This window comes from Aedes albopictus, chromosome 3 (genome assembly GCF_035046485.1).
Source record: "Aedes albopictus strain Foshan chromosome 3, AalbF5, whole genome shotgun sequence".
In the NCBI taxonomy this organism is placed as follows: Eukaryota; Metazoa; Arthropoda; class Insecta; order Diptera; family Culicidae; genus Aedes; species Aedes albopictus.
The window spans coordinates 336,663,250-336,724,197 of record NC_085138.1 but is presented as its reverse complement, the minus strand read 5'-3'; the positions used below and the strand labels follow the sequence as shown (position 1 = coordinate 336,724,197).

The 60,948-nt window shown below is 42.6% G+C and overlaps 10 protein-coding genes and 2 long non-coding RNA genes across 13 annotated transcripts; 9 read left to right on the top strand and 3 right to left on the bottom strand.

Moving 5' to 3' along the window:
* The first annotated feature begins 374 nt into the window (after positions 1-374).
* On the top strand, positions 375-7,029 carry LOC134291610 (uncharacterized). The gene is made up of 2 exons (XR_009999187.1): positions 375-532; positions 6,726-7,029. It is a non-coding gene; the product is annotated as an uncharacterized LOC134291610 (long non-coding RNA).
* A 668-nt stretch (positions 7,030-7,697) lies between these two features.
* LOC134291609 (uncharacterized) lies at positions 7,698-8,433 on the bottom strand. Its single transcript, XR_009999186.1, has 2 exons — positions 8,366-8,433; positions 7,698-8,311 (listed from the first exon to the last, which is right to left on the bottom strand). It is a non-coding gene; the product is annotated as an uncharacterized LOC134291609 (long non-coding RNA).
* A 6,005-nt stretch (positions 8,434-14,438) lies between these two features.
* LOC109622768 (uncharacterized) lies at positions 14,439-15,758 on the top strand. The gene has a single exon (XM_020077200.3). The coding sequence runs from the start codon at positions 14,439-14,441 to the stop codon at positions 15,756-15,758; it is 1,320 nt and encodes a 439-aa protein (XP_019932759.3).
* A 243-nt stretch (positions 15,759-16,001) lies between these two features.
* Positions 16,002-18,868, top strand: LOC134290858 (uncharacterized). The gene is made up of 2 exons (XM_062858072.1): positions 16,002-17,816; positions 18,608-18,868. The coding sequence occupies exons 1-2, from the start codon at positions 16,002-16,004 to the stop codon at positions 18,866-18,868; spliced, it is 2,076 nt and encodes a 691-aa protein (XP_062714056.1).
* A 1,695-nt stretch (positions 18,869-20,563) lies between these two features.
* LOC134290857 (uncharacterized) lies at positions 20,564-21,877 on the top strand. Its single transcript, XM_062858071.1, has one exon. The coding sequence runs from the start codon at positions 20,564-20,566 to the stop codon at positions 21,875-21,877; it is 1,314 nt and encodes a 437-aa protein (XP_062714055.1).
* A 1,941-nt stretch (positions 21,878-23,818) lies between these two features.
* Positions 23,819-24,325, top strand: LOC134284276 (histone H4). The gene has a single exon (XM_062843021.1). It carries the CDS (start codon positions 23,910-23,912, stop codon positions 24,219-24,221), a length of 312 nt encoding a protein of 103 aa, XP_062699005.1. The 5' UTR covers positions 23,819-23,909; the 3' UTR covers positions 24,222-24,325.
* A 107-nt stretch (positions 24,326-24,432) lies between these two features.
* On the top strand, positions 24,433-25,343 carry LOC134284275 (mitochondrial ribosome and complex I assembly factor AltMIEF1). 2 transcript variants are annotated; one of them, XM_062843019.1, is made up of 3 exons: positions 24,433-24,511; positions 24,572-24,757; positions 24,817-25,343. In XM_062843019.1, the coding sequence occupies exons 2-3, from the start codon at positions 24,581-24,583 to the stop codon at positions 24,853-24,855; spliced, it is 216 nt and encodes a 71-aa protein (XP_062699003.1). In that variant the 5' UTR covers positions 24,433-24,511; positions 24,572-24,580; the 3' UTR covers positions 24,856-25,343. The 2 variants fall into 2 exon arrangements, with proteins under 2 accessions (XP_062699003.1, XP_062699004.1); XM_062843020.1 differs by having other exon boundaries at positions 24,440-24,501.
* On the top strand, positions 24,867-25,343 carry LOC134284273 (mitochondrial translation release factor in rescue). Its single transcript, XM_062843017.1, has one exon. The coding sequence runs from the start codon at positions 24,867-24,869 to the stop codon at positions 25,293-25,295; it is 429 nt and encodes a 142-aa protein (XP_062699001.1). The 3' UTR covers positions 25,296-25,343.
* On the bottom strand, positions 25,304-27,194 carry LOC134284272 (RING-type E3 ubiquitin-protein ligase PPIL2). The gene is made up of 3 exons (XM_062843016.1): positions 27,038-27,194; positions 25,871-26,971; positions 25,304-25,786 (listed from the first exon to the last, which is right to left on the bottom strand). Exons 1-3 carry the CDS (start codon positions 27,067-27,069, stop codon positions 25,351-25,353), a joined length of 1,569 nt encoding a protein of 522 aa, XP_062699000.1. The 5' UTR covers positions 27,070-27,194; the 3' UTR covers positions 25,304-25,350.
* Positions 27,195-27,485: 291 nt separating this feature from the next.
* LOC134284274 (late histone H2A.2.2-like) lies at positions 27,486-28,201 on the bottom strand. Its single transcript, XM_062843018.1, has one exon. It carries the CDS (start codon positions 28,067-28,069, stop codon positions 27,674-27,676), a length of 396 nt encoding a protein of 131 aa, XP_062699002.1. The 5' UTR covers positions 28,070-28,201; the 3' UTR covers positions 27,486-27,673.
* A 15,779-nt stretch (positions 28,202-43,980) lies between these two features.
* Positions 43,981-44,622, top strand: LOC134291608 (late histone H2B.L4-like). The gene has a single exon (XM_062859572.1). The coding sequence runs from the start codon at positions 44,051-44,053 to the stop codon at positions 44,474-44,476; it is 426 nt and encodes a 141-aa protein (XP_062715556.1). The 5' UTR covers positions 43,981-44,050; the 3' UTR covers positions 44,477-44,622.
* Positions 44,623-54,025: 9,403 nt separating this feature from the next.
* On the top strand, positions 54,026-57,461 carry LOC134284271 (uncharacterized). Its single transcript, XM_062843014.1, has 6 exons — positions 54,026-54,658; positions 54,714-55,010; positions 55,074-56,153; positions 56,211-56,350; positions 56,412-56,671; positions 56,735-57,461. The coding sequence occupies exons 1-6, from the start codon at positions 54,438-54,440 to the stop codon at positions 57,371-57,373; spliced, it is 2,637 nt and encodes an 878-aa protein (XP_062698998.1). The 5' UTR covers positions 54,026-54,437; the 3' UTR covers positions 57,374-57,461.
* Positions 57,462-60,948: the final 3,487 nt, after the last annotated feature.

Below are 60,948 nucleotides of genomic sequence, written 5' to 3'. Positions count from 1 at the left end.
ATCATCATCATGATGCGGGAATCATCATCACCAGCAACAATCATCAGATTTCGTGTCTTTAGCATATAGTGTCTTTAGGGTCAGCCATTTCAAAATCTTCTTTCGTATTTTTTTCATGATCATGACAATGTCCCGGGGAGAGAAAAAAACTCTATAATACCATATTTTGATATTGAGATCAAAACGTGATATTGGTTTGATTGATATAAGAGATAAAAGATATAAAAATAATATCCAAATTTTACTTCTGGAACATCATCATGAGATCATATTTAGATCTTGTAAGATCTAACCAATAGCAGCGAGCTATTCGTTTGATCTTGAAATATCAAATTTTGATATTGTTCAGATTTTCCAGGAATATTTTTCAGCTATTATTTTCAGATCTCTTATATCTTATATCAAGCAACCCAATATCACGTTTTGATCGTTAGTACTTCACCTCTACCCGGGGTGTGTGATGTACTTCGTTGGCCCTAGTAGTTTCTATGATAGGGCCGATCAGAATCGGGCAACAATGGTCGTGGGACATGTCGAAATTCCAGGACCTGCAAACAGCTACGCAGCGCGCAATCAAAGTGTGCCATGGCCCCAGTTTGGAAAACTCTCAAAACCTCATTGGTGGCACATGGCTCCTTCGATGCGGCCGCGGCTGACTGCTGCAATTATCCAGCACCCGGATGGGTTGCTTCTTCTTGCTGCTGCTGCTCACCGGTTTGGTGCTCCGCTCTGCTGCTCGTGGCGATGATGCTTCGTCAATGACGATCGTTTTCAGAATGCCCGATGCGGGGATGCTCGCTTCTTTTATATATTTTGCACACATCTAGTGACCAATCGGAAGCACTTTGTTGAGGGGAAATAAATTCCCCTTCGCTCGTTTGTTCGCTCTGCGACTGTTGCGTGGTCAACCGCGGTTGCGTGTTGATGATGTATGTGCACTACAACAAGCAAACAGTTTTCAGCTGATATGAAAATACATAACGCGGCAACATGAAATCTGTCCTATATTAAACTTATTTATTTTTTTTAAATCAAAATATTTATCTGTGTTACTCATATTCTACAATACTCGCTTCCTCTACTCTTGATTTCTACTTTTTCGATGAATTTATTATGATCAAATTTATTCATTGAATGTATTTTTTTTCCAATTCACTTTTTTTTAAATATTTTTCAAAGTAAAGAAAAGTACGTTGGGTTTACTATTTTCGTACCAGCTGTGTACCGTCAAACATTGATCTATCTTCTATCTATCTTCGACTGTAAAACGCTTGCAAAATTTAAAAAAAAATGCGTTTCCCAGTTATACTTTTCTAACGTTCTCACACTGATATACCTGCCTAGATGAACGAAAACATAAGAATGATGCAAATGTGTCAGTTCGTTCGTCAGACAAGTATATAAATGTTAACGCATTCCACAATAAATTCTAAGATATCACTGAAACTGGCAACTGCAGTGTTCCATAATACCAAATCACAACAAATAGCTTAAAGTAAAAATGGCAATACTCTCACAATTCTTTCACAACGCCAAATATACTCTTTTAATAAAGTTTACATGTTTTTTTCTTATGGTTACAAATCTTATATTTGTTTGTATTGAACCATGCTAAGTTGTTTTTGAATCGCTAAACAACGAATAATCAGTTTGTCAAAAAATGTTTAAGTTTTATTTTACTATACAGTTCAATTCAGTTTATTTATTTATTTTTATATCCATCCATCGATAGTTAGAAACCACGTCTCATGAATATGTAAGCATTTTTAATTTAAATCATTTTCCATTACATTATAACTTATTGTTTTATTTGGAAGGTTCGTATTCCAATTCAGTGTAAACGATCAAATTTGCTTATTGTCTTTACATAAAAAATATAATTTCGATGATCCCTCTGTTAAGTTCATAGAATACCGTTTACAACACTTTCATCTTCTACTCTTTCATCCTGTTTTCCCAACATTTTCCTTCGATAAGCGTTTTGTATATTTGTTTTTGACTTTGCAATTTACAATAGAATACAATTAATCATTCACTCTTCCATGTTTCCCTAATCCGTAAAAAGTAAGTTTTGTAAAAATAGTTATGAATTTGTATTACAAAAATAATTAATCCCACTTCACCTTTCATTAACTAAGTGATAAAACTAAAAATGTCTGAAATCCAAATTCAGCTCAATTGCTATGCTATAGTTTATGTTAGATTCAAAAAAACAACTTTAACGCTCATTTCTCACTTCAATCTATCTTGCCAGACCAATTTCAGTCCAATCGGTATGATGTGGCAAGTTCTCTTTCTTGTCTCGAGTAAATCATAAACCATGAAGCCTTACAAAAGTAACTACCGTCAAGTTGCAAATTCTAGCACAGATATTACACATTTATGTAAATATAAAGATTATCATGCTACCTCAGTACTAGCATCGGATGTACCTCATTGTAATGACAGAACACAGAAAGCTCATCTTTCACAACAAAATGGAGTACTATCAATTACAAAATTTGTTATAATAATTGTAGCACCATTATTTTTCGAAATAATTTCAAAAACATGTGCTTGCTCTTTTGTCTATTGAGCTGAGATGCCTCAATTTTTGTAATCAATCATTAACCTCTAGTTATATTTATAGTTTCCAAAAACAAAACATTTCTTGAAATTTTTCTTTGTTTCAACCAAATCTTACATCCTTGAATGTAAACTTCATCTCTACGTTAAAGTCTATCCTTTTATTAGAAAGATCTTTTCAAGAAAATATTAATGTATTTTCATTTCTCGAGGTGCTATCAAACTAAAGTACAGTAAATATATTGCTTACTCCCTCAAACATTTTTCTCTTCACTTGAAAACTTCCCAACACATTTAGTTTTTGTGAACACTCATTTTTTTTTAGCCATAACATCATTTAAGTGACAAAACTACTTTTTTCGATAAAATGAAGATTTATTTGCTTTTACTTCTGTTGTGTAGCGAACGATTCAAAAAACCAATTGATAACGAATAAAATCTGTGTTTCTTATACTTGTGAACAAAATCGCAACGTACTAGTTTAATTGCTTTTACAAGCTTTATGCAAATAGACATGTTCTGAAACTGACATAGTTAGTTAGTTAGTTTTTATTTTTAACCAAAATTTAGAGAGAGGGAAAAGCCCCTTTGAGTGATTTCTTTTACTGAAACTGACATATCTTTCAAAAGAATCATCCAATCGTATCTCAATCCACATTATTATTTGGGTCCATTTCAAACATTCAGTGGGATTCATGAACACATAAAAAAATAACTTGATTTTCTTTCTGCATGAAAGTTCTGATATTTTTCCATACAAAATATTTTTTTTGTCCACCACACCACATGTGCTTTATTATTGGAATATTATATATTTATTCCAATAAAGTACGAGCTTATTGCGTTCCTGGTTTTCTTGGCATTATGTTTTTTTTTCTTTTATTACTAATTAAAGTTTAGTATGTTTTAAAATATTGTTTTTTTTTTCTATTTTAAGTGTTATTTATTTTCTCCTTATTAAATCTATGTTTCTGGTGGAACTTGGTTAGAATTTTCAACGTGACTTTTCCAATGAGCATTTACAACGCATCCTTTGTCGCCTAACATTATCTAAATTTGTGTAGTAATCATCAACTGCATATTTTTAAGCAGTAGAGAAAACTACTTATCCTTGAAGATCCTTTAGCGTCCATTAGGTAATCTAACCCACCGTTTTTAGATTGGCGTTCCACAATATTATTGATGTCATATTATGACGTCACTCAGGACGAAGCATATTACCGTTATTTGCATTCAGCAACATAATCGATTTTTCTGGGCTTTATTATAAAGTGCCTCTTGTTATTGCATATCAGATGCAAACAATGTTCTTTCATTTGAACTAGTTTAAGGTCAATGCTATAAATATCATAGGATTGGATCTCATTGCAAATCTTATTCAGTGAACTTTATTTTATAAATCGGTTTCGGTTAAATAACTCATTCACATTTATTATCATGCATACCAAGTTAAAATCACAGTGAATCAACTAATAATGATATCAATTTATATTAACCGTAAAAATGTCGAAAAATTTCATTCGTCCGTTCTTTTCTTCTAATAATGTAACAAAAAGAGCATAATTTCCATGTTGTTTCATATTGAGCATAATTTAATAACTTAAAAATTTGAAGTAATCAACAATTTCAATATATTTTACCAACAGTTTCTCTAAATTACTTCTTCCTAGCAAACTATGTATATTATTTTGTTTAAAACTCAATGATCGGCAATCGTCAGGTTCTCCTTTTTTTAAAGTATATGCAGCTTAAGTATCTTTACCGTCATATTTTTCAGCGATATTATTTACCACGACCCACGATAAAGCCTTATCTGATGCGTGTCATAAGCTAGGTAACCAAAACCACAGAGAACAGACATCCAAGTCCAGTTCCAAAGCTGTGTAAGGAATTTAACGGCCATTTGAAATCGGCAACACAAGTGGCAATAGCGTGGCGCTGCAATCGGGTAATTTCCCATACTAATTGAATTCACCACTTGAAATGTTTCAATTCACCACTGACTGTGGCAATATGGTGTTTGGTGGCGTTCATGTTGTCATCGTGTATTGGTTTGCAACCTTACTCAAGTAAAGATTCAAATCTTTACACAACCTTCCGAATGAAATTTGTTCTAGCCTGGATGTCTGTTCTCTGTGCCAAAACGCTCAAGAAATTACAACTCATAGCATGTTTATTTTTTTATTTGCAACTTCTTTGCCGAAACTTCGCACCGAAAACTCCATTTAACTCGACATTTCTTTCAAGCCCCCATACTGAAATCAAGAATAAAGAGATGCTTGCTCATTTCTTAAGCCACAACTTGCCTAAATTTTACATACCCCGAGAACGGCCAAGAAATCTTGGCCCTAGCGCAAATACCATTATTCAAAATAAAAGGCTTCTGAAGACAAACATGTTCACTTGACGCATGGTTGATCATTCTTAGTTTAGCCCGCGAGCCTCCTTCAATAATAATGCCATCTCTTCTTGTCATATGTCAATTCGAACATTATGCATCGTGGGAAACCTTCAAAGTCAGAGTCTCAAGTTTTTATGATTTGGTATGTACAGTCGACAAGGAAGCAACCCTCTGCTTTAAGGAGCAAAAACTTCAGAACTTCAGAAACTTCAGAGAACACAAACATGGCTGCCACAATGGCCAACTTGGTTCCCTACTCGCGTTTTCAAGAGCACCAATCTTGAAAATTCGTAAACAAATGCGCTCGATTTAGAAAAGCTGCCTCTTTTTGCAAGTGAGCAAAGCCAGGATAAACAAGTGCGGCTTGGCTTGATGCTTCTTTCGTCAGATTTGTTTTAGAGGCAAAATTGAAATGGGATTTTTTGATGTTTCACCTTAAATGCTTCGCGAAAAATCTTTTTGCAAGAAACTACCGCATTTGAGAAAAAAGTCTCAATTAAAAACTGATCCTTTCAAATGAATCGCGTTAATCGTGGAAGATGTGGGTAAACTACCACGTGTACTTTTGGTTACATACGATAATATCACAATGCAAGCCCACGCGTCACTTGGATTGTGCCGCAGCAACGCAATGCACTTGTTCTAATTTTGCCACACGAGCACTAACTTGGAAGCTTCCCAATGACCAGCACTCTCCATGCTCACGTCGAGAAAATAATCGAACAAAGTAGAAATTTGCTCTTTCATGCGCATACTCGCGCATACTAGAAATCATTCATTGCTGTTCCAACAAAACACACCACGCAGCATGTTTCCATCACTATCACTAAATGCCCGCAACGATCGTCGTCGCTGCGTCCTAAAAGTTTCGAACGCTTCCTATTGAAAATCATTGTACCTGAACATGTTCTAACATGATCAGCGTCTGTCGCGCTTCATCAACACATTCCCATCGCATTCAAGCCTTAGCCTACTAAGCATTCATTGGAAACCGCCTCGACTACAGTTCCATTTATCTCATTACTTTAGATTCTCTGCCTCGACTATCAGAGACCTTTTCATTTTTCATTTTTCTTTTCAGATGCTCTGTCTCGACTACAGAGATCTTGCAATTTCTAGGATACTGTCTCGACTACAGTTCCTTTGCATTTCAGATTACCAATATACTTACCGAATTGGTGAGCCGTAGTTCCACTACCAGCTGCGCCATTGTCGAAATTCCAGGACCTGCAAACAGCTACGCAGCGCGCAATCTCAAAGTGTGCCATGGCCCCAGTGAGGAAAACTCTCAAAACCTCATTGGTGGCACATGGCTCCTTCGATGCGGCCGCGGCTGACTGCTGCAATTATCCAGCACCCGGATGGGTTGCTTCTTCTTGCTGCTGCTGCTCACCGGTTTGGTGCTCCGCTCTGCTGCTCGTGGCGATGATGCTTCGTCAATGACGATCGTTTTCAGAATGCCCGATGCGGGGATGCTCGCTTCTTTTATATATTTTGCACACATCTTGTGACCAATCGGAAGCACTTTGTTGAGGGGAAATAAATTCCCCTTCGCTCGTTTGTTCGCTCTGCGACTGTTGCGTGGTCAACCGCGGTTGCGTGTTGATGATGTATGTGCACTACAACAAGCAAACAGTTTTCAGCTGATATAAAAATACATAACGCGGCAACATGAAATCTGTCCTATATTAAACTTATTTATTTTTTTTAAATCAAAATATTTTTTTTACATCTGTGTTACTCATATTGTACAGGACAGTAGTTTTCCACAGTAGGGAAAATTGGGTCACTTATCGATGTTAGACAATAAAGGAGATAGCGGCATTCCTTGGATTTTTTTTATACAAGGTACCATTATTCTAGGACGTCTTTATCGAAGTTATGCATTGTAATATATGTATTGATATTTTAAAGTAATTCTACTTATAGGGAAATAGGGGTGAATCGAGCCACTTATCAATGTTTGGCAATAAAGGGGATACCGGCATTCAATTCTTTGAACATTTTTGCATAAGGTAGCATCATTTTTTAATGTCTTTATCAAAATTGTGCTTTGTTTCAAATCGATATTTTGAAAAAGATGAACTTATAGGTGAATAGGGGTAAATTGGAACACTTATCGATTGTGGACAATAAAGGGGATACCGGCATTTTATTCCTTGTTTTTTTTTTTATTTATAAGGTACAAACATTTTTGAATGTCTTTATCGAAGTTGTGCATTGTAATAGATAATAATTTTCCAGTTGATACGATAGACCCCCCGTTGACGTTGCGCTGCCCGTACGTAACGCTTTGTCGCGACCAGCATAATGATCTGAGATATGTCAGTTGATCTGTCATCGATGAAGCGGATATATCAAAACAGAGTAGAACAATAGATAGATGATAAACAGAAATTGAAGTCTTAATCGCTATCATAGTTTATTTTCGCTCGATATCCCAAGCAACACACATGTTATATATTAGTTACGACAGCGCAAGTTTTGGTTCTATAGAAGTTTATTTGACGTTATTCCAACACAATGTGTAACGGGCAGGACTGTTTTTTGGGTTTAAGGAATTCACGACCCTCACTTATGCGCCAGGTAACTAAAAGTTACCGTGAAGGTGCGGTTTATCAGTTTATATTTTTCCCGTTCCGGCTTGAGACCTCAGGGCGGGTTTGCAAATCATTAGTACTGAACCCAACAGACGGAGACCAAAATTCAAGAAAAAATCATAATCGCAATCGAAAGAAATAAACGGTTTATATAGCGTGTTTCTGATCCAACCTCCCACTACACAATTCGACGTTTCATTCAAGCATGCAGTTTAATTGAGGAACGTTTTGGAATTCTACATGTTTATTCCTAGCGAGGGGTTAGTATCGGTTTTCGCTTACTGTGTACGTCACTGTCTTCGACATGCAGCTGCAGTCAGGGCTTTCCTCGTTGCGCGCGTTTGTTGCATGATCCTGGTGGGTGATTCCTCTCCTCGAACCGTTGGCCGGTAAGCGTTCGTGGCCTATCGGCTGCTAGATGGCGTGCGGCCTCAGACAGCGGTGCGTTTGTGTCTGACGGCGGCGACAAGAATGCGCTCCGTCGCTGGACGGGCGGCGACGGTGGTTTGTTACGTGGCTAGGTGGACGGCGGCGGCGGTTTGCTCCGTCACTAAACGGACGGTGGCGGCGGTTTATCCGAGACCAGCCGGGCGGCGAGCTTTTGAGTTGGGCTCGGACCGCGAGGGTCGAAACGGACTCGATAATGGGACGTCTTTGGTCGACACGTGTAGGCCCGATCAGCTGATCGAGGGGTTTCCAGCCGGTGTTCACGCCCTAGAGTGGAACCTTCGTTTGAAGGTTTTATCTTCAAACGAATAGAACAGTTAATTTGTGCCCAAAACGATTCACTGTTTAATACCTTTCGAGTTTTTCACTGTCGGCACACTGTAGGTTAGGTTGTCAACGTTGTCGGGTAATATCTTTCCTGCAATTATCCCGACCGTTTAATTTTACAATTTCTAGACAAATTGGTCATTCTACTAACCTCGACTGTCTAATTCCACTCTCTTCTATTTCTGCCTGTCTTCACTTTTCACCTACTTTTCTTCTATAACTTTTCTATCCACCTTTTTAACTACTCTGCTCTCTTGGCACGTTTTCACTGCTTCGCGGTTGGATTGGTTTTGGGTCCCACGCTATGCAAAACGTAAAGGCTCTATTCTTTTGGAGCTCGTATTACACCCGAACGCGAGGCCATTCATCGGTAAGGCTCAACTTCGGAAGTTTTCTTCCGGGGGCAAACATTGCCTACATGTTCAATTTTGACACTCCCGTTGGGTCCCTAGTCGAAACGGAGCTTATATGACTGATATATTTTTTTAAGGGTCATGATCATCTTGGATGGGTGGGATGTTATTTTGTAACCTCGTTACAAATGTTGGAATTACGTAAAATTAACTTCTATACAACCAAAACTTGCGCTGTCGTAACTCTAATATAACATGTGTGTTGCTTGGGTATTATATCAAAGTTTTTCCATCAATCTTTCGTAGTAATCCAAGAAACCGCTTGTTTGAACCGTTTCTAGAGACAGAATTGTAAGTAGCTTAAATTAGATGAAATTCTGAACTTAACAATTATGTAATCCATGTTTTGCCTAAAATCTACGAGGTGAATCCGACGACTCACCAACTTTCCATTCATTCCGTCGATTCACCAAATTTGTGAGTATTGTTATGACCGAATTTGAAAAAGGACTGAAATAAAATGAATTTAAGCATGAAGCTAACAGCATCAATCCAGCGTTTGCTTTCGAGAGTTGGCGAAATCCAGAGTTTCCGTACCGTACACAAGAAATTCTACTTATATGGGAATAGGGGTGAATTGGGCCACTTTTCGATGTTTGCCAATAAAGGGGATAACGGTATTCAATGCCTAGGACTTTTTTACGTAAAGTAGCATATTTTTTGCATGTCTTTATCTTGTGCATGCTTCTATATGGCCTAGTATATCGAAATACGTCTAATTTATAGGAGAAAAAGGGCAAAATGGGGCACTTCCTGTCATTTTTCCGAAAAGGGGTTGGCACCATTGGATTCCCCGCAATTTTTTACATAAGATATACTATTTTCCATAAACTGAAAACGCGTTTCTGAAATGCATCCGTTATTTTGTTTGAAATAAGCCACTGTGCGATGGATTGTGGCTGTATCTTTGTTCTTGCAGATGACGATCATATACCCTGGTCGGAACAAATAGTTGCCAAACTTAGGTTTAATTCGCTCCTTTCTTTGTGTAACAACATTTTTCAGTATTTCATTTTGTGTCATCGTTCATTGTTGTGTACTGAGTTCAATAATAGGAAAGCCTTCAGGAAAAATGCCAACTCTAATATAGTTCGTTACCTCTGAGTATTACAGTTTATGAGGCACACAATTAAGCTTGTTCTAGTCGACCTTGAGCCACAGACAAACAGACGTAACTCTTAGAGGAAATTCATTAACAGTTTTTGCCCGGTGTCTTTTACATTAGCACACTGCTACCTGTTGGTATAATCGCGCGAGACACTGTCGGCCATGTTGAATTTTAATTTGATGTTTATCTAACACGCACACTACTACACAAATCGCCTGTAATTTCGTTTGCATCATTCAGCAACGTGTACACTGGCAAGCGTCAAAGCGATCGAACACCAGCGCCTCTAGTGGAAGGATCGGGCAAATCGAATAAAATTTGAATAGATCGTTGAATGCATGTGCCAAGTCGTTTCGCAGAGTGTTACTTCTGTTTGTCTGTGCTTGAACAGAAGACCTTATTTGAGAAGTGTACCCTCTATCAATCTGACTTTTAGGAGGGTTTGTGTTTCAAGAAGTAGATTCACACAGGTCGACATTCCTGCGTCGTTTAAGGACAAACGTCTTGAAATCCCGCTTCAACAATGCATTGGAACTTCAGACGCACAAATCTCAAGAAGAAAGCTTCAAACAACAGTGAATTTTATTATTCTGTTCTTGTTCACTTGTAATAAGCCTAAAATCAGAAGATGAGGTGCGTTGGTTTTGTTAACGAAGAGATTTGAGCGCTCAAAATCGTGAGTAGGTGCAGAAGCCGGCCATTGTGGCGGCCATTTTGGGATTCTAACAAGTCTGCTCTTAATTGGATCGGGATGAAGAACTCGGAAAGGTTTCTCTGCTAAGACTCGGGTCTCATCTCGGCTATGCCTGTGATCAACAAGGTACCTAAACCTCTTTTTTGCAGCTCCATTAAGACGTTTAAGCGTCATGAACAACCTAGTGGATGGCACATTAAGACCGCTTTCATTACTTATGCCCTTTTTGAAGCCAGAGGCTGTGGCAGAAGATGGCTTTTTTCCACTGTATTTTTATGAACAGGTTCTTCAGCAGAATCCTTTACTATTGATGATGACAATAAAGCTACGTTTATTGTATCATCGTAATCATCGCCAAACATATACAATAAACATATCTTTTTCAAACAACAACTACAAACATATCTTCTCGATTAGGGTAATTCATAATCGATTAGGAGTAAGAGTTCAAATCATCTAAAACTTTACTTTGCAGTTGTTCTTAAACGATATCGATTTCTCTATTGATATCCATTCTACGACGTAGTTGAGTTCTGTAACAAAAAAGAAAAGTAACCACTTGCAGGTACTGTAGAACCGAAGTTTACTCATGACAAATTGTGAAAAAATCAGCTTTTTGAACTAACAGTTACAATAATAGTGTAGAATTAGCATAAGTAAAAATACACAATAATAAAAACTAAAAACCAGATTAATCCACCTAGTGGTGATAGTGCCTTTCTCGTCGAACATGTACTCATGATCTTTCCTTTCCTTCCGGGATACGACTGGGATAGTTTTGCCTCAGAATGTTGTCTTTGCAGTCTTTTGGAGAAATCGAAAACACTAGTTTATGATTTTCAAGGTCAGGGTTTCCTTGCCAAGATGGCTTTGCTAAACTCAAAAATGTCATACGGAAGTTTTGGTATATATTGAGTCTGTTCGGTTTGAAACCGTCGTGATGCGGACAATCTATTGTGCCTTGCAAGATAAATCCGCGAAACGCGTTTGTCTTCTTCTTTTCCATCAAGTTGCCAAAATATGCCCGTCCCACTATGAGCGACCTGATGGTGAGAAATTCTGCATGCGGCGCTCATATCAAATCCACATGAGGCTGCGGCGATATGGCCGCGAGGAGATGCACGCGATACAGACGCATCATGCTCAAATATCATGCTCAAATTATTGATTTATTGATTTTTTTCAAACAACCACAGATAGAAAGCACATATTTTTCCTACTGTGTCTCACATAAACAATATGAGTATCTCAATGGAACTAAGAGAAATATTAATCGAATGTAATTAATGAAAAACAGACCAATAAACATTTAAAGAAATAAATGTTTTGTCATTTACATAATATTGTCGAAAAACAAATAATCATATTGAAATATTGTTATTGCTTCCTTTTACTCCCAAGTCCCAACTAACTACTCAGCACATGTTGCTTTTGAGGTTATGATATGGAACAAAAAATGCCTAGTGATAGAGCAGCGTCCATGAATTATGTCATGTTTTTGAGGGGTACTTAGGTAGAGTGAATCGTGAAAAATAATAAAAGATGTTGTTATCTTCACTACGGGAAACGACATTGCTCATATATATTACGTGACTTCATTTATGGGCTTGCTCTAGCACTAGCTTGTCTAGATAAGCAACACTTCGAGCCATAAAGAAATTTTTTTCACCATTGTTCGTACGACATCAGCTCGATCGCTGCGATTATTAAAGTGCTTCTAAAATTAAATTCAATGACGAACATCATGTCTTCTGACGAAGAGGACTGGATGTAGTCAAATACCACCCAGTGGCACCGAAGTTGGCAGTTGCAGAATTGTTGTTGCAACTTCAAGCATAAATTCATGGCGACAGAGTTCTCGACAAAGAAATCCTGTTACAGCGGAAAATATGCCCCAGAGCACCATGAATCTGCGGGCAAACTTGGCACCGAAGCTGGAGCTCATCGTCAGCAGAAAATGTGCCCCAGCTACTTGACTCGACACTCGAGTTGGCACATCAACACTAAGTGATGGGTTAGCGAAACTGTACGCCTTGGGTAAGTTTCCAGCCGGGCGACAACCAGGCGGCCATCACTTTTACCCAGCACTTCACCGGAAAGGGAACGTCCATAAATTACGTCACGCGAAAATTGCCCATTTTCAACCCCCCCTCCCCCCTATGTCACACTTTTAGTATGGGACCTCTGAAATTTTTGTATGGGTCGTCACACTTTGCTGGACCCCCCCCCTCCCCCCTTAAAGCGTGACGTAATTTATGGACGTTCCCAAAGCTATCGAAACCCGAGATGTGGCCGTTCAGCAGCGATACAGCGGACGTGATTGTGGAGAACGACATCTCCACGCATAACGTCGCGGGATATACGATCGACGTTCTGTTCGTCATGGCGATCATCGTCGCCATCATCATCTGGAGGTGGCGCAGGAACGCGCGCCGCCTGAAACACTTGGAAGGCGCAGCGCAGAGGCTCCTGCGTCAGCAACAAAACCTGCAGGTTTAATACGATGCGGTAGGGATCGCGTTGGTGTCCCGTTGCATCATCGTCATCGACCGGCGGCGGCAAGAGAATGCGCGCCGCGGAGAGAGAAGCGGGGAAGGTAAGAGCACAAACCAACTCTGTAACTAAAAGGGAAAATAAAAGTTAGTCTGTTTGAGAAAGTCGCGCGCGTTGGTTGATTTAATATCACACTCCGTGACATCGTTCATGCCCTTGCGGGAGCGGGGCATTCATAGTTAGTTTTATAAGAACATTTTTGGTGACCCCGACGTGATCAGCACCGGCTGATCGCTCATGTAACTCATCTCGTAATCATTCAAGTGTGATCGCGTGTGCTAATCAATCCTCGGTTCCGGGTCATTTGGCCGAACGCCATTTGGCCGAATGCCGTTTGGCCGAATGCCGTTTGGCCGAAAGGGTCATTTTGCCGAACGCCATTTGGCCGAATGCCATTTGGCCGAAAAAGGATGATGAACTTAAGTGATCTTGCCACTGTTGCCTATATCAATATAGCTCGAAAGAACAGCCATTCATTCAAAGAAGGAAAAATCTCTGACAAAAATAGTACCAGTTTCAACGCCAACTAATCCCTTGATGGTAAAACTTGAAAGAATAGCCTATGATTAAAAGAAGGAAATATTTCTGATGATCATATTGGCAGCTAGAATGTTATCCAGAGTTTGTCCACGCCTCCAAATACTTTTGATAATAATTCGGCCAAACGGCATTCGGCCAAACGACCCTTTCGGCCAAATGGCATTCGGCCAAATGGCGTTCGGCCAAACGACATTCGGCCAAACGGCATTCGGCCAAATGGCCGGACACCTCAATCCTCTAGTGAACCCAAGCGACACAAAGCGATAGTCGCCCCGTGTGGAGAGGGACAGTCAATCTTGATCGTGCTCGAACAAAATCGTTAATTTATTAATTGCCCGTCGTCTGCCGTTTTGCCGTCGGAGCTATTACGTTGGTCCGGCCGCTAGTGAATCTAAGTGAAAACATCAATTGTGAATGCCATTGGCGCCCAGCGTCTGCAAAAGTAAAGTACGTGAATATCGCCAGAGAGTGAGCCCTAATTAATTGTCCATGGGGAATCAAAGTGGCAAATCGAAGATTTGGTAGTGCCTGAACAAAATACGCATGTCAGAAACCCAAGAAAAGGTAGCAAAAACAGAAGGAGAGACAATACGCCAACCAAGAAAAAATAAAAGAGTGAAATTCCGGAGAATCCCTACAGAAGAGGTGCTGTCCGTCGTGGGAACCGTGCAATCTTCCCCCAGCTTCGGACCTGGGAGCCACAACCTCAAGCCGAGGAAACTGGAAGGAGCGGACGCCGTTTACACCCTAAAGTAAGTCCGTTCCCATTTACTAAGTGAATTAAGTGAAAATGCCGCGTGCTGAGGACGAGCGAGCCGAGCTGGTGGACACCAGCAAGAACCAGCTGGTCGCATTAGAAAACAGTATGAAAAGGTTGGCGAGCGATGCTAAGCAGCTAAAGGACCAGACCCACACCTGGGTGCAGCTAAAAACAACGATAGGAATGCTGGACGGCCTGTATGAGCAGGCGTCCAACGTCTTGCTACGATTGGAGGGCCTTGATGGCCCTCAACAGCGTAGAGAGCCTTTGATGGCTGTCTACCTAAATGCTAAGGTGCTGCTGGAGGAAATGGCTCAAAAGGTGATGCCAGCTCCTTCAAGCAGCTCTTCAAACGCTCTGCTGGATCAGACCATCCAGCAGTCCTCAGGTCGATCCGACCATTTACCGCGGATCGAGCTTCCAAGATTCAACGGTTCACCCACGGAGTGGCTCTCATTCAAGAGCCGCTTCGAGAAGAGAATATCCGCTCTGAATGAAGATGCGGATAAATTCGCATTTCTGGGAAAATGCCTGGAAAAATTCGAACCTGCCAAAAATTCAGTCGAGGCACTCGAAAACTCGGGAACGAGCTTTGCCGAGGCCTGGCAAAAGCTCGAAACACGCTTTTACAAGCGTAGAATAGCCTTCGAAGGCTACTTTACTAAATTGCTCATGGTGAAGAAAATCATGAGCCCCAACGCCAAGGGAATTATGGCGTTGATCGACGCAGTAGACACCGCAGTCCACGCCGCTCACCAAATCCAAGGTGAGCGAAATCAAACGCTAGATAGTGTGGCCAACGGCCTAATTATTGCCATAGTAAAGGGCAAATTAGACGACGTAACCCTATCCAAGCTCGAAGAGAGCTTGGACCTACAAAAAATCTACACTTGGGCCGAATTCAAGGCCGAATTAGGAAAACGGGCCAATCAGTTGGCTTGTCAGTACCTGGAAGAGGTGCCGCCTAGAGGGCGTCAACACAAAACCGCAGCAGTAGCTGCTGCTACACCAACCAAAGAACCAATAAAAAAGGCTCAATCACAAAACAATCAGAAAAATTGCTTCATTTGCGGAAGTAAAGAGCACAGCATTTTTTATTGTGCTGCTTTCAACAAGCTCCCCCTCAAGGAGAGGTGGGAGGCTGTGTCCAAATCCAGGCGGTGCTACAACTGCATGTCTTGGGGGCACTCCGTGCAAAAGTGCTCCTCCAACGTGAGCTGTAAGGAATGCGGGGCGCGCCATCATACGCTCCTGCATTTCGAAGCTGCGGAAAACCCCCCGCAACCAACCCAAAAGGGCAATGAAGGGTCAACGACTACGGCTTCGGCCTCAACCAGTATCACCCAGTGACTACCAGGCAGCTACGTGTTCCTGGCTACCGCCCTCGTCCAAGTGAGGGGAGCTACGACTTGGTACCAAGTAAGGTGCCTGCTCGACTCGGGTAGTCAGGTCGAAACTATAAGTGAACAGGCAGCCCACCTTCTTGGGTTGCCTTTTTCGAAAACCCAGCTGACCATAAAAGGGATTAGCGGAGGTATTAATGCGCGACGAAAAGTTACAACTCAAATCGCCTCTAAGAGTGGCGATTTCACAATGACAGTGGACATGATGGTTGGCCCGCGCCTGATTGAGGACCAACCCAGTATCACACTACACGCAGGAGAAATAAGGGTACCAGCGGGCATTGAACTAGCTGACCCACTCTTTTATCAAAAGCAACCAGTCGAAATACTACTTGGATCGCGAATATTCTTCCAAATCATGGGACCCAGATCCATCAATCTGGGCAGCGGACCAATCTTCCAAGAGTCCGCATTCGGGTGGCTTGCTGGCGGACTAACATCGTTGCAAGTACCGCGACGAGCTACCACGGCGGTTATAGCATCTGAGCCTGAAGTATCAAGCAAGTGGGATTGCGCATCGGCCCCAGACCATAGCTACAAGGATCAAGGACTAGATAATCTGTTCAGAAGTTTTTGGGCGCTTGAGGAGGTAACTTCTGCGGAAGCGAAGCCCTGCCACAGCGCGAATGCAAGCGAGGAGCATTTTCAGAAATACACGACGATAGGAGCGGATGGAAAATATGTAGTCCGCATTCCCTTCAAAAATGAGCCACAGTTACTAGGCCATTCTTTTGAGCAGGCAAAACGGCGATTTCTATCCTTGGAAAAACGCCTTGCCCATCATCCGGAAGTTTACAAGCAGTATAGAGAATTCCTAGCTGAATATCTCGCGATGAATCACATGGAAATAGTCCACTCCAAGGACAAATCCAAGGTCAGGTACTACATACCGCATTCTTGCGTAATCAAACCAGATTCCACTTCAACAAAATTACGAGTAGTATTCGACGCCAGCGCAAAAACGTCAAGTAACATATCACTCAACGACATTCAGCACAGTGGTCCTGTCATACAGCGTGAATTATTTGACCTGTTGTTGGATTTCCGATGCCACGACAAAGTGGCCACAGCCGACGTTGTGAAAATGTATAGGCAAGTAAATCTTCACGAAGAGGATTCGTGGTTCCAATGCATCCTCTGGCGGAACGATCCCTCCGAGGAAATACAAGTATACCGATTGAAAACGGTAACGTACGGCGAGGCGGCATCGTCCTTCTTGGCATGCCGAGCGCTTCATGAGGTCGGAGAGGAAATTCGACCCGAACAACCTGAAATTGCTGAGGTTATTCAACAATGCTTCTACGTGGACAACTTCATGATGGGGGGAGATTCAGCCGAAAAACTGTTGGAAAGGCGGCAGGCAGTGGAATCAGCCCTGATGAAGAGAGGTTTTCCTCTACGCAAGTGGGCGTCCAACGACGTCAGCATCCTCGCTGGAGTATCTGACGAGGACTTGGAGAAAGAAATCCGAATTGGGGACCATGACATCATAAAGACATTAGGTGTAGCGTGGTCGCCTAAGGCTGACACGTTCCGGTGCATCGCTAATGACCCGGTAAATTCCCATGAGAAAATGACCAAACGGCAGCTCGCCTCAGAGATATTGAGGCTGTACGACCCACTAGGAATCATGCAGCCAATAATCATCACAGCCAAAATCCTTCTTCAAGGACTTTGGAAAATTAAGCTAAAGTGGGATGACGAAATCCCAGCTGATTCGCAACATGAATGGCAGCAGCTGAAGAAAACATTACCAAAACTTGCTAGCTTGACAATTCCGCGCCAGGCGATTCCTAGCAATCCCGTGCACCTGGAACTGCATGGATTCTCAGATGCTTCTAACCTGGCTTATGGTTGCGCGGTCTATGCATATTGCATAGACGAGAAAAATCGAATATCTATGAACCTATTGTGCGCCAAATCTCGAGTGGCGCCAATGAAGGATGTCACCCTTCCACGAAAGGAACTTCTGGGAGCAAAGCTACTAGCAGAGTTAATGAAAAGGGTAATTTCCATTATACCAACACACGTTCAAAGAACATACTACTGGTGCGATTCACAAGTAGTCTTGGCTTGGATTCATTCAAGCGTACCCCACAGTGAAGTGTACGTTCGCAATAGAATCAACGTAATTCAGTCCCTTACGCATCGAGCGGATTGGCGATACGTTCCAACGGATCAGAACCCAGCTGACATAGTCTCGAGAGGTATCTCCGTGAGAAAACTTCTAACCACGAAAAAGGATATATGGCTGCATGCCACAAACTATGCGCTAGAGAACAGACGGCGCGCTGAGGCATATGGCGCTCCGCAAGTGATAGCAATCTGTTCGTCAACCGACAGAGACAGCGCCAGCAGTGAGGTGGAGGACTTAATATCAAGTTACCCGCACCATAACTCATTCCAGAAGACGCGGAGGCATTTTGCTGTCGTCAATCCAGCTTTCCACGCTCGCCATAATGGCGGATGCTATAAAACAATATGACAATATCTGTGCCCCAGCTAACGCAACGACTTATTTCATCCATAGCAACCTTTGATAAACAATTATTTTCCTTGTCAACGGAAAAAAAAAACAAACTCTGAATTTTATTATTATCATCAGACAAAATTGAAACTTTGAAATAATCATCCCGCTTATCGTTAAAATACCACTTCGTAAGGTAATGGATTTATTGATCCTCATTTATGTTCTCTGCATGTATCTCTATAAAATCAGTTTTATCTTCTAGTCTGAAAAATTGCCACATCATTATATGTTGTTCCCGTCTAACAGTTTTGGTGGGAGGCCAGTAGCCGACCGGCTATGTCGAGGGTGATGACTTTGAGGCGTCGGAAGCCGCGACCGCGGTGGATGATCGGGAGCCAGCGACTCGAGATCATCCGGATGCTGTAATGGCGGCTCGTTATGTGGTGTTTAGTGTTACGGACAGTCTTGTCGGTACGCGACGATACAACCAGCTTTCGTCAGGGCGTCTTGCGGGGGAGTTTTTCGTGGAACACGTGCGACGTGGCCAAAGTGAGGGATTGACCAACAATTTGACGTTCCAACAGTAACATGACTCGTGGATTCGGAGATGTTGTAGGCTATGAGCTCTTGCCTGTCGCAACAGTGGGCCAGTATCCCAGCAGCGGTGCCCACGAGCGGCCATCAGGCGGTCTGAAATGGCGATTCACAGTGGACAGGATCAATGCCGAGGTTGCGAGCACAGCAGAAACAAGCGAGAAACTCTCAGGCGATTATGCAGGGCAATTCCTGATCGTCGTGAACAGGAATTCGACAAACAGTTCCGGATTTGCCGGAGCTAGAATAATTGCCCTCAGACAAATACTAGTGGCAATGTATCAAAGTCTATATTCAAACTTTACCACATAAATATGATCATAACTTGTGACAATGTACCCCGAAGAAATTCCTAACAGTTTACTCCGCACCTAATAATAAATAGTCAATTTGGTTAGATTGTTAATTGCATTTCAATGAACGACTTCGCAGTACTAACCCAGCCAAAAGGGTTATATTTTATCACAGACCAACATACGTACCACTAATCATTCCCATCTTACACCGATTTAATGACCAATTCCAATATTTGATAGTTGGCCAACTGTCCCCCCGTGGTGCTCGCATGAGTTTTGCTCAAGTTTGACGTTTGTTCACTACCGCAACCTAGTTCATGGTTGGCCAAACTGTTTTTTTTAGCATTGGGCGAATGTTTCCGTGACTACATCGAAAAATGTTCAGAGTGTTACGTCTGTTTGTCGGTGGTTTTACATTCTAGGTGAAATCAACACATTAATTTTGTTTTCGACGGGTAACATTTGTCGTAACGTATTAATTTGTGGAGTGTGGGAATTTAGGGCAATAAGTGTGAAGTTGGCGCTAGCTCGCAACGTTCAATTTGTTTTCTGCGCCTGAAGGTGGTTACGCGCATACGCCTGAGTGCGATGGGTGGCGGTCTTCATTGAACCGCAACTGGGCGTAAAGCGGAAAAGACTGACCCAACAGAGTGAGCGCCCCTTCGAAGGAGTGAAGGTTTGACGAGAAAAATCATCGAAACAATTGAAAGATAGTCGTAAAGGGAAGAGATGATACAGATTGAATACCACTGTGCTAATTCGCCAAGTTTTGAACGGATAGGAGTTTGTTTGACCTTCCAAAGCCAGTTAGTTATCCAGCCGTTGATTTAGTTATTCGGCTGGATATCCGTGGCAACCCTTGAAGCATGATCGAGAACGGATTCAGGATTTTACCAGGCACCGTATTTCGGCGCAATCCCAAACCTCGTGACCCGTAATCACGGCTGGCTGCTCCTGTTGTCAGTGAACACCAACGGCGGTTCGGGAAAAGGCCCAAGAAATCGACGCACCTCGGGCGTCCAGCTTCCACAGGTCATCGTCCGGACGGTCCTCGCGAAGTGCGCGACAGAAAGTATGATTCAGTAAGATAGTTAACGTTTGTCGAAGTGCATAAGCGAAAATCCCATTCCGGCGGTTTCCGGCCATGACGAACATATTTCAAGTTTTCAGGCTAAAAGAAAAATAAATGTTATAAAACTGATTAATTTTGTTTAGATACGATAACGAAACGCAGAAATTTTTCCTCTTTCGTTTTCCTCTAGCAGGGAAGAAATGTGTTTATCAAAGGTTGCTATGGATAAAATAAGTCGTTGCCTTACCTGGGGCACAGATACTGTCAAACTGCTTTATAGCATCCGCCATTATGGCGAGCGTGGAAAGCTGGATAGGGCCATGAACAACTTCATGTCTAAATCAGCGGCCATCAAAAGTCGCGGGATTAACCGAGAGCCATGCTTCGGGCCCCTAACCGTCAGCGAACTGGAGGCTGGTGAGCAACTGATCGTCAAGCATCTACAGCGCATCAGTTATCCAAAGGAGCTCGCTCACTTAGAGGAACAAGGAACCCCTACAAAGCAGGGCCCCCTTCAACATCTCAGTCCAATAATCGAAGATGGATTCATCCGCATCGTGGGCAGGCTTAGCCTGTCCGACTTACCTCAGCATCAACGGCGTCCAGCAATAATACCCCAAGAGCATTTCTTCGGAAAAATTATACTAGAGCACATTCATCGACGAAATCTCCACGCTGGCTTGGAGACAATCATTTCGGACTTCCAGCAACGCTATTGGATGCGGAACCTCCGAAAACTGGCCAAAACTGTCGTCAATCGATGTATCTTGTGCGCACGAGCTAGGCCGCGCAAGCTTCAACAGCAAATGGGCCAGCTGCCAAGACCTAGGGTGAATCCATCCCCAGCATTCACCCACACCGGAGTAGATCTATGCGGTCCGTTTCAGATTTTGCCAAGCCCACGGGCCAAAACGAGGATGACAGTGTACGTGTGCATCTTCGTCTGTTTTTCAACAAAGGCAGTTCATCTTGAAGTGGTGGAAGATCAGTCCACAGGTGCATTCATTGCTGCTCTGATGAGGTTTACTTCACTGCGTGGGAAGCCAGAAGTAATCTATTCAGACAATGGACGGAACTTTGTTGGAGCAAGTAGGGAACTTGCAGAACTACGGAAAATCTATAACAATGAGATCTTTCAAGACGAATTGGTCGGAATAGCAGCCAACAAGGGGATAAATTTCTCCTTCATACCGCCCCGAAGCCCAAACTTTGGAGGGCTTTGGGAAGCTAACATCAAAGTTGCAAAACGGTTGTTCACGGCAGCAGCCCGCGGGGCATGCTTCAACATTTTGGAACTGCAGACTGTACTCTACCAGGTGGCGGCAATTATGAACTCTCGCCCCCTCACAGTGGTCTGGACGGATGCTAGCATCCCAGAACCACTGACTCCAGGCCACTTCCTCATCGGAAGATCAATGACTGCTCTGCCAATCCCAGGCAAATTTATCGAAAACGGGAGCATATCGGTACGCTGGAAGCGTATTCAACATCAAACTCTGCAATTTTGGCGGAGGTGGCAGGATGAATACCTGCAACATCTGCGCTGCATGGCCAAATGGACCAAGAAGCAGCCCAACCTAGCAGTTGGGCAAGTTGTCCTCATTGGAGATGACCACAATCCTGTGGCAAAATGACCCATGGGCATTGTCACCAGCATACAACCAGGAGCCGACGGAGTCGTGCGCGTTGCCACGGTTCGCGTTGGGCATAATGTCTACAAACGCAACGTTCGACTGTTAGCCCCATTACCAATCGAGCTACCGGCGGCCAACAACGATACAGAACAAACTCCACTCAACGTAATAGTAGAACACGAGGAAGACCCTCCACCTCAAGCCATTTGGGACGCCCGCCTACGCCCTCGTCCCAAAGGGGGGAGAAAATGGATGTAGTCAAATACCACCCAGTGGCACCGAAGTTGGCAGTTGCAGAATTGTTGTTGCAACTTCAAGCATAAATTCATGGCGACAGAGTTCTCGACAAAGAAATCCTGTCACAGCGGAAAATATGCCCCAGAGCACCATGAATCTGCGGGCAAACTTGGCACCGAAGCTGGAGCTCATCGTCAGCAGAAAATGTGCCCCAGCTACTTGACTCGACACTCGAGTTGGCACATCAACACTAAGTGATGGGTTAGCGAAACTGTACGCCTTGGGTAAGTTTCCAGCCGGGCGACAACCAGGCGGCCATCACTTTTACCCAGCACTTCACCGGAAAGCTATCGAAACCCGAGATGTGGCCGTTCAGCAGCGATACAGCGGACGTGATTGTGGAGAACGACATCTCCACGCATAACGTCGCGGGATATACGATCGACGTTCTGTTCGTCATGGCGATCATCGTCGCCATCATCATCTGGAGGTGGCGCAGGAACGCGCGCCGCCTGAAGGACTTGGAAGGCGCAGCGCAGAGGCTGCGTCAGCAACAAAACCTGCAGGTTTAATACGATGCGGTAGGGATCGCGTTGGTGTCCCGTTGCATCATCGTCATCGACCGGCGGCGGCAAGAGAATGCGCGCCGCGGAGAGAGAAGCGGGGAAGGTAAGAGCACAAACCAACTCTGTAACTAAAAGGGAAAATAAAAGTTAGTCTGTTTGAGAAAGTCGCGCGCGTTGGTTGATTTAATATCACACTCCGTGACATCGTTCATGCCCTTGCGGGAGCGGGGCATTCATAGTTAGTTTTATAAGAACAAGGACTTTGCTGGATTTGACGATGGAGCTTTGGAACATCCAACCCCGGAAGTACTGAAATCGTCAAAGGGGAACGATGCTTTGGTCTACAGTGGGTATATATTTTACCAAAACCGAAAACTGGTAAGTAAACATCACGTTGTCGATGACATAACCTTAAAGTGGCAATTCATTTTTCAATTTGTTATTGTAGATTGATGAAAACTTGAGTTGGATCAAAGCTGACGGTAGCAGCGAGGTTTTGCAAAATTCTCTCGCTGTTATTTACTTCCCACCCCGCAGGGCCGAGGCACAGAGAACAAACGTGCAAGCTCATGTAGTGCTGTTGTGTAAAGCATTGCAACGGTTGTTTTGAAATAACTGGGAATGTGGCCTTTACGCGGCGCTGTCACATTTCGAATCGGGGTACAAGTTTGCCGTTGTTTTACCTTTTGGCGCTAGTGTCGCCAAGTGTGCACCCTAGTATAGTTCCACCAAGAGAGTTTCTTATTGAAGATAATGGAACTAATTATCAATAGGTTGCTCAAATGTTGTTGCTGGATTAGTGAAATAATCATAAACATCTTGTTATCTAAGCCTTGGCCTGGGTAAACAACCCAATTTGGGGTTAAATCCTAGGTTAAATCAATAGAGTTAAGAAACTATAGAGGACGAATGTCGCTGCTGTTCCCTTTGTTCTCGTTCGGAAACATGTCGGGTATCTATCTGTCAAACTGCATACTTTTTCGCTTTGACATTTATAACCCGGCCTATCTCCGTCAGCAAGAGATGTTTCGGCAGCGACGCCAGCGACATTCGTCCTCTATAGTTTATTAACTCAATTGTGAAATCTGTCTACGATTCATATAATTTGTAGAGGATGTTTTGGTCCGGTGTAGGTTTGATATAAAACAGTGGTGGACGGAAAATATTCGCATCAGTTCTCAGTTCAACTTCGTATCGGACGGACGTTCTTTTGATCTATAAACACTGCAATGACTGGTCGCGGCAAGGGAGGCAAAGGTCTCGGAAAAGGAGGCGCCAAGCGGCATCGCAAGGTGCTGCGGGACAACATCCAGGGCATCACCAAACCGGCCATCCGTCGTTTGGCGCGTCGCGGCGGAGTGAAGCGTATTTCCGGTCTGATCTACGAGGAAACCCGCGGAGTGCTGAAAGTTTTCCTGGAGAACGTCATCCGGGATGCGGTCACGTACACGGAACACGCCAAGCGAAAGACGGTGACCGCCATGGATGTGGTGTACGCGCTGAAGCGACAGGGTCGCACGCTGTACGGTTTCGGAGGTTAGGAGGTGCGTGGATTGTGAGGACGGAAGTCAAGGGCCACGGAAGCATTCCAGTGGGGAGTTGATCAGAAATATATTTTTTGTAAGCGAGTAAATAAAAAGCCATATTTTGTATTGTTTTCATCGAGAAAGTCCATCCACTCCGCTAGAGACATCTTGGTCGTGGAAGGAAAACAAAGTTTGTAGACTTTCCACACTCTTCACGGCATGATTTAATTTGACAGCGAACATTGTTGTTTTCGTTTCGTGCGTGAGCTACACACGATTCGTTCAGCGGTCGCAGGTATTCTGATGTAAGTTTCACATAACTCATTTAAAATCGTGAAATTTGTCAATAATAAAATCTTTTATAGGAAAGCACGATGACCATCCCATCACTAACGTCCCAGCGATTGATTCTACGACTATATCGAGACCTACGTCGGTACGCTTCTCAATTGCAGTTCACCGACCAGGAGTACTTTCTGCAGCGGGTTCGACGTGAATTCGAGCTGAACCGAAACGTGCGCGACCAGAAGGAGATTGAATTCTGTTATAAGGTAATTTAGTTTGTTATACATAACAAAGGGGAAGTTTACGCTTTAATGTTTGATTCCAGCGAGGCAGAGCGTTACTCGACCAGGCACGAGTGATCTAGATCGCTAAACTATGTTCAATTTGATGAGGACATCTGCTCAACTCCGAGCCATCCAAAGACCTTTCCTGCGATTCAAAACCACGATCGACACCTCCAAGGTACCTACCTTGCGCGACGAAGACCTAGAAGAGACATTTGTCCGTGGCAGCGGTCCCGGTGGACAATCGGTTGCCAAAACCAACAACAAAGTGGTCCTCACGCACAAACCGACCGGCTTAGTGATCCAGTGTCACAGTTCAAGGTCGTTGTTCAAAAACCGGGAGGAAGCTCGCCGGCTGCTGATTGCCAAATTGGACGAACTGGAGAACGGCGATCAATCGATGGAGGCTCAGCAGAGGAGGATCGAACAGAAGAAACATTCGGAAGCTACTCGGCGTCAAGTCAAGCGTCAAGAGATGAAGAAAGCGTGGAAGGAAAGGGAGTTCGGACAGCAAGATTGAACATCATCTGTTGTAGATAGATATTAAATAGATTTTGATTAGTTAAAACTCAGACTTACCAAGCATTGAAGTTTCCCAGTTTACTGATCGTTTCTTCTTTTTTGCGCTTCTTTGTCAGCGTAGGGTCCACCCCGCTGGTGGACGCTTCCGGTTCGACTAGCCGCTTCGTTACCTCTTTGTCCAGATACTTGCCCACGCCGGATCGGAACACCTTCAGGGGTTGTGCCCGGGCGGTTTTCTTCTGTTTCTCTTGCGCTTCCCGTTGCACGCGCTCCAGCTCATCCGAGCGTTGTTTGGCCAGCTCTTCGTCCGCCTCCAGGAACGGATCGACGAACACTTGCACACGCTGGATGAAGATGTTTTCGATCGGCCGGTCTCGGTTGTCCACTTCAACCCGTTCCATCTCGGTGAGAACTTCCAGGCCACCGACCAGCTTGCCGAAAATGGTGTGCTTTCCGTCCAGGTGTCGACACGAGCGATATGTTATAAAGCTGAAGAAACAGAAAATCCAGATTATTGATGGTCTTTTGTTTGATGAGAAATTTGCGGTCAAATTTACACAGAATTCAACTTACAACTGCGACCCATTGGTGTTCGGACCCGAGTTGGCCATCGACAGGATTCCGCGCCCGGAGTGCGACAGATTCGGCCGGATTTCGTCGGCAAATTTCTTGCCCCAGATTGACGTTCCACCGTTACCCACCCCTGTCGGATCACCGCCTTGCAGCATGAAATTCCGGATCGATCGATGGAACAAGCATCCATTGTAATACCCAGTCTGGCAATGCTTCAGGAAGTTCTCGCACGTCTTCGGGACCTGATCGCAATACAGCTCCAAATTCAGCGCGCCAAAGTTCGTCAACAGTCTGACGTAGCCCTTTTTCTTAACCCTTTCGTATCGGATCACATCCTCCTCGATAATGGCTGCCTCGTGATTCAACACCGGAACCATCGAAGTGGACGTGAAAGCCGCGGCCACCGCCCCCGTGGAGTAATGGGCCGCGTTGAACTTGTCCGCCACCTTATGCTCCGTGGCCTTCTCTTCCGGAGCTTTGTAATCCTTTTCCAGCTGCGTCAGAATCTCCCTGGTTTCCATCGAAATCGTTTTCAGCCGGCCTTGGGGATCTTTCTTCTCCGCCAGTTCCTCCTCGGTTTGCACCCGCAGATTCTTCTTAATGTGATGGAAGCTACTGATGTTGAACTTCTCCAAATTGGCCGGATCCTGAATCGTGATCAGATCCTTCCTCGTAAATGGCGTATCATCCAGCAGATCCTTCCAATTCTTGGCCTTGACGTTCAGCTGCTCGATAGCTTCGTAGGAAAATACGTTTCCCGTCTTGCCATTGGCCACGATGTGTGAATTTTTAGTAAACGGCTTAAACAGCGTCGGGCAGTGGTACTGCCCATCGTGGTGCTTGCTAAAGTTCAACTTAATCAGCGATTTCCCATCTTGGGGAGCTCCCGTTACCGGGTTCACCTTGAAGTTTTTGATGAAGTCAACGATGGCCTGTAACTCGAACACATTCCCATCCTTGTCGCAGTACGGATGTTCGAAGGGAACCATCGACAGACAGCAGTGATCGAAGGGCAGTCGCTTGAACTTGATCTGCTCGTTTTCGACCGAAGCCGCTTTGTGGCCACCGTAGAACTCGGACCACTCCGTGTACGTCAGGTACCTGTGTGGTGTTGGAAAATTGTCGGTTTAATCGAAAAACTTCCAGTATGCTTGTTTTGGTACTTACATCTTATCTTTCTGGTGCTGTTTTTTACCCATTTTGAAGCAAACTCTTTGAGAATATTAGAAGATTATTTCAATAAAAAGTATTCAAGAATGTTGTTTTCAATTTTCTGCGTTGTTGTTGATACAAACTTCAAACGTCGTCTGACACTGGCAGTCCGAACAAAAACACTGCATGCACGCACACCACGAAAAGTCTACACAAAATGCCAAAAGGGTTCTATATTTCCGGATCAATTCGCCATTTGGGCTTATCCGGCATATCAACATCTCATTGCTTGATTAGTTCTTGAATCTTGCAGAAATTACCGATGGAGAGGCTTCACCCCACCATTTCTTGCCTTTACAAACCTCCGCCTAATTAGATGTCATGCAGAATTTTCCGCTTCATTTGTATGGAAACATCTTTTTTCAGATGGGGAGCTCCTAAACATTCTTTAAAATCATTCCCGACCCCAAAAGTAGTTCCCTAGTCTATAAGGGTCAGACAGACAAATTCATTCTAATGTTAATACATATATAGTGGCTGAAATTGTACTCTTTACAATTTATTATTGTAACAAACCCATAGAAAACATTTCAATTCACTTTAGTCCAATCTGGGACGATTTGTAAAACTCGCCTCGCCTCCCGTACCTTCCTATTCTCGGCGCGTCGTCGTCTTCTTCGGCAGCAGCACGGCGTGGATGTTCGGTGTCACTCCGCCTTGGGCAATAGTGACCCCCTGGAGGATATTCTTCAACTCTTCATCGTTCTGAACGGCAAGCTGCAGATGGCGCGGAATAATGCGGCTCCGTTGGTTGTCCCGAGCGGCGTTTCCGGCCAGTTCCAGTACCTCCGCCACCAGGTACTCCAGCACGGCCGCCAGATAGACGGGCGCACCGCCACCGATTCGGTTCGCGTAGTTACCTCTGTGGAGCGCCCGATGGATGCGTCCCACCGGCATCATCAATCCGGCCCGCTGACTGCGGGTCTTTCGGTTGCTGAGTTTCGTGGTTTTGCTGCTGGAACTACCGGAACTACCGCGACCGGACATGACGAAAACTTACGGGTAAATCGGCTTTAATTATTTGAAAAACAGGAAAAGCTTTTGCGACGTGTATCACAGAGCACAGACAAACACTGATTAGCGATTTGGCGCCAAAGTTTTCGAACGTCCCGGCGTCCCGCCCGACAGCAAGCTTAGTCGGGGTGTCTCAAAAATAATTAATCGATCAAACGTTCCACACGAAAAACCTACACGGAGAAAAATGGATATACTTGTTAGCATAAATAATCTAGGGGCAAGACACTGTGCAAACGAGAGTAACTCTGAGAAAATCTGAGTAACTCTTTTTACCAATGATCGACGAAATTTGTTGAAAAACACCCCTAAAACTGCAAGAAAAGCGAGATATCGGGCAATATTGTTTTGATTTTGCGATAAATCAGGCAACACTAAAGGCCCGAACGCAATGCCGACCGAAACGGAACGGGAACGGAATGCGGTTGTCAAATTTATTTTTGACTTCATGAAAACAGTTCGGATTGCACGCAATGATAAAAACGCGGTAGAAACAGCGGTGTACTAAAAGTACTAAACCGCGTTTTATTTTGAAAATTTTCAAAATCTGCGGTTGCGGAATGCGGTAGCCGATGAGTTTTGTTTTTGTTTACATTTTGCTTGGATGGAATTTTGATTCTGAGGTATGCGAATTTCGGGTTCCGAGAAGCTCATCGTTCCGAGAAAGTTATCGGAATCGAAAGCAGAAAATACCGAAAAAAAAAGTTGATAAATTTTGAAGCATGCTAGTGAGTGGCTAGAGCAAAATTACTATTCCATGAGGGCACATCTGGTAGACAATTCCAGAAAAAGGAAAATACTAAAGAAAGCTGAAAAAGATCAAGAGAAATCCTAGAGGCGAGCTCGAGAATCCGGTGGTAGTCAAATCAGAAGTGCTGTTACTTTGAGACATATGACAAAATCACGAAGAAAGTTTGCTAAAGAGTTTGTTATCTTGAAAAGATCCAGATTCTGAGAGGTACTAGAAAGCTGATTCACACAAAGCTGATTAATATAGCAACAAACTGATTTAGTAGCTAATGTTTGGATGGTAATTATGAGGGGAACGCTGGGAATTATAGGAAACTGGAGATTCCGAGGGCAGCCACAACTAGGGGCAAGACACTGTGCAAACGAGAGTAACTCTGAGAAATTCTGAGTAACTCTTTTCACCAATGATCGACGAAATTCGTTGAAAAACACCCCTAAAACTGCAAGAAAAGCGAGATATCGGGCAATATTGTTTTGATTTTGCGATAAATCAGGCAACACTAAAGCAAAAACGGGAGCAATCCAGAGAATTTCTGAGCAACTCTGTGAAGGAAAATGCACTCTCCAGCACAGTGTCTTGCCCCAAGAGCCACAATCGCGGAAGCTAGTTCGAGACAAACTCTCATAGCTCCCACCACTGAAGCTCCTCCAGCTCGGGAATTCTCCCGGAGTTTCTCAAAAAGTTCCACGTGAATTCCTCCAGGAGTTCCTTAGTCCCTTGAAAATTTCTACAGCAGTTCCTCGGGAATTTCTCTAGGAGTTCCTCAGAAATTCCTCCAGGAGTTCCTCGAGAATTCCTCCTCCAGGAGTTCCTCGGGAACTCATCTAGCAGTACATCGGGAATTTCTCCAAAAGTTCCTGGCGAATTCTTCCAGGAGTTCTTCGGAAATTCCCTCAGAAGTTCGTCGAGAATTTCTCCTCCAGCAGTACCTCAGAAATTTCTCCTCCAGCAGTACCTCGGGAATTTCTCCAAAAGTTCCTTGGAAATTTCTACAGTTGTTTCTTGGGAATTTCTCCAGGAATTCGGGATTTCCTCTAAAACTGCCTCGTGAATTCTTCAGGAGTTCCTCAAAGAGTTCCACGTGATTTCCTTCATGAGATCCTTGAGAATTCCTCGGGAATTCCTCCAGCAGTTCCTTTGGAATTCCTCCAGGAGTTCCTCGGGAATTCATCCAGCAGTACTTCGGGAATTTCTTCAAAAGTTCCTCGAGAATTCCTCCTCCAGAAGTTCCTGAGAAATTCCTCAAGAAGTTTCTCGAAAATTCCTCAAGAAGTTTCTCGGAAATTCCTCCAGGAGTTCCTCGGAAATTCCTCCAGGAGTTCCTCGGAAGTTCAAGGAGCTTCTCGAGAATTCCTCCAGGAAACTCATCCAACAGTACTGCGGGAATTTCTCCAAAAGCTCCAGTAGCTCCACGGGAGTTCTACCAGGAGTTCCTCAGGAATTTCTTATCCCTGTCATTTTTCCAGGAGTTATCTGTTAATGCATCCAGCAGTTCCCAGGATATTTCTCCAGGAGTTTATTGGAAATTCCTTCAAAAGGTTCATGGGAATTCCTTCAGAAATCCCAAAGATCCTCAAGGAGACCCTCGGAAATTTCTCCAAGAGGTCCTCGGAAATTTGTCCAGAAGTTCCATGGAAATTCCTCCAGGAGTTTCTCAGCAATTCCTCAAAGAGTTCCTCGGGAATTTCTCTAAGAATTTCCTAAAGAATTCTTCCTGAATTTCCTTGGGAAATTTTCCGGGAGTTGATCAAGACTTCCTCCAAAAGTTCTTGGAATTGTTCAAGGAAGTCCTCAGAAATTCCTCCGGGAGTTTCTTGAGAATTCTAGGAGTATTATATGAGAATTCTTTGAATAGATCCTCGGAAATTCCTCCAGGAGTTCCTTGGGAATTCTTCCTGGAGATCCTAGGAAATTGCTCCAGGAGCTCAACTAAAATTTCTGGAGGAATTCCCGGAGGAATTTCAGACGAACACCTGGAGCAATTCCCGAGAAAATTACTCCTCGATATCCAGGAATCCGGGAGTTTCTCCGGGGAATCCTTCAGGAATTCCTCCGAAGATTCGGATTCTTCCAGAAAATCCTCCGTGTATTCCTCAGATATTCCTCCGAGAATTGCTCCAGGAATTTCTCCGTGAATCCTTCCGGGGATTCCTCCAGAAATTCCTCCGGGGATTCCTCCGAGGATTGCTCCAAGAATTCTTCCGGGGATTCCTCCAAAAATTCCTCCGGGGATTCCTCCAGCAATTTCTCCGAGGATTCCTCCAGGAACTTCTCCTGATATTCCTCCAGGAATTCCTATGGAAATTCCTCCGGGGATTCCTCCAGGAATTCCTCCTGGGATTCCTCCGAGAATTGCTCCAAGAATTCTTCCGGGGATTCCTCCAAAAATTCCTCCGGGGATTCCTCCAGCAATTCCTTCGGGGATTCCTTCGGGGATTCCTCCAGGAATTCCTATGGAAATTCCTCCGGGGATTCCTCCAGAAATTCCTCCGAGGATTCCTCCAGCAATTCCTCGGAGGATTCCTCCAGGAACTTCTCCTGAAATTCCTCCAGGAATTCCTATGGAAATTCCTCCGGGGATGCCTCCAACAATTCCTCCAGCAATCCCTCCGGGGATTCCTCCTGGAATTCCTATGGGAATTCCTCCGGGGATTCCTCCAGGAATTTCTCCGGGGATTCCTCAAGGAATTCCTCCTGGGATTCCTCCAGGAATTCCTACGGGGATTGCTCCAAGAATTCTTCCAGGGATTCCTACAGAAAATCCTCCGGGGATTCCTCCAGCAATTCCTCCGGGGTTTCCTCCAGGAATTCCTCCGAGGATTCCTCCATGAAAATCTCCGGTGATTCCTCAAGGAATTCCACCGGGGATTCCTCCAGAAATTCCTCCGGGGATTTCTCCAGGAATACCTCCGGGGATTCTTTCGGGAATTCCTCCGGGAATTCCTCCAGGAATTCCTCCGGGTGTTCCTCCAGGAATTCCTCCGGAGATTCCTCCAGGAATTCCTATGGGAATTCCTCCGGGGATTCCTCCGAGGATTCCTCCAGAAATTCATCCGGGGATTCCTCCTGGAATTCCTATGGGAATTCCTCCGGCGGTTCCTCCTTGAATTCCTATGGAAATTCCTCCGGGGATTCCTCCAGGAATTCCTCCTGGGATTCCTCCAGGAATTCCTACGTGGATTGCTCCAAAAATTCTTCCGGGGATTCCTCCAGATATTCCTCCGGAGATTTCTCCAGGACATCCTCCGGATATTCCTCCAGGAATTCCTCCAGGAATTCCTCCGGAGATTCCTCCGGAATCCCTGGAAAATTTTCTGGAGGAATCCCTGAAAGAATTCATGGAGAAATTCCTGGAAGAATTCCTGGAGGAATTACTGGAAGATTTCCTAGAGGAATTCCTGGAAGATTTCCTGGAGGAATTCCTGGAAGAATTCCTGGAGGAATCCCTGCAAGAATTCCTGGAAGAATCCCTGCAAGAATTCCTGGAGAAATCCCTGCAAAAAATCCTGGAGGAATCCCTGAAAGAATTCCTGGAGGAATTTCTTAAAGAATTCCTGGAGAAATTCTTGAAAGAATTCCTGAAGGAATTCCTGAAAGAATTCCTGAAGGAATTCCTGAAAGAATTCCTAGAGGAATTCCTGAAAGAATTCCTAGAGAAAGCCCTGAAAAAAATCCTGAAAGAATTCCTGGAGGAATCCCTGAATGAATTCCTGGAGAAATCCTTGAAAAAAATCCTGCCGGAATCCCCGAAGGACTTCCTGGAGGAATCCCCGAAGGACTTCCTGGAGGAATCCCCGAAGGACTTCCTGGAGGAATCCCCGAAGGACTTCCTGGAGGAATCCCCGAAGGACTTCCTGGAGGAATCCCCGAAGGACTTCCTGGAGGAATCCCCGAAGGACTTCCTGGAGGAATCCCCGAAGGACTTCCTGGAGGAATCCCCGAAGGACTTCCTGGAGGAATCCCCGAAGGACTTCCTGGAGGAATCCCCGAAGGACTTCCTGGAGGAATCCCCGAAGGACTTCCTGGAGGAATCCCCGAAGGACTTCCTGGAGGAATCCCCGAAGGACTTCCTGGAGGAATCCCCGAAGGACTTCCTGGAGGAATCCCCGAAGGACTTCCTGGAGGAATCCCCGAAGGACTTCCTGGAGGAATCCCCGAAGGACTTCCTGGAGGTATCCCCGAAGGACTTCCTGGAGGAATCCCCCGAAGATCTTCCTGGAGGTGTTTTCGTAGAATACTTGGAGGAATTTCCGAGAAACTCCTGCGGATGTTCTTGAGGAACTCCTGGGGGAATTCCCGTGCAATTTCTTTAAGTATTCTTTAATCTACAATCTTTAAGTATTGTTTAATCTACAGCATTAACGATTCAGTTTGCCATTCCGGTACCAAATTATCGTTTCTATTGATGCTGTTCAAGACACTTCTTACTGTCAGTACTGTCACTTCCCGGACAGAAGCTAGATCTGGAGCTAGGGGCAAGACACTGTGCAAACGAGAGTAACTCTGAGAAAATCTGAGTAACTCTTTTTACCAATGATCGACGAAATTTGTTGAAAAACACCCCTAAAACTGCAAGAAAAGCGAGATATCGGGCAATATTGTTTTGATTTTGCGATAAATCAGGCAACACTAAAGCAAAAACGGGAGCAATCCAGAGAAATTCTGAGCAACTCTGTGAAGGAAAATGCACTCTCCAGCACAGTGTCTTGCCCCAAGTAAATAATAATATATTTTTTTCATTTTGTCATTTTAAATTTTGCAATGCATAAAAAGTATGCATAACTTTATATAAAATATGCACTCTGTTGCATTTATGATATTTATATATTTCCGTGAATATCCGAACAAAAATGTTAGTCTTGGGACTTGGAAAAATATTGAAATCGTCAACCGCCATTGTTAAATAGTGGAAAAATAATTTGCGCTGATACATTTTTTGTTTCGCCTCGCGAGTTGCTTGAAATAAGCAAATAACTGCGTTGTGTCCCGATCCACTGGAATCCCACGAGCATCATAGGTCACGATCCTTCCATTTGCAGTAAGTAGAAGTGACATATTTTTGATCATGATTTGAATAGGCTCCTAAAGTCCTATCGGGATTCTTGTTTTAAACCACAATATATGGTTCAAGAGTACATATTTACTCATTTTTTGACGTTTTTATTAACCGTAGTTGAAAATATATAATTTTTATTTTTTTTAGCCTTTTGTCTCGTCCCTGGCTTATAACACATACTTTGAGTGATTTTTTTTCACCGTGTATGTCAGATAGGAACATTTTTGAAATCCCAGTGCGAAAAATGTCGAGCTCAGTCACACAAGGTTGACCTCAAATGTCAAAGTAGAACTATTTACCATTTTTCTTATTTCGAATTTTCTCATTATTCCTTTGTTTTTCAAGTTCGAGTAAAGTACAATTCCGATTAGAATACCATGCTTGATCGTATTAGTCAATATAAGCGAGATTTCGTCTTTGATTTTAGGACCCTATTACCAAATCTGGAGCTCGATTTGAATAGGTCGTATGTACATTTGTCGATATAAAATACGATCAGTTTATTTTGGTAATTGTAGCAATAGGGAAGATATTTTTGAGACTTTTAATGATGGAACGTAAAGCCTGTTTTGTGATGATTCTGCTGTATGTATCAACTTTGTTCAATTTCAACGGTTTTTGCTATAATAAGCGAATCCAACTGATCGAATTTTTAATCGACAAAAGTACATACGACCTTTTCAAATCGAGCTCCAGAAATAGTTGTACATTCGCTACAGAATTCATCATCTTCGGAAGGATATTTTCAAAGACGTATTCACCCAGCGGATCCGGAGACCATCGCGGGAAATGTAAATGGCATAATATAGCGCATTTAGTTCACCACTGGACTATCGCACTAGTTTTCACGAGTGCGAAAACGCTAATAAAAGTGCGCGATTGCATCAAATCAACTCGGTGTCTTCAGAGCACTTGTTCTCCATAGATTGAAGAAATAGTGCGCCGAAGACATCAACCTGATTTGATGCAATCGCGCACTTTTATTTACGTTTTCGCACTTATAAAGTCGCAGTTCGCAGTCCAGTAGTGAACTAAATGCGGTATATTCATCAGTGGAGGAATCACGACGTCGACGGACATCACCGTCGTGATGGAACTATGACGGCGACGGAACTACGACGAAAGTGGAGAAGACAGCGATCATATCTCCTGCGAGTGTTTTAGATATAAGAATGTCGGCTCCAGCTGATTATCAGTGAAGTATTTATATTGTATTATGTTGATTAACTTAAGTGAGAAATAAAATCCAGCTTTCCATTTTTACCATAATGGCGGATGCTATAAAAAAAATGACAAGAACTGTGCCCTGCGCACTGAACTGAAATTTTAAAACAAATTCTCAGTAAACCTTGAGTTTGCCAAAATGTGTTTGTTGATTTTGATGTCACCTAACCAACCGCTGATTTATAAAAGATTCAAAACGGCGATACCGAAGGATTTTCAATTTAATTGCTATTTTAGCTCTGTTAGTTAATTGGATTTTTATTTTAGGTTTAATGTAACTGAAGATGAATCAGGATCATTGCCCGATGGAATAATTTTTGATGAGATGGAGTCAGAAACGTGCATTTTCATCGGTCTCCGGTCTGTGCAGCGATTTTTATTTTGAAGCCCAGAATTTCTCCTTAAAAATACTCATAAATTACTAATCAACAAAAATCTCCTCAAATCTATTTTGAATCATAAAAAATAACACAAGTTCTTACCAGACCTCCTAAAAACACATATGTATCGAAAAATAACAAGATTCTTCTCTTAGATGCCTACTGATTGTCATCTAAACTACCAGGAAGTCTTACTCGGTACATTTTTCCGTGGTTGGAAAGCTGGTTTGGTTGTTTTCGGCACCAGAACTAACAAATATTTCGGCAGGCACCGATTGTCGATTCAAACCCCCAGGGTGTACAGGTACATATTTGCAGAATTTACGGGTTTGAGCCTCTGAAGATCACGGAAGACATTTCCATACTGGGGTATGAACAGAGAGGAAATGTACTTCGATGGGTGTGTAAATAGTGAACGGGTACTGACCTCAACTGAGAGGCCTAGATGGCAGGCAGGACGGGGTGGCGGGGGGATGGTTATTTCTGTCTTTAATTAACTGAAAAGGGCAGCCTGAAGTGCTATTCTCATTACCCCGGACCGCGACCGGGTCAAGCCCCAGCCGAGCCATGGCTAGACCCGTGGCATAGATTTCTTTCCAACGAAAGCAATCACTCTGCGTGCTCGACCCGGTCCCGATTCTACGTAATAAGAATAGACCATTAATGATTCAAATACCCAAACTAATTTTTCCCGTCGTATATCCGAAGCCTACATCTATAAACGTTCTTTGGTTTGCCAGCCATAACATTCTCGGTAAGCAGCGTTGGGTCACCAGATCCTTTGTAGTTATTCAAGCCAAATGAATGCCAGGATGAACCGTGATGGCCTGCAAACTGAAAACTGCATACGGATGGGTTTTGTAAGTGGTAGAGGATAGTAAAGTTAAACATTAACGCTAACACGACATGCTTGGAAAATGAAATCAATTTATTTAGGATTGTTGAAGGTAAGTGGGTTGAGTTCATCAGTTTTAGGAATGCGAATATTGAAACCGAAGCAACATTTCCTGAAATAAAAAAAAATATCGGAAATAATCTTGGGAATATTAGAATTTAAAAATTCTGCGAAAAATCACCTCTGACAGCAAACAACAAAACGGTTATTTTTAGAAAGCGCAGCTTGCTGAGAATATTTTCTCTAATTTCAGTTCAGTGTGGGGCACAGTTCTTGTCAAACATTTTTATAGCATCCGCCATTATGGCGAGCGTGGAAAGCTGGATAAAGTTTTGTTTTTCTTTTTTATGATGCTAAAAGTTTTGTTTTGTTCTTTTCTGTTTTGCTTATTTAAAAACAACAAAAATCAAATATGCATCGACAAATATGTTTGACATATGCATTCCAAGGCAAAACACCAATGTATGCATTGAGTGAATAACCACAAAAATATGCATTCCAAAGGGTGGGCAGATCGAATATGGTTTTAGTAAAGATTTTATACATTTTAGCATTTTCCAATCTCTCCGTGTAGGGGCAAGACAGATCTAAAGCGGGCCCCAGACGACAGAAGTATTGTCAATATTTTTCTTGTCAATAATGTTCACCTAGATGTTCACCAAGTCCGAGCCGGGTTACCCACACTGAATCGCTCCACACAAAAATCGAAATTTGTTTATGATGCCGATCGAAACAAATGACGGCGGCTCGCACAAAACATGCTTCGGTTCCCCTGATAAAAAATATCATAAAAATACGATAAATTTTATTGTTACAACCTAGGGGCAAGACACTGTGCAAACGCGAGTAACTCTGAGAAATTCTGAGTACAGTAGACGTTCGGTCGGTGCAAACGGTTAACTGCAATGCTTTTTAACTGCAAGTCCGGTAAGTGCAACAAATTTGCAGTTATCGCACCGCCAAACGTCAAAATGGTGCGCCATGTTAGCCCAAATGAACAGTCGGATCACATTCACGGTTATTTTTTGTCGTTTGACAACTTGTTGACATCTGTCAGTCGTTGCAGTTACCGAATTTCGTTCGCTAAGTGAAACGTAAACATGTTGCAGTTATCGAACGTCTACTGTAACTCTTTTCACCAATGATCGACGAAATTCCTTGAAAAACACCCCTAAAACTGCAAGAAAAGCGAGATATCGGGCAACATTGTTTTGATTTGCCCCAAGGGCAGGACACTGTGCTGGAGAGTACATTTCCCTTCACAGAGTTGCTCAGAATCTTGGAGCAAGACACTGTGCTGGAGAGTACATTTTCCTTCACAGAGTTGCTCAGAATTTCTCCAGATTGCTCCCGTTTTGCTTGAGTATTGCCTGATACTATCGCAAAAACAAAACAATGTTGCCCGATATCCCGCTTTTCTAGCAGTTTTAGGGGTGTTTTTCGACAAATTTCGTCGATCATTGGTAAAAAGAGTTACTCAGAATAGGGTCCTAAAATTAAAGACGAAATCTCGCTTATATTGGCTAATACGATCAAGCATGGTATTCTAATCGGAATAGGCTCCTAAAGTCCTATCGGGATTCTTGTTTTAAACCACAATATATGGTTCAAGAGTACATATTTACTCAATTTTTAACGTTTTTATTAACCGTAGTTGAAAATATATAATTTTTATTTTTTTAGCCTTTTGTCTCGTCCCTAGCTTATAACACAAACTTTGAGTGATTTTTTTCACCGTGTATGTCAGATAGGAACATTTTTGTAATCCCAGTGCGAAAAATGTTGAGCTCAGTCACACAAGGTTGACCTCAAATGTCAAAGTAGAACTATTTACCATTTTACTTATTTCAAATTTTCTCATTATTCCTTTGTTTTTCAAGTTCGAGTAAAGTACAATAGGGTCCTAAAATTAAAGACGAAATCTCGCTTATATTGGCTAATACGATCAAGCATGGTATTCTAATCGGAATTGTACTTTACTCGAACTTGAAAAACAAAGGAATAATGAGAAAATTTGAAATAAGTAAAATGGTAAATAGTTCTACTTTGACATTTGAGGTCAACCTTGTGTGACTGAGCTCAACATTTTTCGCACTGGGATTACAAAAATGTTCCTATCTGACATACACGGTGAAAAAAATCACTCAAAGTTTGTGTTATAAGCTAGGGACGAGACAAAAGGCTAAAAAAATAAAAATTATATATTTTCAACTACGGTTAATAAAAACGTTAAAAATTGAGTAAATATGTACTCTTGAACCATATACAGTCGGAACCCGCTGGTTGAGCCACAACCTCCACCCAACCAACGAATTCGATTCGCTAGTTGGGTGAAGTGACAGCAGCACAAGGGGCGTGCGCATTGTTTTTTTTTTAAATCATGTTTAGGTTGGCAGTGAAAAGTAGAATGTTTCAATTTGTTTTACATTTAGAGCAAAACTAATACGTTTTGCAAGATACATATATAGCTAATGCGAGAAATAATTATTTTCACCAAGGGGTAGTCACTCTACACAGTGTGCCTTGGGCACACCAGGCACACCAGTGGCACCGGGTGGCACAGATGCCATAATGACGGATGCTATAAATAAATTTGACAATATATGTGCCAATCCCAGCAAACCTTGATTCCGAAGTAAATAAATTATCTGTCATCATCAGAATTTTCAGGTTGATTGATTTGTATGTATCAATTTTAATTATATTATTTCTTATTCAAGGCTAATGGCGTTTGGACGCAGAAATGAACCTAAGGCAGCTTTCGTGGTTAGCTTACATTACTGATAACTTTGAAAGCAATGAAAGTTAGTCCCTCTGGTTTCCTCTATCATCCCCATTTGTAGATTTTTAAATGCATTGTTTAATCTACAGCATTAACGATTCAGTTTGCCATTCCGGTACCAAATTATCGTTTCTATTGATGCTGTTCAAGACACTTCTTACTGTCAGTACTGTCACTTCCCGGACAGAAGCTAGATCTGGAGCTAGGGGCAAGACACTGTGCAAACGAGAGTAACTCTGAGAAAATCTGAGTAACTCTTTTTACCAATGATCGACGAAATTTGTTGAAAAACACCCCTAAAACTGCAAGAAAAGCGAGATATCGGGCAATATTGTTTTGATTTTGCGATAAATCAGGCAACACTAAAGCAAAAACGGGAGCAATCCAGAGAAATTCTGAGCAACTCTGTGAAGGAAAATGCACTCTCCAGCACAGTGTCTTGCCCCAAGATCTGGAGGCCCTCATTGCGCTTATCGGTTTCGTTCTTAAGCGGTCCAGCATTCGATTTACGTACAAGCCTTAAACCAGCCATCTCAATCCATTCCAAAAGCAGGCAAGCTAGACGTCCATCTACACTAGACCTTCCCTGCTCTGCAGGTCCAACCAATCCAGGCAATACAAAGACAACGTTCCGATTACGGTGTGAAATATTTTGAACGTTCATAATCGAAAAGTAGTTAGATCATGTAAACCCGGGACAACTAATAAATTGTTCAAAAGTTTTGTTTTTATAAGTAAAAATACAACATAAGATGAATTCTTTAAATTTTCCAAAAGAAACATTCCAAAAACTCAGACCGGAAGGCTGGAGCTTGTGCAGCTCTTCTCGCTGGGATTGAACTTTTGGGATGTTACAGCGATGCCGTTTTATTTGTGGTCTTTCATTCTCACTTGGTGAATCCTGCTGGATAGTGCTAGGCCAGGAAAACATTGGAAATCTTTGTAAAATCTTGGGTATTTCTTCGCTACAGAATCCAGTTTTGGAAGACAAGCTTATCGCGGAAGTTGCGAGGACGAGTTGAACAATAGTAAAATCGGGTGTTAGGTTCAATCCTGTGCTTGCGTCAATATATGTAAGTCCAAATGCCATTAACCTAAAATTAGAAAGAATACAATTAGCAAGTTCTCTTCGAATTTGAAAAAAATATCCTGCACGTATTTTCGTTGACAGTTTAGGAAAAAGCAAAAACAATTAAGTACTATAAATTCCACGGTTGCTAAGAACAAAATGCCAGTGCGGCGCCGCTTTTTTATAGCAGTCACCATAATACATTTTGGAGCCTCGGCACCTCAGCACCTCGGCACACTAAGGCACACCAGTGCACACTGCTAGGCACCGTTGGCACAAATAAAATGTGTAGAGTGACTACCCCTTGATTTTCACCCATTTTTAGTCGGTGAAGTGAAAATATAGACCAAAATGCAACACAAAACGCTTTCAATGATCGACAAAATAAAGATTGCCGATGTTTTGCATTTGTTTCGAAGTAATTGTACATATTGTTTTTTTTAAAGAAATATGAAATAGAAATTCTTCTCGATTATCAGTAAAGTCTAGATTGAGTTTAAATAAGGGCGCCCTTATTTAAACTCAATCTAGAAGTTTAAGAAACCAAAAACTCATTAGCTCGCCCCTCGGAATTACAGATTGGTTGTCATTTTCAGTTTGACATTGAATTGGCTTCTTTAACGGTGTTGAGATAATTCGATATTCTGAATCTGCATGTCAAACTGAGCCGAAATCCAAATTTTCATGAATTTTGGAGCCCGGGAACCTATTTAAAAATCAATTTGAAGTTTGTATGGGAGCGATTTGTCGAATCACCCCTCGTCGCAGTTTGTACTGGGCGGAGCTGTCAAACAGTTGCCCACCTGTCAAAAGATGATTTCAAAAAATCTCTTTGAAATTGATTTTAGGTATCAAAACAAAGTACTAAAAATCTGAAAAAAATCATAGTGACTCAGAAAAATGTGCTCTTTCATATAAAATCAAAAAATCGATACATTTTTCAAAATTCAAAAACCCAATTATGACATCCAGGTGCTTTTTAGTTGGGTGACCGCTCAACTAACGGAGCCCCAACTAAAAAGCCACCCAACTATTAAGCCCCCAACCAGCGAGTCATGACTGTATTGTGGTTTAAAACAAGAATCCCGATAGGACTTTAGGAGCCTATTACAAAACAGATATAACCATTTTTTCATGGGTAGACACAATTAATAGTTCATATAAGCACAGACAAACAGACGTCACACTCTGATAATTCCTTGGGGCAAGACACTGTGCTGGAGAGTAAATTTTCCGTCACAAAGTTGCTCAGAATTCCTCCGGATTGCTCGCGTTTTTACATGGGTGTTGCCTGATTTATCGCAAAATCAAAACAATATTGCCCGATATCTCGCTATTCTTGCAGTTTTAGGGGTGTTTTCAACAAATTTCGTCGATCATTGGTGAAAACATTTACTCAGAATTTCTCAGAGTTACTCTCGTTTGCACCTGTTTGCACAGTGTCTTGCCCCATAATTCCCATCGTACACCGATTTACCGGTCTTTTTCAAAATTGGATAGTTGGCCAACTGCCCAACCGTGGCGCTCGCATCGTTTTTGTTCGAGTTTGACGTTTGCTCACTACCGCCACCTAGTTGGTGGTCAGCCAAACATAGTCAGTTTAGCATTGGGCGAATATGTTTCCGTGACTATGATTTGAATCGAAAAATGTTCGAAGTGTTACGTCTGTTTGTCTGTGATATAAGGTCCTTAGATTTTATGCTAGGAGCGAGACATTGTGCAAACGAGAGCAACTCTTAGAGATTCTGAGTTACCTTTTTTGTCGATGATCGACGAAATTTGGTTGAAAGACATCCCTAAAACTGCAATTTTCATTCAGCACACGCAACACTGCAGGTATCCACTTACACGCTTAGGTCAGTTTACCCAAATATGAGTAAAGTTTACCCATAATCGCCGAAAAGTGCACAACCTCATTTTATGGGTAAAGCCCCATTACCCATATTTGAGTAATGGGGATATATGAAACATATAGGTAATATTTACCCATATATAAATATTTGATTTTGGTTAAATTTTACGCATATTTGAGTAAATGTTTTCTATCTGAAATTTATGCTTATTTAATTTTTATTATTCAAATAAATTTAAAAAATGCGCGGAGAAAATAAATTAAAAAGAAACAAGAAGCTTTATTCTAATTTTCAGCACGAATACATATAAATACAGCAATAGAAAAAAAAATATTGATTCGATAAAATTGCGCGCCCGCTCGCATCAGTGCTGTGGTCAATCCTCCTCGTACCTAGCCTAGTACATCGGATGAGGTGGGTCTCGGGATGGTGGCGAAGATCTCACGATATACGACGCTGCGGCGGAATGCCATCGCGTGGAATCGGAGCCAACGGGAAGATGTCTTAGACACAACGGCCGGTTGGTGTGCGTGCACTTCGTTGTTCCATGAGGACAGCGTCGAAGTTGCGAATATTCCGACTGAACGTTGGCAACGGTGGTACTGGGTACGAAAAACATCTCATTGTGTATCTTTCGCTTTAGGGGTCCTGACGCCGGATGTCCCTTTCCTTGCTGCGATCGACGGTCAACGTAAATATTATCTGAAAAAAAAACATAGGTGGTTAAGTCCACAAAATTTCCCTCTCGGTAAGAAATTAGTCTATGGTAAGACCCTAAGCTGTAACACTCACCTCTCGGATGATCCTAACCGGAACGTTCTTTCAAAATCCATTGCCGGGCAGCGGCGGCCGCTGTTCCGTGTAATTCTTCCGTCGATGATCATGGCGGACTTGCGAATTCCTCCTTCCAGCCACTGCTTTTAACAAACTACTTATCGCGACTGACAGGAAAATTTTCATCCAAATATGGGTAAACCACGTTTACCCATATTTGAGTTAACTCACTTTACCAACAATATGAGTATTGTTTACCGCTTTTTCTCAGTATGTTTTACCCATAATATGGGTAATGAATATGAAACCCAAATATGGGTAAATCAACTACTCATTTATGGGTAAACTGATCTTAGCGTGTATCCGCGAACGGTAATGGCGGCGGCGGGCATAACCTCGGGCATAACCAACCGATTCGAATATTGACGTTTCTTGGGGATCGCAATCGGTTGGCGCCACCGATCGGTGGGTGAAGGGGTGAGGAGGAGATTGAAACTGTTTTGACTTTCCCCCAAGAAACGTCATCATCCGAACCGGTTAGTTATGCCCGCCGCCGCCATTACCGCTCGCGGATAAGTGGATATATCTACAGACATTGTTTCCAGATCAAACTTTGGTAAAAATGAGAGAAAATCTGAGGAACTGTGAGGAATTTTGAACAACACTTCGAACACACATTTTCTCTCGTTAGATCTGTCTTTCCCCTGATTCGACCTTTTCAAATCGAACGCCCAACCCCAGCTAACCCCAATTGGCCTGTGAGGTTAAGTTTTGCGAAATTCCATTTCGTATTTTAGTGATTGAGTCGTTTCAGATAAAATTTAATGTGGGATCGGGGTAGAAAAATTCATTTTATCGATAAATTTACCAAAAAAATAATGATTAAACTGATGGGGAACTGGTATTTCCCTTCCAAACTTCCAAATTTTCACGACATAACCTCTACTTTTAATCGCCAATCGCCCAATCTGAAATTAATCGACTATTCAAGATTTTTGGACACCCCTTATTATTTTGATTAAATAACGCCAGCGAAAGGCCGATGCGCGTCGTGTTTTGAAGGCGGGATTATTCCAGTCTACCACGCGCCACGCGGTTGCACGTGACGCCGACGCAGCAAACGCACAGCAGGCACGCCCGAGCGAGCAGTGCATCAGTCAAGTTTCAACGATGGCGGCGAAAGGAAGTGCAAAATCCCCAAAATCTAGTGCATCAGCAGCAGCGGGTGAAAAACTGACGGACAAACCGCGCAAGTCCGTCTCCAGCAAGGACGATCGGAAGAAGGCCAAACGATCCGGCGGGGGCCGCCGCAGGAAGCAATCCTACAACACGCACATTTACCGAGTGCTTCGGTCGATTCATCCGGAGTCCGGAATTTCCTCGAGGGCCATGAGCATTATGAACAGCTTCATGGGGGACATTTTCGAGCGAATTGCCACCGAAGCGTCCCGTTTGACCAAAATCAACCGGAAGATGACGATGCAATCGCGCGAAATCCAAACCGCCGTGCGCTTGCTGCTGCCGGGTGAGCTTGCGAAACATGCCGTCTCGGAAGGCACCAAAGCGGTTACGATGTACACGAGCACACTGAAGTAGGAGGGGCGAGATCCGGAGAGCGTACGCTGGAGCCCAGGAAGGATCCTTTTCAGGGCCCTGAGATGATTTTTTTAGAGTTGTAAAGAACGATCATTGTACGGATTTGTTTTGAATAAATACGAGTGTCAGTGATTGAATTCCTACAACCCCATTGTTTTCTTCAAAAAATCGAAAATAAAACTTAGACCACAATTTGGCAACCTCTGATTTTCTCAGGGAGACCCTTGCGCCTGAGGGCTTCCCACATGTTTCCGTGATTGAAACGATCGAAAGCTTTTGCGTAATCAATGAACACCAGATAGACTCTTGGCACAGATTGTGGTAACATGATGCCCCGCCAATAGCGCCAGTCACACGATGCATATATTGATCAATAGTTGACCGTTTTATGGAAACATTGAATGTATATTATTGTTCGAAAATAGATTGATATCAATCATTCAACTTTTCCCCTATCTTCCGTTTGATCAACCACGCAGCAATATTTCCCCTCCATAGCGCATTTTACTTCAATTTTCTCTACAATATTTCCCCACCTTCAAAATTGTTACATCAATCCTCTCGAAGATTGCTCAAACCATGGGTCAAATTATTCCGACAACCTCAAACAACCAGACACAGCATAAACACCTTTCAGTAGTAATTTTGTAATTTTCCCATGGGCTGTCTAAAAACTTTTCGTCGAAGAAAACATATGTACAATACATTCCTGATCAAAAGTTTAGGGTCACCCCCTCAAAAACATGTCATTTTTAGGCCCATATCTCCGCCAATTTGCGCCCGATTTCAAAACCATAGGTCTCATTCAAAAGATAATAAGTCAAAGAAACTTTGAACATGATTCAGGTGAAACTTTCACAAAAATGTTTGTATGTAAACTTAACCCAAAGTTGCCAAATGTTCTAATAAATAAACATGAACTTACGGCAGTGTCGCTAGAAAATGGGTCCACAAATTTTATGATGAGAGCGGTACATAATATAACCTATTTTCTATTAGCTTTCAACTGATTTTTGCCAAACTTGGCTAAAAATCCAGAAAAAAAGTTATTAAATAAATTACTTCTTGATGCTATTGACCAAAAGTTTGGGGCCACCACTCCTCAAGATGATGTATCAGCAGGATCAGCCAAAAGTTTGGAGTCGTAAAACAAGTGATTTGGTGATATCTTCGTTATCTTTAGTTCAATTTCAATTTGTTTTGGATCATTTCAAAGAAAATAACTAAATTGACGTATTCAACGATTTTTATATATAAAAATGTTATGTGAAGTTAACACATTTCACCACATTGCAAAAAATAAGGCAATTTTACATTATGTTTTAGAATCTAAATTTAAAAAAATATGTGTGGTTCAATGTCTTTGTAGTAAGTACCATTTGTTATGTTTCAAATAAGCCAAGCAGAATTAAAAATGAACGAAAGATGGCAAAGATATCAACAAATCACTTTTTTATGTTTTACGAAAGTGATCGCAAACTTTTGGCCGATACATCATTTTGAGGGGTGACCACAAACTTTTGGTCAATGACATCAAAATTTAATTTACTTAAAACTTTTTTTCAAGTTTTTTTAGTTAAGTTCGGTAAAAAGCGATTGAAAGCTGATAGAAAATAGGTTATATTACCGCTCTCATCATAAAATTATGTCGACCCAATTTCCAGCGACGCTGCCATAAGTTTTTATTCATTTATTGGCATTATTGGCATTGGGATCGGTAGGACTGAAAACCAACCCCGCACCCACCGACGACGACGCATTGATTCAATAAAAGGCTTTGCTTTGCGAGCTGTGTACGAATGCTAAGCATGCACGGACACTTGCTTTTTTCTCTCTTTATGCATTAACTTCTCTCATACTGCCGCACGGAAAGATCGATGTACACAGAGCAAGGAGTAACTTTCACGCAGCGATCGAAAAGACAAAAGATTTCATGCAAACTTGTGTGAAAATTCACGCAAATTTGTGTAAACCCGGATCAGCACATTTTTTGTGCTGATCCAGTCGCACGCAAATATGAGTGAAAAATCCTTTGTCTTTTCGCAAGTTACTCATTCGCTGTGTACTTTCGTTTTAGGGTGCGGGAGATTTTCTCTCTGCTCGAACCTCGGCTACACGGAAAGATCGATGTACACAGAGCAAGGAGTAACTTTCACGCAGCGATCGAAAAGACAAAAGATTTCATGCAAACTTGTGTGAAAATTCACGCAAATTTGTGTAAACCCGGATCAGCACATTTTTTGTGCTGATCCAGTCGCACGCAAATATGAGTGAAAAATCCTTTGTCTTTTCGCAAGTTACTCATTCGCTGTGTACTTTCGTTTTAGGGTGTAGATCCATCTCTCTGCAAAGGGGTAATGTCGAAGATATTGGATTGATACTTGGTTTGATCCTCGTGATTCCATCAATAATCCTCGAGAAAGAAATAATTGATGGAATGGTGGAATAAAGGAAACAAGAAAGCGTTGCCAAATAAACATTTTCAAGTACAAGTAAGTTGCGTATCGTAAATTTTCATTAGATTATTTAGAAATGATGTTTAATATTTAACATTGGTTTATGATGTTTTATATCACATCTTTAATTTATGCGCATATGCGATTTTCTAGTGCCTTCAGCATAAAATGCTAGAACGATATAGGGAAACTCTGTATATTTTCGACAGCTTTTTCTCTTCGTCATGCGGTGTTATCTAAAGCCTGATAAACTTAAAGTTGGCGTCACATCTTTGCCAATCAAACTGTACACAAATAGGTTTCAAGGAATTTGGAAGACTAAAAACACCTATGGCAAAGAGAGAAAAACTGCCAAAAATACCCTCAGTCACTCTCAAATCATATAATTTAATTATCGTTCAGTAATCAATCTAGCTATAGAGAAACCTGTTTTAATAATAACGGATGTCTTAGAGACGAATGCCCCTTCAGGGTAAAGTCTCTATAAAAAAAAAAAAAAAAAAATAACGGATAAAGCAAACATTTTCAATAATGAGCGAAACAAACAAATCAATATGGATAACCTCTTATCAGTCTTTGTTTTCCAAACCTATACTCCTTTACATATTCACTATGACATTAGCAAAAATTAAATCTTGTTCGAACGTAACTGTTATACTTATTGTTTAAGCTACATTTTGTATGAAATATTTTGGTTCAACGGTAGAAGTTCATAACTTGTGTTAGAAATTAAGACACATAAACCTTCTCAAGACATTAGGAAAAATAGCATGATGAATTAGTAAATAGATCCACTATTTACCAATTCATCATATTTATCCGAAATATTTTGTTCAATAAATAAGAGTTTATGAATGCTTACAAAAACAATCGAATATGGCTTGGTAAATGACCAAAATTATCAAAATATTATTTTTTCATAATAATTAATGGAACTGAATAAGCATCGAAATTGGCACTTTCTCAATGATCAAGTCTTTATAATATTTACAATGCAAAAACGTGACACTTTATTTCTAGAAACTTGTTTTCAAAGCATTCCATAAAATTCAATTGAACTGGCCACCATGAACGCCGTGAACCACGCGCTGAACGTTGGTGAATTGCTATCTCTTCCTCACTGATGGAATGCTCTTCGTTCAATCTGCTGACTCTTTTACCCTGCTGGATTGATCGAATGAAACAACTTGAGGGGAAAGTTTGACGGACTTGGATGATCTTGATGGACTGGATGATAGTGGTGGTTGGATCAATCTTTCGGAGGGGTAATATTGAGGATATGAACATCAACCTCAATCCTCGCTTTTGCAGGTTGATCAGTATTATATCAAGATTCAACATTATCATCCATCTTCTCCGCAATAAAAATGCAAGCAATACATTTAGCAATATTTCCATCAAATTGTGTTTCTTGATGAAGTTGAAGGAAAGATTGAACCTCTTGGTTGAATCAACTTATTGATAGGTGTAAATGGCACTAATGAGCCATTTTACGAAGTGACAACAATGTTGATGATGATATTGGCTCTGACGGCAGCAAAAATGCACTCACTCCAATGGGAAATCCCATTTGTATATGTCATCGTGTGCGTGAAGAAGTATAAACAAACGTGTTTTGTCTCGTTTTTTCTCACGTTTGCCATACGACTCCCGCCAGGCGGCAGCACTGCGGCGCTGTCAAGGCCGGCCTATTGATTTTCACGGGTTATTGGACACTTACCTCCTGTCCAAATTCATTCATAAAATCTAAAATAAACTATTATCGCATACAACCATGTCACCGTTTTTGGGAACGTTAAAAAATTACGTCCAACATTTGGGGGAGGGGGGACCGCCATGTTTCGTGAAGCCCGGAGGACGTCAACTGGTGTGCCGCTTGAACAAGGCGCTCTATGGTCTCAAGTAATCCAGTAGTGTCTGGAACACCAAGCTAGATGCCTAGCTAGATGCTGCGCTGAAGAAGCTAGGACTCCACCAATCCGAATTTGATCCATGCCTTTACTACTGGATCGAGGACGGAAAAGTCTTGTTCGTGGCAGTGTACGTTGACGATGTGCTGATTTTCTCCAACGATGCAGCCCTGAAGAACAACCTGAAGGCCAAGCTCAGCAGTACATTCCGAATGAAGGATTTGAGACCTGCGGTGAGCTGTTTGGGCATTCGCATCACCCGTGCGAAAGGGTCAGTATCATTGGATCAGGAGGCGTACATCGATTCCATGCTTCGACGGTTCAACATGCAAGATGCGAAGACTGTATCAACTCCGATGAACACCGCTGAAAAACTGTCGAAGGAGATGTCTTGCGAAATTTCCATCGGCCACGCTTTTAACGATCATTTTAAATTTTCATAGTTGTGGCTTCCACAACCAGAGGAGCGCGCATCGTTTTCCTATGCGTTTGACGTTTCACACTAGCGCCTTCTGTTGACAATATTGCACAACACAGTGATTCGTGCAACTTTTCCACCAGGTGATGGTAGTGTGAACTGGGCGACGGATTTCTATGAAAATCGTTCCAGGTGTTACGTCTGTTTGTCTGTGCTAGAGCTCTATGACTTGAAGTCTGTGTCAGGGAAAGGTTTACGTATCTAGTTCTTAATCGCGGCCCGAAATGGCCTGAATGTTGGCAATCGAAATAGGATTGCACTTCATTGGCCTCTATCCTGCCAGAACCCTATAAATGTTAATTAATACTAGGGTAATATTTTCAAGTTAAAATTCAACATGTAGCACAAGGAACGAACGAATATTGAACTTTAAACACATTAAACAACTATTCTATCTTATTATTGTAACAAATATTTATACCCGTAACACAATCCAACGTTTGAGCAGGAATTTTTCGTGAATCGTTCACCGATTCACGAAAAATTCAGCTCCCATCTGCTTCGTATCCTTCATAACAATAGTGTTAAGGCCATAACTTAACACTACGATAAAGATAAATAACTTAAGATAAACTCAAAACAAAACCAAAACGAGTTATGCTACCCGAAAGCCACAATGCTTTCCAGAAACGTAGCGGTGAACAGGACTAACAAGTCCCCAGAAAACACCTCAACTCAAAACAAAAGATTGTTACCCGAAAGCCATACTGCTCTCCAAATCACGTAACGAATAAATCTAACCTAAACTAAACTTTACTTTTATGGACGAGTTCTGGTCCACAAAAATAAAATGGCCTTAAGGCTGAAGTTATAAACCTTCCAACTAACTTTCATTTGCATACACGGGGTTTTTTAGTTGGGCGCCATGTTACAAAAATAAAAGAAATTAATTATTACAAACCATTAACACTTCACGGCATACATAGAACCTTACAAATGCACAATATACAGACATCACAAATTGACGTAGCACAACACATAACATAAATGTGCCCTGTTATCCAGATGGATAACTCCTTCCGATCACAGGATGATGAGGTTTCATTTATTAGTTTGGGTCCATCAGTCATCCTGAAATTGTATTTTAGTTGGAATTTTGCCTTTTAGTTCACATCATTTGTTGCTGTGTTCATAGCTTGGTTTTGTCTAGGAAAACTAATCCTAATCGGGCATCCCGTTTCAGGGTTCGATACTTGAGCTTAACAACTTGAAGTCCCTGGCAGGGAAGGCTTACATCTCTAGTACTTGACCGCTGCCCGAAATAGCCTGAAAGTCGGCAATCAAAGTGGGATTGCATTTCATGGGCCTCTATTTTTCCAGAACCCTATAAATGTGCATTAAAGGTATGGGAATATATATAAGTTGAAATGAAACATACAACACAAAGAACGAACGAATAATAATCTTATAACACATTAAAAAATTATTCTGTCTTATAATTGTAACAAATATTTATACCCGTAACACAATCCAACGTTTGAGCAAGAATTTTTCGTGAATCGTTCACCGATTCACGAAAAATTCAGCTCCCATATGCTTCATATCCTTCATAACAATAGTGTTAAGGCCATATACTTAACACTACGATAAAGATAAATAACTTAACCTAAACTCAAAACAAAACCAAAACGAGTTGTGCTACCCGAAAGCCACAATGCTTTCCAGAAACGTAGCGGTGAACAGAACTAACAAGTCCCCAGAACACATCTCAACTCAAAACATAAAATGTTACCCGAAAGCCAAACTGCTTTCCAAATCACGTAACGAATCTTACTTCAACTAAACTTTACTTTTGTGGAGATGCACTGTCCACAAAAATAAAATGGCCTTAAAACTGTAGTTATAATCCTTCCAACTAACTTTCATTTGCATACACGGGGTTTTTTAGTTGGGCGTCATGTTACAAAAATAAAAGAAAATAAATTATTTACAAAGGATTAACTTGTCCCGATACACAGAGAACCTTATAAATGCACAAACAAGACACATCACAAGTGGACACAGCACAACATATAACACAAATGTGCCCTGTTATCCAGATGGATAACATCTTCGATCACAGGATGACGAGGTTTCATTTATTGGTTTGGGTCCATCAGTCATCCTGCACACTTAATCTCCAAATTTGATCTCGGTAAAAACGAATAACGAATTCAATCGATAAAGGTTATTTTGACTGAAATGTCGTTAAAATTTGACAGTTCATCAAAAATAACTTGTCAAAAATAACGAAATTCGGCAATTTACGTTCATTACTGATTATCGGCAAACCGTTTTGCCACAACAATCGGCAATCTAATCATGTTGCTGAATTTCGGTAAGCCACATCTGTCAAATATTAAAATGAAACGCGTTGCTGGGGTGCCATCGTTAAAAAGGATTTTTTCGTTTTCATCGCTGGATTACCTCGTAAGTAAAGAAATTAAACTTATTGCTATATGTATATTTCTGCTATTGATATTCATTTATAAATGGATGTCTCTCTCTCTTGCTGCCGGACTTAACCAGCAGAACAATCCAAAAGCAAAATGGTCCGTGCCAAACAAACCCCTCCTGAATCCATCTGAGAAATGCCTCCCGTAAGCAGCTTGCCACAAAGGCCGCCCACAAAAATGCACCCTCGACCAGTGATGTGAATAAGCCGCATCGATACCAACCGGGAGCGGTAGCTCTGCGAGAAATCCGTCGCTACCAAAAGTCCACCGAATTGCAGATCCGCAAGTTCCCGTTCTAGCGTTTGGTGCCGGAAATTACGCAGTTTTTTACGAAGGATCTGCGTTTCCGAAGTTCCCTGCCGGAAGCCAGCGCAGCGTACCTGGTTGGATTGTTCGAGGACATCATCTGTGCCACGCCGAGTGGGTCACCACACCATCATGCCGAATAACATCCAGCTGGCTCGGCGCATCCGTGACGAGTGTGCATAAGGAGGAGTAGGAGGAAGTGACCCCCGGGGGAAGTGTGAATTTGTGTTTTAAAGCCAAATGGCCCCTAGTGTACCTGTTTTTCGTTGTGTGCGTGAATAAAATTGTTGACCTAATTATCTTTTTTGTTTTATTTTACTTCTTATCAATAAGAATAAAAGAAAATAAACATTTTACTGAATTTCGGCAATAATGTATGCCGAAGTTTTCGGCAATGTATTACCGAACCACTCGTCAAAGTTTGACAGTTGATCTTTGTCAAGTTTGCAGACTAGTCGGCAATTTGAACTTTTACCGAGATTTTCACCGAGCTCTCAGCTGTTGGATTCTCGGCGATTTATTTTGCCGGCCTCGGCAAATTAAATTAAGTGTGTGGAATTGTATTTTAGTTGGCAGTATGCCTTTTAGTTCACAGCATTTGTTGCTGTGTTCATAGCTTGGTTTTGTCTAGGAAAACTAATCCTAATCGGGCATCCTGTTTCAGGGTTCGATACTTGAGCTCAACAACTTAAAGTCCCTGGCAGGGAAGGCTTACATTAGTATGGGACTCGCTTGTATGGAAAAAATAAATCCTCGCTCCAGTCGACTTTTTCGATCCCATTTAGGTCCCATATGAACTGTACAAAATTTCAGCGCAATCGGTGAAACTATAATTTAGCGCAAGCGGTTCAAAGTTTTCATAGGATTTACTATGGGAAAAGTTGCACTTTCAAACAAAAAATCCCAGAGGTAACCCCTTGTCTCCATAACTCAAATCGATCAACGCTTCTTGTAGAAAAATCATTTGTGAAATTTTCCTTCGAAGACCGCAAAACGATTGGATTCTTGTGGAAAAAGTTATTGATTTATTACCGATTAGTGATCCAAAGAACGGCTTTTTGTTTTGTTTTATCAGCAGCACTGCTGCTGCCGTTGTTGCATGGGGCGGCGGGAGGCATCACCACCCCCAGAAACAGCAGCAGCAGGCAGCAGCTACAGTGCTGCTGATAAAACAAAACAAAAAGCCGTTCTTTGGATCACTAATCGGTAATAAATCAATAACTTTTTCCACAGGAATCCAATCGTTTTGCGGTCTTCGAAGGAAAGTTTCACAAATGATTTTTCTACAAGAAGCGTTGATCGATTTGAATTATGGAGACAAAGGGCGACCTCTGGGATTTTTTGTTTGAAACTGCAACTTTTCCCATAGTAAATCCTATGAAAACTTTGAACCGCTTGCGCTAAATTATAGTTTCACCGATTGCGCTGAAATTTTGTACAGTTCATATGGGACCTAAATGGGATCGAAAAAGTCGACTGGAGCGAGAATTTGATGTTTGTCCCATACTAGCTTACATCTCTAGTACTTGACCGCTGCCCGAAATAGCCTGAAAGTTGGCAATCAATATTGGATTGCATTTCATATTTTGTCAGAACCCTATAAATGTGTATTAAACTCGGGGAATATTTACAACTTAAAATGAAACATTTAACACAAAGAACGCACCAATATAAAATTTATGACACATTTAACAATTATTCTGTCTTAAAATTGTAACAAATATTTATACCCGTAACAATGTGTGATATGGATGAACCACATTTGAGTATATGATTCAATTTCAAGCCGTTCCATTTTGGTGGAGAATTTGTTTACATTTATTCCCATCCAGCATACAACACCCTGCCTAGGCAAAGGTGACTCCCTACCAACAACGGCCTTATCTAACGGCACGCTATCTTCTCCTATATACTTACTTGCTTGGTGCGTATGCTCTAGTGCTGATAAGCTTTTATATCTCTTCTCACCTTTTAGTATCAATTCTCAGTTACGCGAAACAGGTGGTTCACTATTGCGCGGAAATTTTAGTATTTTGTAATTCGAGTTATAGTTAAGATATTGCAAAGATAGTTCTATTCTGGTGTCGAATACCTTTTAAAGATATCCTTTACCAAGCCTTAAAACTGGAAATCTGCATTATTATCGTCTATTCTTCATTTCACAATTACCCGAGCTAGTTGTTTCAATATCCGAAGTGAATCACCTTGAATGCGTGGTTATCTAGCGACCAAACCCTATTTTTATTCGATGTATGGAGTATCTACGATTTTCAGCTCAAGTGGTGTCATGTAATTTCAAACAACTATTTGCATTGGAAAGTGATAAAATCTGCATGGTCTACATTTGAATCAGAATTTGACCGTCATCGGTGCAAAATGGCACCTGTTCATAAACTTGTTGCAATAGCTGCATGTTTGATTAGTGCCGCCGTAGCGTACAACATACCGCAGGAGTTGATTCATTGCTATCGTGGTAACTTCACTCAACCTTCAGTGGGTTTCAACCAACAACTACTATTGGAGCTGATCCGAAAGGTTGAAGAGAAGAACCCTACCACGTTGGATATGCGGATGCTCAGCGTAGAGCTGATTCATCGGTAAGCTACTAGTTTGATACCAGCTACACCCTAATCTGACAAAGTATTATTGTAGTCTTCGAATTGATGGCATAGAAAAAGCTCCAGGTCTTCAGGAAACGGAATTCGTGACGCCCTACAGCACCCGTGGAATAATGGTACCCAAGTACAAACTGCTCCTACAGCTGGTATCCAATATCCCCGGAACGATCGAGTTCGATAGATTCCTTAGCCCATGGGAGATCTGCCTGCTTCATAGACTGTTGAGTAGCACGGTCGAACCGTATCAGCGTGGAGACGAACGAACCAGCTGCCCGGCGCCAGTTGGAGACCCATCCCGAAATGCGCAGGCACCGTGGATTACTCAGAACAAGTAAGGTCGTTGTTTTATTGTTGTACAGAAGCTTGATATCTACTAATGGTTAGTCTTCCGAAGGTCCCAAATGAACCAAACGACAGGCACCACATTCGAGCGTCCAATTTCACGATGTCCACTAGAAGGCGGCACCTGCCGTAGCTTACGATACGGAACAGTATCTCCTGGAGTGGTGGTTATGTCCATTGCAGCTGGACTTCAACCTCAGAACGTCCGAATCAGTGAATTCATCTCCGCCTATAAGAGAAAGGGCACATACGAAAACTTGGAAACGATGGAACGAGCTGATACGCGTAAGCAGATGGAGAAACTGCTTTCTTCGATGGAGTCGATCGACAATACGTACGTTGTTGGACTGGCGGGAGATTTGGCCGAAGTTTGCTTGTATCAGGGTCCTTACGTGGGTACCGATCTGCGTGTTGGACTCCAAGGCAACTGGAACGACACGTTTTTCCCTAGGTTACGATTGCTGGCCGATACACACGAAGGCCGATGGGAAATGACCGACAGTGAACTTCTGTCAGGAATCGACGGCTATTTCTTGGCCCAGCAAGTTCCATACTTTGTTAACAAAGTTAGGCGGCTTCGGCTATCGCAGGTACTCGACATGTACTACAGCAATCGAGGTATTCCGGTGGTTTCTATTGAAAATACTGGAAAGCGTAAGCTTCCCAATGTGAAACAGATGCCTAGTGAAAGGTTGTCCAAGAACTCCGAGCTCAACGATGATTCGCTGAAAAATCTGTTCAACGCTGAGAGAAAGACCAAGTTGTGGAAGGTGTTTAACGAACATGAGGTGCAAGACCCGCAAGGAGACACCCAAAACGTCCCTGAAGATATCAACAGGGCCTGTTATAGAAAGGAAATTCTCCAGACGATCGATAAAGACCGTTTGAAGCAAGAAACGTTCAACTTTGTGCAGGTTTTGCAGTATACAACCGGCAGCGTTGTTGTGGAGGATTCACTGATGAGAAGGAACTGTGATGCAGCAGTTGATCGGTTCTTTAGTTACGCGGGAAATTTGTTAAGTGCTTTCGAGGATTGCACGACGGTTGGAATGTCGGATACTAAGCCCATTATAGATTTGTTGTTGGTTATTGATGGATCGCGAAGTGAATACGAAAATCAAAGAATTATCTTGTAGGTAAATCTTGCAATGGTATCATTATTAGGATCTTGAACTCTTTTTCATTTTAGTCATTTGGCCGAGCTAATCGACGTTTCTATCTATGGTTCGTCAATGAGTGTTATAAACGGTCAATCGGGTGATTTCATGGTCAATCGAACACAGAGTTTGTCCAGCATTTTCGAACAGCTCTCGGCTTACGAAGGATCTTGTAAGTTTTTGCTCAGCAAAGCATATCCTGAGAATCAACTGTTAACGAAACATCTCCGTAGATCCGGCTGCATTGTCACTGTCTAACAGCTTTGACGCGATCATTCGCCGCCTATCGGACCAGATGGACGACGAACGTGCTTACCGGACAGTCGGAGCTCGGGCTCCAGTCATTTTGGTCATCTCGCAAGGTGCCCGCATTGTCAATACGGACTTCACCAGTGCCCGTCGAATGCTGACGAGTACCTTTGAACAGTTTCCCGATTTGTACTTTGTATTCCTGACCAACGATGCGACCACGTTCAGTCAATTGACCGATTTTGTAAGTTATTTATATGATCACCTAATACACTAGGTTAATACAATCTTGCACTTATTCTAACAGTCAGGAATATCTCACAGTCGAGTTCCCGTCGAAGAGCACTACAAGATCATCGAGTCGTCCTCCATCGATCCCCAGCCATACAGTGAGTTGCTCCAGGCCAACCTGAAAGCCATTCCCCAACGTCTGGTAGCGCCGTTCTGTCGTACCGAAGCTAACCGGAAGTCTTGGCGAGCGGTCAACGTCCGGGAAGAATACGAACAGTACCTGAGTCCAGGAGTGGAACTGCGTTACCGTATCAATCGCAACTTCCTAATCAACACCGATCACGTTGGAATACAGTTTCAGAACTCCGGCTACGGAGAGCTCACAGTTTGTGGAACGATGGACTCGAGTTTTGCGGGTCTTGCCTGTACGACTACCACACCGGAGAACGATAACGTGTGGTTCAACTTTACCGGGTTGTGCTCGGGTATTCCCGGAATTGAGTGCCGCTCGATTTATTTTCTGGTGCAGCTGGATACATCGTATATGCGATGTTCGGAGAATGATTGTCGCTATCCAGACCAGGTGCGATTCGTTATCAAACACGAGGGCTTACGGTGTCCCTCGGATGGAAGTGGAGCTCGGAGTTTAGGGATCGGTTGGATTGTTCCGTTGATTCCCTTATTATTTATGGTTAGAATGTTTCGTTTAATCTAATCTAGTATGTAAGTAGCCATATGATTGTTTTGTAGAGATGTTTTACACTGTTACAAAGTACAATAAATAAAAGATGACATTAAATGCTCGTGATCAGCCTATAGGTACAGGAGAACATACCGGAAGTAGTTGATTATGAAAATAAGCACCAATCAATCCACAAGATACTAATAAAGTTTTGGGAAGATGAAAGATTGGTCATCAGCTGGAAAATCGGAGCAGGTTGTGCACGCGAGCCGCTGCGTTTTCAAAATTGTCACGCGGTATTTTTTTTTTTGCTTCGTGTTGTTTTGAAGATGACCGGCCGAATTTAAAAATTCGGTGTTTGTTAAACATATTTATCAACAGGTAAGAGTTAGCGGATCACATAGTGCTGAGTAGTCTTATTCGCATGGGACTGCCGGAATTCCTTCGGAAGTTCCTCCAGAAATTCCTTCGGAAGTTCCTCCAGAAATTCCTTCGGAAGTTCCTCCAGGAATTCCTTCGGAAGGTCCTCCAGGATTTCCTTCGGAAGTTCCTCCAGAAATTCCTTCGGAAGTTCCTCCAGGAATTTCTTCGGAAGTTCCTCCAGGAATTCCTTCGGAAGTTCCTCCAGGAATTCCTTCGGAAGTTCCTCCAGGAATTCCTTCGGAAGTTCCTCCAGGAATTCCTTCGGAAGTTCCTCCAGGAATTCCTTCGGAAGTTCCTCCAGGAATTCCTTCGGAAGTTCCTCCAGGAATTCCTTCGGAAGTTCCTCCAGGAATTCCTTCGGAAGTTTCTCCAGGAATTCCTTCGGAAGTTTCTCCAGGAATTCCTTCGGAAGTTCCTCCAGGAATTCCTCCGGAAGTTTCTCCAGGAATTCCTTCGGAAGTTCCTCCAGGAATTCCTTCGGAAGTTCCTCCAGGAATTCCTTCGGAAGTTCCTCCAGGAATTCCTTCGGAAGTTCCTCCAGGAATTCCTTCGGAAGTTCCTCCAGGAATTCCTTCGGAAGTTCCTCCAGGAATTCCTTCGGAAGTTCCTCCAGGAATTCCTTCGGAAGTTCCTCCAGGAATTCCTTCGGAAGTTCCTCCAGGAATTCCTTCGGAAGTTCCTCCAGGAATTCCTTCGGAAGTTCCTCCAGGAATTCCTTCGGAAGTTCCTCCAGGAATTCCTTCGGAAGTTCCTCCAGGAATTCCTTCGGAAGTTCCTCCAGGAATTCCTTCGGAAGTTCCTCCAGGAATTCCTTCGGAAGTTCCTCCAGGAATTCCTTCGGAAGTTCCTCCAGGAATTCCTTCGGAAGTTCCTCCAGGAATTCCTTCGGAAGTTCCTCCAGGAATTCCTTCGGAAGTTCCTCCAGGAATTCCTTCGGAAGTTCCTCCAGGAATTCCTTCGGAAGTTCCTCCAGGAATTCCTTCGGAAGTTCCTCCAGGAATTCCTTCGGAAGTTCCTCCAGGAATTCCTTCGGAAGTTCCTCCAGGAATTCCTTCGGAAGTTCCTCCAGGAATTCCTTCGGAAGTTCCTCCAGGAATTCCTTCGGAAGTTCCTCCAGGAATTCCTTCGGAAGTTCCTCCAGGAATTCCTTCGGATGTTCCTCCAGGAATTCCTTCGGAAGTTCCTCCAGGAATTCCTTCGGAAGTTCCTCCAGGAATTCCTTCGGAAGTTCCTCCAGGAATTCCTTCGGAAGTTCCTCCAGGAATTCCTTCGGAAGTTCCTCCAGGAATTCCTTCGGAAGTTCCTCCAGGAATTCCTTCGGAAGTTCCTCCAGGAATTCCTTCGGAAGTTCCTCCAGGAATTCCTTCGGAAGTTCCTCCAGGAATTCCTTCGGAAGTTCCTCCAGGAATTCCTTCGGAAGTTCCTCCAGGAATTCCTTCGGAAGTTCCTCCAGGAATTCCTTCGGAAGTTCCTCCAGGAATTCCTTCGGAAGTTCCTCCAGGAATTCCTTCGGAAGTTCCTCCAGGAATTCCTTCGGAAGTTCCTCCAGGAATTCCTTCGGAAGTTCCTCCAGGAATTCCTTCGGAAGTTCCTCCAGGAATTCCTTCGGAAGTTCCTCCAGGAATTCCTTCGGAAGTTCCTCCAGGAATTCCTTCGGAAGTTCCTCCAGGAATTCCTTCGGAAGTTCCTCCAGGAATTCCTTCGGAAGTTCCTCCAGGAATTCCTTCGGAAGTTCCTCCAGGAATTCCTTCGGAAGTTCCTCCAGGAATTCCTTCGGAAGTTCCTCCAGGAATTCCTTCGGAAGTTCCTCCAGGAATTCCTTCGGAAGTTCCTCCAGGAATTCCTTCGGAAGTTCCTCCAGGAATTCCTTCGGAAGTTCCTCCAGGAATTCCTTCGGAAGTTCCTCCAGGAATTCCTTCGGATGTTCCTCCAGGAATTCCTTCGGATGTTCCTCCAGGAATTCCTTCGGATGTTCCTCCAGGAATTCCTTCGGATGTTCCTCCAGGAATTCCTTCGGAAGTTCCTCCAGGAATTCCTTCGGAAGTTCCTCCAGGAATTCCTTCGGAAGTTCCTCCAGGAATTCCTTCGGAAGTTCCTCCAGGAATTCCTTCGGAAGTTCCTCCAGGAATTCCTTCGGAAGTTCCTCCAGGAATTCCTTCGGAAGTTCCTCCAGGAATTCCTTCGGAAGTTCCTCCAGGAATTCCTTCGGAAGTTCCTCCAAGAATTCCTTCGGAAGTTCCTCCAGGAATTCCTTCGGAAGTTCCTCCAGGAATTCCTTCGGAAGTTCCTCCAGGAATTCCTTCGGAAGTTCCTCCAGGAATTCCTTCGGAAATTCCTCTAGGAATTCCTTCGGAAATTCCTCTAGGAATTCCTTCGGAAATTCCTCTAGGAATTCCTTCGGAAATTCCTCTAGGAATTCCTTCGGAAATTCCTCTAGGAATTCCTTCGGAAATTCCTCTAGGAATTCCTTCGGAAATTCCTCCAGGAATTCCTTCGGAAATTCCTCTAGGAATTCCTTCGGAAATTCCTCTAGGAATTCCTTCGGAAATTCCTCTAGGAATTCCTTCGGAAATTCCTCTAGGAATTCCTTCGGAAATTCCTCTAGGAATTCCTTCGGAAATTCCTCTAGGAATTCCTTCGGAAATTCCTCTAGGAATTCCTTCGGAAATTCCTCTAGGAATTCCTTCGGAAATTCCTCTAGGAATTCCTTCGGAAATTCCTCTAGGAATTCCTTCGGAAATTCCTCTAGGAATTCCTTCGGAAATTCCTCTAGGAATTCCTTCGGAAATTCCTCTAGGAATTCCTTCGGAAATTCCTCTAGGAATTCCTTCGGAAATTCCTCTAGGAATTCCTTCGGAAATTCCTCTAGGAATTCCTTCGGAAATTCCTCTAGGAATTCCTTCGGAAATTCCTCTAGGAATTCCTTCGGAAATTCCTCTAGGAATTCCTTCGGAAATTCCTCTAGGAATTCCTTCGGAAATTCCTCTAGGAATTCCTTCGGAAATTCCTCTAGGAATTCCTTCGGAAATTCCTCTAGGAATTCCTTCGGAAATTCCTCTAGGAATTCCTTCGGAAATTCCTCTTAGATGGTTGAGATGTCGTAGATCGCAATAATACTTCTTGATTGTTTAACAGTTCAATAACGAATGACTCTCTTTATTGTAAGCTCTCATATTTATACCCCC

Coding starts and splice junctions, on each gene's coding strand:
- LOC134290858 (XM_062858072.1), top strand. CDS start 16,002: ATGACAGTGGACATGATGGTTGGCCCGCGCCTGATTGAGGACCAACCC. Junction 17,817..18,607: donor TAGCAGAGTTAATGAAAAGG/GTAATTTCCATT, acceptor GGAGGCCAGTAG/CCGACCGGCTATGTCGAGGG.
- LOC109622768 (XM_020077200.3), top strand. CDS start 14,439: ATGCCGCGTGCTGAGGACGAGCGAGCCGAGCTGGTGGACACCAGCAAG.
- LOC134284273 (XM_062843017.1), top strand. CDS start 24,867: ATGTTCAATTTGATGAGGACATCTGCTCAACTCCGAGCCATCCAAAGA.
- LOC134284274 (XM_062843018.1), bottom strand. CDS start 28,069: ATGTCCGGTCGCGGTAGTTCCGGTAGTTCCAGCAGCAAAACCACGAAA.
- LOC134291608 (XM_062859572.1), top strand. CDS start 44,051: ATGGCGGCGAAAGGAAGTGCAAAATCCCCAAAATCTAGTGCATCAGCA.
- LOC134284271 (XM_062843014.1), top strand. CDS start 54,438: ATGGCACCTGTTCATAAACTTGTTGCAATAGCTGCATGTTTGATTAGT. Junction 54,659..54,713: donor AGCGTAGAGCTGATTCATCG/GTAAGCTACTAG, acceptor GTATTATTGTAG/TCTTCGAATTGATGGCATAG. Junction 55,011..55,073: donor CCGTGGATTACTCAGAACAA/GTAAGGTCGTTG, acceptor AGTCTTCCGAAG/GTCCCAAATGAACCAAACGA.
- LOC134284272 (XM_062843016.1), bottom strand. CDS start 27,069: ATGGGTAAAAAACAGCACCAGAAAGATAAGAT. Junction 26,972..27,037: donor CAGCACCAGAAAGATAAGAT/GTAAGTACCAAA, acceptor AACACCACACAG/GTACCTGACGTACACGGAGT. Junction 25,787..25,870: donor AACACCAATGGGTCGCAGTT/GTAAGTTGAATT, acceptor CTGTTTCTTCAG/CTTTATAACATATCGCTCGT.
- LOC134284275 (XM_062843019.1), top strand. CDS start 24,581: ATGACCATCCCATCACTAACGTCCCAGCGATTGATTCTACGACTATAT. Junction 24,758..24,816: donor AGATTGAATTCTGTTATAAG/GTAATTTAGTTT, acceptor GTTTGATTCCAG/CGAGGCAGAGCGTTACTCGA.
- LOC134290857 (XM_062858071.1), top strand. CDS start 20,564: ATGAACAACTTCATGTCTAAATCAGCGGCCATCAAAAGTCGCGGGATT.
- LOC134284276 (XM_062843021.1), top strand. CDS start 23,910: ATGACTGGTCGCGGCAAGGGAGGCAAAGGTCTCGGAAAAGGAGGCGCC.